General features: G+C 39.3%; 1 protein-coding gene across 1 annotated transcript; it reads left to right on the top strand.

Annotated features, from left to right (window-relative positions):
• The first annotated feature begins 5,433 nt into the window (after positions 1–5,433).
• Positions 5,434–50,873, top strand: WDR19 (WD repeat domain 19). The gene is made up of 36 exons (XM_070757113.1): positions 5,434–5,558; positions 7,490–7,581; positions 7,788–7,853; positions 8,079–8,204; positions 9,472–9,587; positions 10,103–10,218; positions 10,660–10,740; positions 12,183–12,295; positions 14,246–14,419; positions 15,418–15,488; positions 16,607–16,779; positions 17,814–17,928; positions 19,750–19,856; positions 20,236–20,358; positions 22,787–22,936; positions 23,915–24,062; positions 25,974–26,178; positions 26,270–26,429; positions 27,285–27,395; positions 27,523–27,632; positions 29,915–29,972; positions 30,905–31,051; positions 32,331–32,413; positions 33,800–33,883; positions 34,435–34,581; positions 34,932–35,056; positions 36,257–36,369; positions 37,374–37,442; positions 37,717–37,794; positions 40,789–40,885; positions 41,799–41,923; positions 43,505–43,586; positions 44,671–44,821; positions 46,582–46,711; positions 47,366–47,442; positions 50,684–50,873. The coding sequence occupies exons 1-36, from the start codon at positions 5,553–5,555 to the stop codon at positions 50,793–50,795; spliced, it is 4,041 nt and encodes a 1,346-aa protein (XP_070613214.1). The 5' UTR covers positions 5,434–5,552; the 3' UTR covers positions 50,796–50,873.
• Positions 50,874–51,857: the final 984 nt, after the last annotated feature.

Genomic DNA, 51,857 nt, shown 5'->3' with positions numbered 1-51,857 from the left:
TAAAATCATGCATGGGATAGAAAAGGTGGATAGAGAAAAATTCTTTTCTTCATCACACAACACTAGGACGAGGGGGCACTCCCTAAAGCTCATAGGTAAGAAAGTGAGGACAAATGAAGGGAAATATTTCTTCACCCAGAGGGTCCTTGGTTTATGGAATTCCGTTCCAGAAGAGGTCGTGACAGCTGTCAGCCTGGACAGCTTCAAGGCAGGATTAGACAGATTCATGGAGGCCAAGTGTATCATAGGTGGTTATTGAAACGGATGTTGGTTGAGGCAAGTGGTGTTCCCTGGGGTCCCATTTGTTTGGGGTCAAAGGAAAGGGGGTGTTTTGCCTTCTCTTTCTGCTCAAGATCCCCATGTACAATTGGTGGGTCACTGTGTGACACAGAATGCTGGACTCGATGGACTTTGGCCCAATTCAACATAGCTCTTCTTATGGTCTTATGGAGGTCAAATGAAGCCAACCTTAATCCTCAAGGTAAAGATGAGTCCAGTCCAGTGGGCCAAAGCAAGTTCCATAGGCAAAGGAAACAGGTGAAACAGGGATGACATGCTCCTGGTTCGCTCATGCCTTTCGGTCATCGGAGACCCGGTTACAAAGGCAGCATGAGGCTCCGCCCGGACGCTGCCCTTTGGGTTAATTTTCCCTCTGGGTATGCGCCAAGTGCTCTGTGCATGCCCGGAGGCTAAAGAACCCAAATGGTGGGGTCTGGGAGGGTGGGCGTAGCCTCACCCTGTCTTCGTGACAAGCTTTCCGTCGACCAAGTGAACCGCGAACATTTCACCCTTGAGCTGAAAAGACACGATCCAAAGTTCGAGGCAAGGACACACAGCAGGAAGACAGACATATCGTTCCTAGCATTGCCTCCATCTATCTGCTGTGGAAAATAGCCAACTCAGGGTGCAGAGCATCAAGAAGGGCAAGGCTGCCTCTCGTGAACAATCTTAAAGCAACATAATACTAATTCCTCCAAACATACATTGCTAGTTAGTCTATAATATTGACAAACTCAACCGGTGATGTATGTATTGCTGACAGTATACACTGATACCTCTACTTAACAACGCCTCTACATAAGAACTTTTCTAGATAAGAACCAGGTGCTCAAGATTTTTTTGCCTCTTCTCACGAACCATTTTCTACTTAAGAACCAGAGCCTGGAAAAATTTCCCAGGAAATTTGAGAGGGGCATGAAGGCCCAGCCAGTTTCCTGCCATTCCATCTTTAATCCCGGCCTTTCGATGGCGCTTAAGGAGGCTTTGGCAGCCCAGAGCAAACGAAGCATTTTCCTTTCTTAGGGCGCTTGGAGAGGGAATAAACCTGTACCAGCGCCCAGAGAAAAGAATCGCTCCCTTTGCTCTGGGCAGCTACTGTCCTCCTCTTCTTCCTCCTCCTCCTCCCACCCAAATTCCGAGGTTTTATTTCTTTCCTAATGGGTTTGCATGCATTTATTTTTTTTCATTGATTCCTATGGGAAAAATTGCTTCTACTTACAAACTTTTCTACTTAAGAACCTGGTCACGGAACGAATTAAGTTCTTAAGTAGAGGTACCACTGTATTTTAAAAGAATTCTTGCAAAAGCTGGGGCAAAGTGATAAAGAGATTCCTTACCTCATTACAGGGACTTCTTTTCCTGAAATTCTAATGCAATTTAAAGCAATCCCCAAACTTTGGAGGTTTTACACACACACACACACCCCAATGATGCAACAGTGAAGACTACGGATAAAAGGAGAATATTTGTCTCTTGGGGTTGAAATTAAGGGGTCCTTGGTGTTCTCTGAGCTTGGTTGTTTTCTTGAAAACATTTCATGACCCAACTATTGTGAGTAACATAAAGATTGTCCTTAATGGTGTTCCCTAGTTGGGTCATAAAATGTCTGTGAGATAAACCAAGTTCAGAGCATAGCAAGGATCCCTCACAAGCGAAGACTATATCAGTTGAAGTTTTAGATGTTTGTCATCTGGGATCTGGGGGTTTCCCCCCCCCTAACTCTTTAAAATTCAATTTTCTTGTGGCCACCAGATATTCTCCAGGAGATCCCACTCCCTACATGTCCTTAATTTCACCGGGATCAGATTTCAGGCACAATCGGCAAACCAGAAATGGAAGGCAGAGTAAAAATCTGTATGGAGATTCTGTCATCCGGGTCGGTCCCGAAGGTGGTGTTTTCAAGAGGCAACTGGACTTTCTGGGGTTTTTTCTTTGAAGACATTTCGCTTCTCATCCCAGAAGCTTCTTCCGCTCCGACTGAATGGTGGGGCATGAAAGGATGTTACTGCATAAATCCTTCCCTTCCCCACCATCTGTTCTGTCGGGCTCTCTGGTAGACTCCTCCCAAAAATTCACAGGTACAAATTTCAGACACACACACGTTTGAAAATGCAAAACAATGTTCTTTATAATGAAAATTCACTTAAACTAAGCCCTCTTTTGGTATAGCAAAGAGCACTGGTCTCCAAACAAACTGGTAATTGGTACAAGTCCCTTATCAGTTCTGTGATACTTAGCTTGCAGCTGTGAGGCAATTCACAGTCCTTCTTTCACAAAGTGAAATACATTTTGCTCTGGTTTAGTTTCAAAGCGGGGGAAAAAGCAGCACACAAAAGGTCAAAGTCAGTAAAGCAGGCACGAAACACAATGATCAGATAATCCTCCACAATGGCCAAACCCACAGGCTGCTATTTAAAGCAGCCTCACTAATTACCACAGCCCCACCCAACCACAGGTGGCCTCATTTTCTTTGATAATAATCTCTCAGTTGTTGTTGCCTATGCATCGCTCTCCGCATGCGTGGCTGTATCATTAACTCTTGTTCTGAATCCAAGGAGGAGCTAGATAATTGATCTCCTTCTGAGCTGTCTGCCACACTCTCCTCCCTGTCACTCATGTCTTCTTGGTCAGAGGAGTCTTCATCAGCAGATTCCACAGGGGGGGGGGGCAAAACAGGCCTGCAGCATATGGATGTCTCCCCCACATCCACAGTCCTTGGGGCAGGAGCTGGGCCAGAGCTAACCACAACACCATAGAAACATAGAAGTCTGATGGCAGAAAAAGACCTCATAGTCCATCTAGTCTGCCCTTATACCATTTTCTGTATTTTATCTTAGGATGGATATGTGTTTATCCCAGGCATGTTTAAATTCAGTTACTGTGGATTTATCTACCACGTCTGCTGGAAGTTTGTTCCAAGGATCTACTACTCTTTCAGTAAAATAATATTTTCTCATGTTGCTTTTGATCTTTCCCCCAACTAACTTCAGATTGTGTCCCCTTGTTCTTGTGTTCACTTTCCTATTAAAAACACTTCCCTCCTGCACCTTATTTAACCCTTTAATATATTTAAATGTTTCGATCATGTCCCCCCTTTTCCTTCTGTCCTCCAGACTATACAGATTGAGTTCATTAAGTCTTTCTTGATACGTTTTATGCTTAAGAAGACCCTCCACCATTCTTGTAGCCCGTCTTTGGACCCGTTCAATTTTGTCAATATCTTTTTGTAGGTGAGGTCTCCAGAACTGAACACAGTATTCCAAATGTGGTCTCACCAGCATTCTATATAGCGGGATCATAATCTCCCTCTTCCTGCTTGTTATACCCCTAGCTATGCAGCCAACCATCCACCCAGAGCTGAAGAAGCTTCTGGGATGATAAGCGAAACGCCTTCAAATTAGAAACATAGAAACATAGAAGACTGACGGCAGAAAAAGACCCCATGGTCCATTCTTCTTGCAGCTGGTTGCCTTTCCTTCCACTTTGCCTATACTGGTGCAGATTTATTTTTTATTTATTTTATTAGAAACATAGAAGATTGACGGCAGAAAAAGACCTCCTGGTCCATTTAGTCTGCCCTTTTACTATTTCCTGTATTTTATCTTACAATGGATATATGTTTATCCCAGGCATGTTTAAATTCGGTTACTGTGGATTTACCAACCACGTCTGCTGGAAGTTTGTTCATTAAGTCTTTCCTGATACGTTTTATACTTCAGACCTTCCACCATTCTTGTAGCCCGTCTTTGGACCCGTTCAATTTTGTCAATATCTTTTTGTAGGTGAGGTCTCCAGAACTGAACACAGTACTCCAAATGTGGTCTCACCAGCGCTCTATATAAGGGGAATTAAAACCGGAAAGTCCAAACGTTGCCCACCATTGGGACAGATTTAAAATGGTGATAAATACAGAATTTGTTCTTTCCCTAGAAAAGCCTACAGAGTTGAATTGTGTTGAAGCAGCTGTCTCTAGTTCAGGACAAAAGGTACATTCCAAAATATTGGCTTCAAGGCGATGCCCTCAAAAGAAGCTGTTTCCAGTTTTCATTCCAACGGAAGAGGAGTAGTTATTTACTAGCAAGTGGGAGACTTTGAGAGGAAGAAGACCTGTGGAAATTTGCACCCCAACCTCAGGGTGTGAGGTGTGTTGACAAAACTTCTATTTATTTATCACACACAAAGACAGGCGAGGCCATTTTCTTTCAATCTTCAACTCTGGCCTCAAGATGGCTATCAGGACTTTGAGTGTGGATTATAAGGTCCACGTTGATTTCCCCATAGGTGTTTATGTATCATTCCACTTTGATTATTTTTTAATAAATAAAAAATAAAATAAAACAAAAAATAAAAAACAGTGGTGCAGTGGTTACTTTTTACTTAGGTTTATACAAACTACTACTATTTATATTTGACCAATAAAATCAAACAAATAAAACAATCTTTCCATGACTTGGTGACCCATGGCTGATGTTACTGAGCGCATTCTTCTTGCAGCTGGTTGCCTTTCCTTCCACTTTGCCTATACTGGTGCAGATTTATTTTTTATTTATTTTATTAGAAACATAGAAGATTGACGGCAGAAAAAGACCTCCTGGTCCATTTAGTCTGCCCTTATACTATTTCCTGTATTTTATCTTAGGATGGATATATGTTTATCCCAGGCATGTTTAAATTCAGTTACTGTGGATTTACCAACCACGTCTGCTCGAAGTTTGTCCCAAGCATCTACTACTCTTTCAGTCAAATAATATTTTCTCAAGTTGCTTCTGATCTTTCTGATCTTTATTTTGTCAAGCACGTATTGGTAGTATACAGAGATATAACAACGTTTATGTACACGATATTGGTACCAATAATAGAGAAATGATTTCTCAAGGAAGCTAGATAAGTTTTCCATTTACACTTTATAGCATAATTTCCTCACTGATTTCACGCACTAAAGCAGGGGTAGGCAAAGTTGGCTCTTCTATGTCATGTGGACTTCAACTCACAGAATCCCTGAGTTAGCATGATTGGCTCAGGAATTCTGGGAGTTGAAGTCCACGAGTCAGAAGAGCGAACGTTGTCTACCTCTGCGTTAACTATATTCTCATGATAAAGGAAAACACTCCGAAGAACGGTCGCCTCTTCCATTTATTATCTCTAGGGGCCTCCGTCTCCCGGGTGAAGCCGACGCGGATGCCTGCCAAGCGGCTGAGTGCACATGCGCCCTTCCTCTCCTCTCGCCCCTCCCCCCCTTTTAAAACTGCCGCTCGGTTTCTGAGGGGGGAAAAATGCAGGTAAAGGTCGAGGGGCTTTGGGGAGCCGCGAGGCAGGTAGAGCCTCCTCCCCCGCCAGCCGTGCCCCGTTTTTTTCTGTCAGGAACGGACTCGGGGCCTGCCTTTCCCTTCCCTCTCGAGCGTCCGTAGCTTTCGTGGTTAATTAAGACAGGCGGCTGTTCAAGCGGTGTGGTTTCCTTCCTCCGTGAGGAATTTGGGTGGTGGTGGTGTTTAACCTGTGGAACGCCCGCCTGCCTGCATGTTCAGAGGCTGCGAGGGGAGAAGGAGCCTCCCGTCGCTGGAAACGGGCAAAGGGGGGTGGACTAGATGACCTCGCAGGCCCCCTTTTCCAGCTCTTTGTTAACTTTGTTCTAACCATCGCTGCCGCCCCCGCCCCCCCATCCCTTTGGCGGGTCTTCTCCAAGGAGTTCTCTCTTCTCATTCATTAGGGGGCTCAAGTCTTTTACTGGCTTTTATCTTTCTATCTATCTATCCATCTTATCTAACCTATTGTATCTAATTATCTAATCTATTTTATCTGTAGTTTCTGTCTGTTTGTCTGTCTGTTTATCCTATCTATCTATCTATCTATCTATCTATCTATCTATCTATCTATCTATCTATCTATCCATGCATCCATCCAATCTAATCTATTGTATCTAATTATCTAATATAATCTGTTTATCTGTCTGTCTGTCTCTCCTATCTTATCTATCTATTTATCTGTATATCTACCTATTATCTGTCTCTCTAATTCTATATCTATCTATCTATGTGTCCATACATCCATCCATTTAATCTAATCTAGTGTCTCTATCTAATTATCTAATCTATTTTATCCATAGTTTCTATCTGTCTGTTTATCTATGTCTGTCTATCCTATTTTATCTATCTATCCATCATATCTAATCTATTATATCTAATTATCTAATCTATCTATAGTTTCTGTTTGTCTGTCTATGGTATCTAATCGTATATCTAATTATTTAATCTATCTTATCTGTAATTTCTGTTTGTTTTATCTAATCTATTTATCTATCCATCCATCCATCCTATCTAATGAATCTATCGTACTTATCTATCAATCATATCTAATCTATCTATCTACAGTACCTACCTACCTACCTATCTATATCAAACTATCGTATCTACCATATCTATATCAATCTGTCTACCTATCGTATCTATCTATCACATCTATCCTGTATGTGTAGTATTTGTCTATCGTATCTTTCAATCTATATCAATCTATCATATCTATCAATATATTTATTTTTATTTTATTTATTAGACTTGTATACCGCCCCTCTCCGAGGCCCCGGAGCGATCACATCTATTTTGTATGTGTAGTATCTGACTATTGTATCTATTAATTTATATCAATCTATCTTATCTATCAATATATATCAATCTATTGTATCTATAAATTGTATCTAATCTATCTATCCTACCCTACCTACCTACCTACCTACCTATTATCTGTCTCTCTAATTCTATCCATCCATCCATCCATCTTATCTAATCTATTTATCTAATTATCTAATCTATTTTATCTGTAGTTTCTGTCTATCTGTCTGTCTGTTTATCCTATCTTAACTATCTGTCTGTTTATCCTATCTTAAATATCTGTCTGTCCATCCATCCATCCATCCATCCATTATATGTATAGTATATGTCTATCATATCTATCAATCTATCATATCTATCAGTCATATCTACAGTATCAATATATCAATATATTGTATCTATCAATTGTATCTAATCTATCTTTTTATCATATCTATCATATCTGTCTGTGTATCTGTCTATCTATCTACCCTATTTTGCCAAGAGGAGATTCTGCTGCAAACAGGCCTTTTATAACAGATGAACTATGTTCTACTGATTGAAATATAAGGCCTTAAAAAATGAAAAGAACTTACAAATGTGTAATTCTCCCTTTCCCTCCACAGCGTATATTTACCCTTTCAGAGAAAGACGGACCTAGTGCCCCTTTGCAATTTGCTTGGCAAAAAACCTTAGGAAACTACATTGCGGTTATAGGGTAAGATTAAAAGAGAAAGAGAAATGGATTACAGATCCTTGGTGACTGGGTTTGACATTGCAGAAGTGCAAGGTGTGGAATGAAAATGTGTTTGTTATCTTTTTGTTTAAACCTTTTTCCAAAGATATGCAAAAAATTTATCATTGATTTTAGAATGTGAAAAATGTTATTGTAATTCTTACAAGCTTTTCTTTATTTGTTTAAAGATACAGTCGTACTGTCAAAGTCTTTGATCGCCATGGCCAAAAGAAAAATGAAATTATTTTACCGGGGTAAGTTTTGAATCTCAGTTCATGACCTTAGATATTCTCTAAATTTAAAATCTCACTTGTACATGAACAGGTAATGGACGTTTTGAAAATAAGATATTTATCCAAATAGATTTTCTCCTTGTAGTATGCAAGTATCTTCACTTGAAGTTTTGGAACAGGTTATAAAATATGTGTAGATCAGTGATGTTTATTAAAGAGCATTTGGACATTTTTGTCTTTTGATAGGAACTGCATTGCTATGGATTGGGATCAGGACGGAGATACTCTAGCAATTATTGCTGATAAATCCAGTGCTATTTTTCTGTGGGATGCCAATACAAACAAAACCACTTTGATGGATACTAGCATGAGGTAATTTATTTATCAAATTAATATAATGTAATGTGATATAATGTAATAGCAATAGTGCTTACACTTGTATGCTGCTTCCTAGTGCTTTACAGCCTTTACTGAGCGGTTTACAGGGTCAGCCTCTTGCTCCCAACAATCTGGATCCTCATTTTATTGACCTTAGAAGGATGGAAGGCTGAGTCAACCTTGAACTTGATGAGATACAAACTGTCAAATTGCAGTCAGTCAGCAAATGTTGCCTGCAGTACTGTGCCACCATGGCTCTAGATTTATATAAATATATCAGGTACATAATACAGTATATAGTATTTACATGATATCAATCTGGTTAACATCTATAATATCTCAATGCAGCATTTTGAGGACATCTGTTTTTAAAGATAATGTAATGTACTATAATGCCATGTATTTCATGGCTGTCCTCATTAAGGTGTGTGTGTGTGTCCATCTCACTGCCACTTTGGAATTGATTATTCTCCATATGGAATAGATTACTTGCAAGTTAGCATCTTCTTTGTGTCATTTTACTACATTATTTTCAGAAGAAAGACTTTTTAAAAAAAGACATCTTCCAATAAAGACGTCTTCATCAAATCCTAAAGATTTGCTGTTTTTCCATGTTGCTAATGAAGAGGTGCTCCAAAATAGTTTCTCCTGCAAATAACACATAACACAACACAATACAACAATCATGCAAGTGTACCTATGTTTTCCTTCCCTTCCTCTTGTATCTTAAGGAGTCGGAGTTCAGTCTATTTTTAAAATACTTTCCCTTCACTCTGGTCTCAAAACAAAACGGTTCCTTTTGTTGTCTTAATGGTTTATGGATAATTTCTCCAATGTCGTCTCCTTATTATCTCCTTCCTCCATCTTATTTCACTTCTTCCTTCTCTCTTTGAAGAATAATTCATTTTAAGCAAGGGCAATATTTGTATTTTAAATAATTTATCCAAATGCAAATGTTAATTTTGAATTTGATTATTTCAAGGTACAGTATGAGGTTTGATATGAGTGTCTTTTATTGTTCTCTTTTCTTTTCTGTTAATTTTATGAATAATTCACATCAAGAACTGTTGATAGATATTGTGCCTGTGGTTTATGCTCTATTTTATATTACTTTAATTATAATTGAATCATGCTAGTTAATTGATCAGATTTTGATAAAAGGGCTTTTGCTGTACTGCCTTTTTCTCAAAAATAAGGTTGTAATCAGCTAAATACTGTTTAATTTGGCAGAGCTTATTTTTTATTTTTTTATATATTTCAGGGAACCAATGTCTTTCTTGTGTTGGTCAAAAACTGATGCCTTACTAGTTGCTGGAACAGCTAAAGGGAATGTACTAATATATAACCGCCAGACTTCCCGCAAGATTCCTATCCTTGGTCAGTAGCTTGAAAACTGTAGAAAGGGGTTTTCTGAAGAGTAGTATTTAAAATGTAACAGGCTTAAGTCAGAAAAAAGCAAATGTGTTATTGATAGAAGAGAATATTAGTAGTGATGAAACATCACTCAGCTGCTTGTGTTAATCAGGTTTTGCTGAAGCTGAAACAGGCTGTTTACTATTTGTTGTAAGGAGGCAAATTGCTGGGGGGCAAAGGCAGATATTTTTCCCCTTGTTTTCCTCCCAAAAAAAGGTAGGTGTGTCTTATAGTCCAGAGCATCTTATACTCCAAAAAATACGGTACTCTGTTCTCACCTTTGCAATTTGGTCCTTGTGTTTGCTGGCTCCATTGGAATACTTCCATTGATTTCTCTGCTTCTGTTTGTAAATGAGATGTTGTGGTTTATTCGTCGTCTTCTCATTTTAAAGTTGTTTGAAAGCTGGCCTGGGGCCATAATAAAGTGTTGTTTACAATTTAAAAAGTTGGGGATTTTTCTGCCTGTCTTCTTTTATCAGGCAAGCACACCAAACGGATCACCTGCGGTTGCTGGAGCAAAGAAAAATTAATTGCATTAGGTGGAGAAGACAAATTAGTAACAATTAGCAACCACGAAGGCGACACTATCAGAGTGGTAATAAACTTATATTTTTGTTACGTCCAAGAGATGAAAAAAAATACAGGAAATCTTTGCACTTTTCCTCTTTTTTTTTCAGTGTCTGTTCTTTATAGAAATCCCCAAACAGTTACATCTCAAATCAATGCCTTAATCAGTTTAGGATTTGTTTTGAAATTATAGGTGATTAATGCAAAACATGACAATCAGGTAATAATAATTATGAAATACACTGAATTTTGTAATTAACTGAATTATTAAATATACCTATTTTTAGAGAAACTGGATTATTAAATATACCTGTGTTAGAGCAATACGAAAATCCAGTCAGCATCTAAAATATCCTCCAAATGGTTAATGACAATTTCTCGATAAACAATTGTGTGCCCTATTTCTCTCATTTTTCCATTAGTATAACTTTACTAGAAATCCACTTAATCTGGAATCTTGTTTTTGCAGACAGCAGTGAGAGAAGACCCCAGCAATATGCAGTTTGTTAATATGAAGACTGATGAAGAAGCAGGAGAAATTGAGACTACAGTAGGTTATTGATGACCTTACTGGAACCATATTACACCTTTCTTGCTTTATCTGCTGAAATGAATTTTATTGGCCAAGTGTGATTGGACACACAAGGAATTTGTCTTGGTGCATATGCTCTCAGCGTACATAAAAGAAAAAGATACATTTGTCAAGAATCATGTGGTACAACACTTAATGATTGTCATAGCGATCAAATAAGCAATGAAGAAACAATCAATATTAATAAAAATCTTAGGATACAAGCAACAAGTTACAGTCATACAGTCCTAAGTGGGAGGAAAAGGATGATAGGAATGATGAGAAAAACTAGTAGAAATAGAAGTGCAGATTTAGTAAAAAGTCTGACAGTGTTGAGAGAATTATTTGTTTAGTAGAGTGATGGTGTTCGGGAAAAAATGTTCTTGTGTCTAGTTGTCTTGGTGTGCAGTGCTCTGTAGCGACGTTTTGAGGGTAGGAGTTGACACAGTTTTTGTCCAGGATGCGAGAGGTCAGTAAATATTTTCACAGCCCTCTTTTTGACTCATGCACTATGCAGGTCCTCAATGGAAGGCAGGTTGGCAGCCACTGTTTTTTCTGCAGTTCTAGATGTCAGATTCAATTATTCCTCTGTAGAACTGTATCAGCAGCTCCTTCGGCAGTTTGAGCTTCCTAAGCTGGCGCAGAAAGAACATTCTTTGTTGTGCTTTTTTGATAATGTTTTTGATGTTAGGTGACCATTTTAGGTCTTGAGATATGATAGAACCTAGAAATTTGAAGGTATCTACTGTTGATACTGTGTTGTCTAGTATTGTGAGAGGTGGAAGGGTGGAAGGGTTTCTCCTAAAGTCTACCACCATTTCTACGGTTTTGAGTGTGTATATTTTATATTATACATAATAATCATTCAACTATCAAAAGTCTCATTTTTTACCCCCTGTGGGGAGTTTAATCTGCAAAGCTGCCTGTAAAGTATATTCAATATTTTGCCACTAAACTATAGTTTTTCCCAATTGTATGATACACACACACACACATATAAAGTTTGCATTCGTCGTCTCTTTTCCCATGTGATTTTTGCCCTTAATGTCTTGTTCAGATTTCATAAATGATATGGCAGTATCCTTATACAAAATATTCTGGACTGGCCAAAAAAAATTAACTCTTTGTATTTGTCAGTCTTTCAAGCTTGGTTCTGTTGTTATTCAGTTCGACTTTAACATTAATAAAGTTTAATTATTTGTTTAAAAAATAGCCCTCTTTATATTCCTTTTTTTTACTGGCTATATTGAAAAAGTTAGAACCAAAGAAGTGTCTTGGATAAGAAGTGAAACATCTTTAAGAAAAAACAAGGAAGTTGAATTTGCCTGTTTGGAAGCACCTTTGAGACAAGAGAAAGTGTGGCTTATTTGTACTGGAAGCATTCTTGCCTTCATTCAGTAACCTTTCCTTTCTTTTGTCAGGTCTGCATGGTGATTGGACAAAAAACATTATATTTTTTTAACTTCAAAGATCCAGAAAAGCCAATTGAACTAGCATTTCAAAAACGTTATGGAAAGATAGTAGCTTACAAACTGTAAGTAACACCTAAAGTAATAATGTTTCCCTGGAGTGATTGTATTGGTCAGTTGCAGCAACAGCAACAACAAAGAATAGCAACTTAAAAACAAATATACTGTAGTTTGTTTTGTTTTTGTGAACTGAAACATACACTGTCAAGCTATGGCAGTTTAATTCATAATTTTAAAGTGAGTTTTGAGTTTTGGTTTTATTTAATTAAATTTAGAGAGAGGAAGAAGGAGGAGTGTGTGTGTGTGTGCGTGTGTGTGTTTTTGGGCTCAGTCCTGGTCATAACTCAAGGACCAGCTGAATCAGACATCTTTCCAAGAATGTATTTCAATGGGATTTTAAAATTGTACAAAATAGTTAGCGTCATTGTGTGTCTTGACACAATAATGTCAGGTAACATGTATGTCTCATATCAAAAGCTATTTATCATGAGTTACAGACTTCTTGGTTATGAAATGCCTATTTTAAAAATGAGTGTTATTATATAAACATTTATTTATTTTGTTATACATCATCCAAATTAACAATAGTTAACTGAGCAACCAAGCAATAAATAAAAAATAATAAATAAACAAAGCCCCAGTCTGGGTCAGGACACAATGAGAGACATTATTCCAGATTTATACCTTGAATCTCTCCAGAACTTCGAAGATAAATATAAATAAAATACAAATAAAATAAAATACACTGCTCAAAAAAATAAAGGGAACACTCAAAGAACAAATCCTAGATCTGAATGAATGAAATATTCTCATTGAATACTTTGTTCTGTACAAAGTTGTTTGTGCTGACAGCATGTAAAATTGGTTGTCAAACACTGTTGCTTCCTAAGTGGACAGTTTGATTTCACAGAAGTTGGATTTACTTAGAATTAGATTGTGTTGTTTAAGTGTTCCCTTTATTTTTTTGAGCAGTATTTGAAGGTCTTGGCATATTTGGGTCTTTTCCTGTGTAAGGTTGATAGATTCCTGGTGATTTTTGACGAGGTTGATTTTGGACACTTCTTTTGGTTTTGGATACGTTACAATCTAAAATGTAATATTCCTGAAAAGAGATATGCAATTGAGTCTCTTATCTTTTGGTATTAAATGCAAGTTAACATTTGGATATTTTTTCTGTTTTTCTGATCATGTTCAACTCACAGTCATTTCACCATTTAAGACTATCTCCTCATTCTTTCTATTAGGAATTACGAATGCTTGGCAGGTTTTATTTTTGGTTCTATAGAAACATAGAAACATAGAAGTCTGACTGCAGAGAAAGACCTCCTGGTCCATCTAGTCTGCCCTTATACTATTTTCTGTATTTTATCTTAGGATGGATATATGTTTATCCCAGGCATGTTTAAATTCAGTTACTGTGGATTTATCTACCACATCTGCTGGAAGTTTGTTCCAAGGATCTACTACTCTTTCAGTAAAATAATATTTTCTCATGTTGCTTTTGATCTTTCCCCCAACTAACTTCAGATTGTGTCCCCTTGTTTTTGTGTTCACTTTCCTTTTAAAAACACTTCCCTCCTGGACCTTATTTAACCCTTTAATATATTTAAATGTTTCGATCATGTCCCCCCTTTTCCTTCTGTCCTCCAGACTATACAGATTGAGTTCATTAAGTCTTTCCTGATACGTTTTATGCTTAAGACCTTCCACCATTCTTGTAGCCCGTCTTTGGACCCGTTCAATTCTGTCAGTATCTTTTTGTAGGTGAGGTCTCCAGAACTGAACACAGTATTCCAAATGTGGTCTCACCAGCATTCTACATAGCGGGATCATAATCTCCCTCTTCCTGCTTGTTATACCTCTAGCTATGCAGCCAAGCATCCTACTTGCTTTCCCTACCGCCTGACTGCACTGTTCACCCATTTTGAGACTGTCAGAAATCACTACCCCTAAATCCTTTTCTTCTGTAGTATTTGCTAACACAGAACTATGTATTCTATGTATTATTTTTGCAGGTACGGTGAAAACTACGTCATGATCGGTTTTTCGCTGGGCTATTTTGTGGTGATTTCAACACAAGTTCAAGAGATCGGCCATGAGATCTTCCAAGCTTCCGATCATAAAGATTCCTTGGTCGACATTGCAATCACTGAATCGTTAAACAAGGCTGCATCATGTGGAGATAACTGGTGAGGCATAATATTTCCATGGAAGATCATTTAAATAACAAAAGCACTGCTGTGGCAGAATTTTTTTAAAAATTTCATGAAAAGAGTTGCCCTTAGTAGATTAGAATTTTATGTATGCAGAATACAGAGGAAAGCAACACATAAACCAGTGCTCTGTAAGAACCCTCACTCCTTTTTAAGAATGGAGGGCGTTCCTGAGACCCAAGTCGTTCAAAATTTCTAGCCTAAACAAAGCTAATATCTAAATGAAAGACTGCCTGCCTGGCTCTCTATATTTTTGCGCCATTTAGAGATTTAGCTGTGAACAATTTTTTAAAAAAATTCAATGTTACCAGTTGTCCCAAAGGTGTTCTTTTCAGGAGGCAACTGGACTGTCTGTTTTTTCTTTGAAGACATTTCACTTCTCATCAGCGGTGAAATCTACTTATCTTTCCTACCAGTTCGGAAGTGTGCACACCATCATCACATCCGATTTTTGACCCTCTGCGCATGCGCAGAAGGTTTGTACATGCACAGAGGGTTAATAGGAAGTAACGACATCTGAGCAAGTGGGTGGAACCTTGCGCTGCCACCACTACAAAATGTTAAAACCAGGAAGTAATGATATCCGGGTGGGTGGGTGGAGCCTCGCGCTGCCTCCACTACTAGTTCACTGAACCATCCGCCATCACCACTATCGGCACAAACCAGCAGAATTTCACCACTGCTTCTCATTCAAGAAGCTTCTTCAGCTCTGAAGGAGAAGCTCTGAAGAAGAGCTGAAGAAGCTTCTTGGATGAGAAGCGAAACGTCTTCAAAGAAAAGTCAAGTAATTCCACTTGCCTCTTGAAAAGCGCCTTTGGGACAACTATGACTTGGATGACTGAGAATCTTCATAGATGTTACCAGTTCAATTTTTGAACGCAGCTCTCAAGATATTCTGTGTTTACATAACTGATGTTTTGCAATTTATTGTTAAAAATAGACTACTGATGAAATCGATTTTCTTTTTATTGTAGCGTCAAGATTCATAACTTGTCAGATCTGACGGAAATGTGTGCGATCATAAATTTAGAGGATGAAAATAAAGGTTTGACAGCTTCCCAGTTTGATAGCTTGCCTATTTAATTGTTTGTGTTAGATTAAACAAGATTGATTTTCAATAACTTTGGAGTCTTTGGGGGACTGAGAAGGAGCAGTATCAAATGGGACCTCATGTGTTTCAATCTGCTATTTGGTTCAGTTTTCAGTTAATAAAAAATCTTAGAGGGCCCTTAATACTGGAATAAAGCCAAAAAAAAAAAGATAGTTTGCTGAAACTATAGCATCTCCCAAGTCAGGATCTTTAGGAAGTTGGGAATTTCAATGTCTTCTCTTCTGTATATGAAGGGAAGAGGAGAGCACCCAAGTCAAAGTACCAGTGCAAGTTATTCCAACTTTAGACAATTTTTAGATCAGCAGAGCTCAGGAATTCCAGGAATCCTCCTTCAGCTTTGCACTGTAATTAAGATCTTTAAAAGAAAGTCTGTTTCTGCAGAATGAGTAAGAAACCATAACCAAACACACATTTTACCCCCAAACTACCTGCAGTACCACCTCTTTCTGTTCTGCAGGATTCCCATTTTTGCAAATTCCACCAAGTTAGGATTTTTCTAAAGATGGGATCCTTAACGTAATCCAAATAAATAGCTGTTGGGGTTGAGATAAGTTCCCTCTTCATGACTGTTTGGCAGAGTGATTAAACCAGGGGTCCCCAAACTTGGCAACTTTAAGACTTGTGGATTTCAACTCCCAAAATTCTCCAGAAAGATTTCTGGGAGTTGAAGTCCACAAGTTTTAAAGTTGCCAAGTTTGAAGAACTCTGGATTCCTTTCTATCATGAAGATCTTCCTTTCTACCATGTCCTTTTAGAGTTTCAGAGATTTTTTAAAATTTATATTTAAGCATTTACCTTAGTTTTATAAATGTGTTTTTGTAAAACCTGTTGGGGGATGTAGAATAGCAAGTAAGTAAATCAAGCGGACACATGATAAAAGTTATTCCCTAATATTTTTTTTTAATCTGCCAGGCACTGGATGAGTTGGAACTACAATAGCCAGACAGAAGGGGTTGAAAATGTACTTTTGCATAAGATTTTCATTTTTGTTTTTTTTAAATGGCTTTCCAAGACAAACGTAACTATTCAACGTGATATTATGGCTATTTTAGGTCTAGATCAGTTGTCATGGACAGACGATGGACAATTGTTGGCGGTGTCTACCAAGCGAGGATTCATCCACGTTTTCTTAACCAACCTTCCCATCCTCGGAGCCTCTTATGGCACAAGGATTGCCTACCTCACCTCCCTTCTCGAGGTCACGGTGGCCAACTACATTGAAAGTGTATGGTGCTTTATTCCTTTATAAAGTTCCCATTAGGATAAAGGTTTCGATTTAGACTCATCAGTCCTTTTAAGTTTTAATTTTTCTTTAAATCCACTTGTGACTTTTAAAATATTTTCTTCAAATTCTTATTCTTTTTCAGTCTCTTCAACTCTCACCAAATCCAATTATAAAAATAGCCTCATGTTTGGGCTTTTAAACTCGATCCTTTAAATCTCTCTATGGTATTTCCAATTGCTAGATAGCCACTCACTCCATTTTGAAGCCTCTTTTAGTTCCCTTTAAGTTTTCTCCTTTATCGTTAAATTGGCTAAACACTCACCCAGCTCAGTTCTTCTTCACCTCTCTCCATCACATAGATCTTGTCATCCAGGCAATCCACGATCTCTCCATGTAATCAATCTGACTGTGGCCGTCCTAGCTATAGTGACAAAGTTGTTCCTTTAGTTGTTGGTTAAAAGGCTGGTGCCGGCTCTCGGGGGGGAGGGGGTGTTGCAAGCCCACCCCCTGATCCCTGACTGCTGCCTTTCTTCTCCACTGCCCGTCCAGGGCAGATCTGACCTGGTTCCAGTTCAGTTCCAGGTCTCCTACCAGCTGTAGTTTGGGGTTCCCTGCAGAATGCAGGAGACACCTTTATTGCTGGGACATTGGCCATGCTTCTTGTCGGCATCCTCAGTCCTCAGGACAAACTTTGTGCTCATTTGAGGGGTTGCTACAGAGAGGAGGGGCTCAGGCTATTTTCCAAAGCACCTGAAGGCCAGACAAGGAACAATGGATGGAAACTGAACAAGGAGAGATTCAACCTAGAAATAAGAAGAAATGTTCTGACAGTGAGAACAGTCAACCAATGGAACAGAAGTTGCCTTCAGAAATGGTGGGAGCTTCACCACTGTAAGCTTTCAAGAAGAGACTGCCCTCTGTCAGAAATGGTGTAGGGTCTCCTGCTTGGGTGGGGGTGAGGGGGTTTGGCCTAAATGAGACCTACAAGATCCCTTCCAACTCTGTTAATTTGTTGATCTATTTGTCTTTTGTAGGAACCACCGATAAGAGTTTCTGTTGAAGTTGAGCCCAACTTTGTTGCCGTTGGGCCCTACCACTTAGCTGTGGGCATGAATAATCGGTCATGGTTTTATGTCCTCGGAGAGAGCAGTAAGTATATCCCTGGTTCCTTGATTTCTCAGGAGACTTTCATTGCTCAGCTTAGCAAATGTCATCACCATCACCGTTTTATGCTATGCTGTTTCATACCTGGGGAGAGAGAGGAAGGCTCAGCGGTTAAAGGCACTGAGCTTGTCAGTTGAAAAACTGGCAGCCAGGGTTCGAAATCCGAGTTTAATAAGGTAAATTCCTGTTCCTTACCCCATCTCAGAGGTGAAATTCAGCCGGTTCGGACAGGTTCTATAGGATTAGATTTGTTGTAAACTGTTTTCACTTGTGAGCCGCCCCGAGTCTGCGGAGAGGGGCGGCATACAAATCTAAATAATAAATAAATAAATAAATCAGTGGTGGCAATTATACTCAGTTCAAAGAACCAGAAAATCGCACCACTGACTGCCCCCCCCCCTCCCACTCCTTCTTGGGCTCATACCTATAGAGCAAACATGAGAATGGGTCGAGAAGCAGCCAGGTTGAATGCTAGAAGACTTGGGCAACCTTTTCTGTCGGTTCTGTGGGTGTGGTCACGCCCACCAAGCCACGCCCACAGAACGGGTAGGAGGCAAATGTGAACGTTACCCCTGCCTCATCTCCTGCCAACCTAGCTGTTCAAAAGCATGCAAATGCAAGTACCGTAGATTAGAAGGTATTACCTCAGTGTGAAGATAACAGCATTCTGGCCATCTTTGGCGTATATAGTCATGCTTGGCCAAATGACCACGGAAATTGTTTTCGTACAACATTGGCTCCCACAGCCAAGAAACAGAGATGAGCACATCACTGACAGGGAAACCTTTACTTTTCAGATAGTCCTCAACATAGAACCACGATTGAGCCCCAAATTTCTGTTGCTATATGAGACATTTGTTATGCGAGTTTGACCCCATTTTACAACCTTTTTGGCCAGAGTTCATAGGTGAATCGCTGCAGTTATTAAATTGGTAACACATTCGTTAAGCGTATCCGGCTTCCCCATCGACTTTCCCTTGTCAGAAGGTCGCAAAGGAGGATCATGTGACTCGGGATGCTGCGACCATCATTTATTTATTTATTTGCTTGCTTGCTTACTAGTTTGTTTGTTTATTTGTTTATCTGTCTGTCTGTCTGTCTGTCTGTCTGTCTGTCTATCTATCTATCTATTTATATGCCGATCACTACAAAAGGACACTGAGCATCTAACAATCGGAATAAATACAACAACAATAAAAACAGTTAAAATCTAATAATAAAAATCAATAATAACAATAATATAAAAAACATACATACTTACAATCAGCCTAATCCCAGGCCTGCCGGAAAAGCTAGGTCTTAACGGCTTTCCAGAAGACCAGTAGGGTGGAGATAATGCGGATATCTGGAGGCAGTTGGTTCCAAAGAGTCGGAGCCACAACAGAAAAGGCTCTTCCCTGAGGTCCCGCCAGCCGACATTGTTTGGTGGACGGGACCTGGAGAAGGCCAACTCTGTGGGCCCTTACTGGCTGCAGCAAGGTATGAGGGAGGAGGCGGCTCTGAGCCATTTATAAATAGGAGTCAGTTGCCTCGGGTTCATATTTTGATCACATGAGGTTGTTACAATGAAAGTGTAAAAAACTCTCAAAAATCATTTTTTCAATGGCGTTTAATTTTGAAATGAACTGTTGTAATCCGAGGACTTCCTGTACTTTTGTACCACAATTTGTCACTATGGAGGCTGCGACATTTCATCCATGCAGATGTTAGATAGTTGTAAGATTCACAAGCTCAATCTAAGCTTATCAAAGATCAGAAGTATTTTAAATTGCTTTGAAATTTTAAAAAAACCCTTTTTTTTTGCAGGAGTAAAAAAGCTCAAGGACATGGAATATCTGGGAACAGTGGCCAGTATATGTCTTAATTCTGATTATGCCGCTGCACTTTTTGATGGTAAAGTCCAGTTGCACATGGTAAATATGTTAAGAATTTTGAATCACCTGTAGTTTGCATGAAGTATGGTTAAAGAGACCCATTTAAGCTGCAAGTAGAAATCTGAGCGAGAAACTCCTGTTATATGACAGATGACAGTAAATTTTATTTTACTCCAATCAAGGTGAAAAAGCCCAATTATATTTTCCAGTATAACTTGTAAGAGAAGAGAAAGCAAGCTCAATTCACTAGAATGTATAAGTTGAAATGATAGAATTGCTGGTCAAATACCTAGCTCTAATTGGTTTGGTTTGAAAAGTCTAAAGGTTTTAGGGCAGTTTGTGATTTCCTTAAGAAAAAGGATAAAGTTAAATTGTTAGATTATTATTCAGAAACCAAAAGTTCTTGTTATTATTTTAGATAGAAAGTGAACTTTCAAATACTCAGGAGGAACGAGAGACCAGACTGTTCCCAGACACAGATGAGAAAAGTAAAATTTTGTGTCATTGTTTAACTAATGAGTTCCTCATCTACGGTACTGATGTAAGTATGGTTCTGTTTCAACTCTCTCATTCGTTACAGCAGTGTTGTTTGCTACGTACCCATACTTTTCGGAGTATAAGATGCTCCAGATTATAAGACTTAGCTAACTTTTGGGGGGAGGAAAACAAGGGGGGGGGGAATCTGCTTCTGCCTCCCCGCAATTTGCCTCCTTGCAGCAAACAGAAAACAGCCTTTTTGTTTGTTTGTTTTTTTGTTTATTAAATTTGTGTGCCACCCACTCCCGAAGGACTCTGGGCTGCTTACAACAATAAAAAATAATATAAAAACAGTTTAAAATCCCATTAAGACAATCAAACCATGTCATGCAATCTTACTTTGCCAGAAGTAAAGAAGTATCAATTGCTCAGGGCCCCTAGGCCTGTCGTCAAAGCCAGGCTTTCAAGGCTTTGGAAAGCCAGTAGGGTGGAAGCAGTATGGATCTTGGGGAGTACAGTAGTCCCTCGCTATACCGCGCTTCACCTACTGCGGCTTCACTTCATCGCGGGTTTCTGAGGAAGTCGATCGGCAGATTTAAACAGGCCGCCGAACTCGATCGGCAAGTTTTTTTAAAAAAAAAAATATCTAAATTGTAAATACTGTATTTAAATACTGTATCTAAAATAAATACTGTGTGGGAAGGGTTTATAAACACTTAAAACAATGAAAACTTACCAAACAATTACAATATAAATACTTAAATAAGTACTATCAGTCGATAAATTCCCCATCGCGGATTTCACCTATCGCGGCCAGGTCTGGAACGTAACACCAGCGATAGGTGAGGGACTACTGTAGTTGGTTCCAGTGAGCCGGTGCCACTAAAGAGAAGGCCCTCCCCCGCGCCCATGCCAGTCAACATTGCTTAGTCAACATTATTTCAGTTTCAGCACAGCCTGATTAGCACAAGGGGGGGCGGATCTGCCTCTGCCTCCCAGCAATTTGCCTCCTTGCAGTAAATAGCAAACAGCTCAATTCAGCATCAGCACAGCCTGATTAGCACAAGTAGTTGATTGTCTGTTGGATCAAGTTCCTGACCATCAGCTGTTTCAGGCTGCAATGAATGTTACAGCCAATTGCTGCCTCCGTGCGCCCCAATTTTGGCGGGTGGACTACATTCGGTATATGCACCCAAATTTTCACCTTCTTTTGGGCGGGATGCATCTTATACGGTATATGATTGCCATCTTTTGGCAGATCTAGATTTGTGATACTGGTAGAACCTACATTGCATCTGGTGTAAATACAGGTAATTTCTTCACTTACAACCTTTCATTTAGTAACCATTACAACAGTGACAACAGCACTGAAAAAAGTGACATGGCCATTTTTCACAGCATCCCTGTGGTAATGTGATCAAAATGTAGAGGCTTGCCAAGTGGTTCATTTTTATTTTTATTTCATTATTAGAGTTGGAAAGGACCTTGAAAGTCATCTAGTCCAACCCTACATCACACTAGTCCAATAGAAGTCCAGTCTTTTCTTGAAAATCTTAAGTGTTGGAATGTTATGACAGTCACACTCTCCCGGGATTACGTGATCCCTTTTTGCAACCTTTTGACAAGCAAAACCATGTATGAATTGAATAACTGCAGTGATTCACCTAATGTCCGTGGCAAGAAAGGTTGCAAAATGGGGCAAAGCTCACTTGACAACTGTCTCGCTTAGCGACAGAAATGTTGAGCTCAATTGTGGTCATAAGTCAGAGACACCCTGTAGATGCCGCAAATAACTCCTGATAGACTATACTGAATGTAAACTGCCTTTAATTTTACTGTCTTAATTCCAATTTTCATAGTATGGCATCCTACTATATATCGTATTTTTCGGAGTATAAGACGCACCTTAGTTTTTGTGGAGGAAAATAGGGAAAAGAATCTGCTTTCCAGATATTCATCTGGCTAGCGTCCTTAGTCTGGTCAGCTTCAGCACATTATTTTATCCCCTGGTTAGGGCTTTAAAAAACCCCGTATACATCGTTAGCACCTGGTTAGGTCTGGAAAGAAACATTTGGAGCAAGTTAGAGCAATGAAAAAACCCCCACAAAGACTTAGGGCTTGGAAAACATTCTTTGCAGAGAGTAACCATTAAAGAAGCTGCAAGATAAGAGCTGGAAAGATCGTTAGCACCTACTTAGGGCTGGGGGGAAAAAGCTTTGAAAAAGCTGCATTCAGAGTATAAGACACACCCAAATTTTCAGCCACTTTTAGGGGAGGGGGGGAAGGGTGCATCTTGTACTCCGAAAAATACGGTATACGTGTTGAAGGCTATTGTCTATATACTTGATATTCAGCACATTTTTCAGATGAAAAGTCTTGCAAGTCACATATATGACAACAAATGATATTCACAATCCTATGGTTTACATTTTGATAAATTCATCTCTTAACTATTATGCTTGTTTACTCTCTTTTCCTTTCCTTCTCTTTAGACTGGCCTGATTCAGTATTTTTACATTGAAGACTGGCAATATGTCAATAAGTATCAGCATTCAGTTGGTGTGAAAAAAATCTTCCCAGATCCCAGTGGAACCAAACTAGTTTTTGTTGATGCCAAAAGTGATGGATTTGTTTACTGTCCTGTACGTCAAACCATTTCCTTTGTACTTTATATATTTTCACTTGGTTTCTACATGTATTATTACATTTTTCTGTCTATGGAGATTCTCAGGCCTCCAAGTCATGCTTATCCCAAAGTTGCTTGTTGGGTTGCAGAACTGAACCAGACAGTTATAGAGGTGCAGATGACATACTCAGATCAGTTTACAGATTACATAACTACAGAACATGGAAATGTCCATTTGAGATTAACAATGGGAAGAGATAAGAATGTAAAATAAAGCAACAATTTTTTAACCTCTGTGAACAATGTTTTTGTTCCTGTTGCCTTGTGACCAGGATGCTTATATTGAGGTCCGTAAACTGAGATTAATATTTTCCTAATGAAACTTTATTTGGCTTTATATAATAATAATAATAATAATAATAATAATAATAATAATAATAATAATACTGTAATAATAATAATTATTATTATATTATTATTATTATTATTATTATTATTATTATTACAGTATTATTATTATTATTATTATTATTATTATTACATAAAGCCAAATAAAGTTTCATTAGGAAAATAATAATAATAATAATAATAATAATAATAATAATAATAATAATAATTATTATTATTATTATTATACTGAAAAAGTAGTAGATCCTTGGAACAAACTTCCAGCAGACGTGGTAGATAAATCCACAGTAACTGAATTTAAACATGCCTGGGATAAACATATATCCATCCTAAGATAAAATACAGAAAATAGTATAAGGGCAGACTAGATGGACCATGAGGTCTTTTTCTGCCATCAGACTTCTATGTTTCTATGTTTCTAATAATAATAATAATAATAACAACAACAACAACAACAACAACAAACAATTATTATTAATAATAATAATAATAATAATAATAATAATAATAATAATAATAAATTAGATTTGTATGCCGCCCCTCTCTGAAGACTTTACAAACAAATTTTGCATTGCTGTCTTTGCAGGTAACTGATACCGCCTTTGAAATTAAAAATTTGCAACCAACGATCAAAGGCATTCTGTGGGAAAACTGGCCACTGGATAAGGGTGTATTTGTGGTCTATGATGATAACAAAATATACACGTATGTGTTTCATAAAGATACCATACAAGGTATTGCAGCTGTTTTATTATTTCCAAATAATCCTTAGAATTTTATATAACGAAACACGAAATTTGCAGAATTTCACAGCTTTAAAATATGATTAGAAGAAAGTCAGGAAAAAGTGCAAGAATGAGGAGAGGGAAAAATCTTCATATAATAAGGTGCTAATTTGTGTACCTTGTTTATCATAACAATGTTCTTTCTGACAGCGAGGAACGGTAGAATTTCATTTATTTTGTTATATTTACCGTATTTTTCAGAGTGTAAGACGCGGCTTAGTTTTGGGGAAGGAAAATGGGGCGGGGGGAAATCTACCTACCAGGTATTCATCTGCTTTAATCAGTCCTTTATTCATCAGTCCTTAATCTGGTCAGCTTCCGCACATTATTTTATCCCCGGGTTAGGGCTTTAAAAAATATTATTTGGAGCGAGTAGCAATGAAAAAGTCTGCAAGAGGTAAGAGCTGGGAAGATTGTTAGCACCTCGTTAGGGCTTTTAAAAAAGCTTCAAAAAAGCTACATTCAAAGACACACCCAAATTTTCAGCCTCTTTTAGGGAGGAAAAAGGTTCATCTTATACTCTGAAAAATACAGTAGTCATATTTGGATGGATTCGGCAAAGCTAAAACAATGCATACAACAAACATTGCAAAAGGCGTGTGTATGTGTATGTACAAAGAGCAGTGGAACTAATTCACTATTTTGCAAATCCTCTGTTCTTTCTCCCTTTGCTCTTAGAGTTTAAAAGCAGAGGGTTTGAACTCAGTGGAATAACATCTGACTACTTGCACCCAAAGAATCCAAGACATAAGCAATTCCATCTTGACTTCTGGAGGATGTTGTCACCTCTTAGAATGATTGACATATTGTGCTAAACCAGAACAGGGCATTTTGCAAACTGTGGACCACATCTGGCACTTTGACTGTCACAACGACAGAGGATGGGGTGGCAGACAAGGAATGGCAGCTGCCATCCATAACAGTCCTGGTTTCTTCTATGACTCCTTGGGAAAATGAATTGCTAACCACCATACTAAACCATGGTGCTAGATTTACACATTACAGACATAAATCACGGCTTAGAAACAACCATGAATGAACTCATGGCTATATAGTTTTTAGCAACAGAGCAGCATTTATGCTTTGGTGGTTTTCATTTCTGACTGATTCTTAGGCACTAAGGAACATGTACATTGTGCACTCTGTGTGTGTGTGTGTGTGTGTGTGTGTGTTTGTTTGTTTGTTTGTTTGCCTGTATGTTTGCCATAGAAACATCTTCAAAGAAAAACCAGAAACCCCAGTTTGTTTGTTTATTTATTCATTAGAGTTGAAAGGGACCTTGCAGGTCATCTAGTCCAACCCCCTGATCAAGCAGGAAATCCTACACCTCCCCAGCCAGATGGCAGTCCAATCTCCTCCTGAAAATGTCCAGAATTGGGGTGTTTACAACCTCCGCTGGCAGGCCGTTCCACTGGTTGATTGCTCTGACCGTCAGGAAGTTCTTCCTTATTTCCAGGTTGAATCTCTCCTTGGTCAGCTTCCATCCATTGTTCCTTATCTGACCCAATGGTGCCCTGGAAAATAGTGTGACCCTCCTCCTGTCTGCGGCAACCTCTCAAGTATCTGTATACTGCTATCATGCCCCCCCTGGCCTTTCTTTTCACTAGACTATCCATGCCCAGTTCCAGCAACCTCTCTTCATATGTCTTGGTTTCTAGTCCCCTTATCATTTTGGTTGCTCTTTTCTGTACCTTTTCTGTACCAGTTGCCTCTTGAAAAAGCACCTTTGGGTTTACCATAGAGTTTTGCAACGACTAATTGTAAACAAGTGAAAATAATATACCTTTTCGTCTGAATATAATCCTTTGGTGTCGAGGTTATCTTATACGAACTGCAAACGTATTTCATTTTCTTTCATAGGATCTAAGGTGATCTTGGCAGGAACGACCAAAGTTCCTTATTCACACAAACCTCTGCTCTTATATAACGGGGAATTAACCTGTCAGACTCACAGTGGGAAAACCAACAGTATCCTCCTCGATACTCATACTTTTCTGACCACTCTAAAAGACCAGGACTGCGACGAATTGAAACAAATGCTAACTCAGACATTACTTTTGAAAAGGTGAGTCATCCCTTGATCTCAGCGTGGAATATTTTCGAACAGACGAAGGCGGCCTCAGCCTCATCGTTGCTTTTCATGTTACCTGGCCTAGGTTTCCCGAGGCCTGGGAGATATGCAAACATCTGAACCAATCGTCCTGTTGGGATGAGCTAGGCGAGGCCTGCCTCCATCACATCGAAGTAGAGTTTGCAATACGGGTGTACAGGACAAACAGAAAGGTTGGCATGGTAATGTCCTTAGAGCAAATCAAGGTATGGATTTCTGCACTTAAGTATTGACAATTCTGTGGGTGGTTTTTTTTAATTCATAAAACTGTATGGGAACATAATGGTGCTAATTTACTGCCCAAGCCCAAGTTTTTAAAATTTTGAAAAATGCCATTAGAAGATAATTTAGCAATTAAAAATCAATCTGAAATGGAGACGTACCCTGAAAATAATATACACTGAGCAAAGCTCCAGTGTTCTCAAACTGCTTAAATCTCTTAATTTGATTGTTCCCTGTATAGATCAGATTTTTATTGCGTTATATCTGTACCAGATAGAGATTCATTCCATCATTCTCATCCAGCACATTTTATACTGCTTTTTTTTTCCTTGAGGAAGAAGACATTTCCCTTCTCATCCAACAAGCTTTATCCATTCTAGCCCTCACCATCCTGCTAGTACCATTGAAGCTTCTAGGATGAGAAGCGAAACATCTTCTTCATCAAAGAAAAAACAGTCTAAGTCTATAATTGAAAAATTAGATTTGAATTCCCCTCCTCCTCTCCTCTCCCCTCTCCTCTTTTACTTTGGCTTGCTCTGCTCTGTGCTCCTTCTCTTCCTTTTACATGCCACTTGTCTTGCTGGCATTCAACTCACAATATACAGGTTCCTCTATTTCATTAGTTGTTGTTTTTTTTACTTCTACATAGATTAGATTAGATTTATTGTATTTATATGCCGCCCCTCTCCGAAAACTCGGGGCGGCTCACAACAATAGTAAAAACAGTACATAGTAACAAATCCAATGCCCACCAATCTAATTACAATTTTAGATTAATTATCCACAGAACTACATTCGTTTTAATAAAATTTGAGAGCTGACCACGTCTTCTTTTTCAGGGCATAGAAGAACACAATCTTTTAGCGGGACATCTTGCCATGTACACGAATAATTTTAATTTAGCTCAGGATTTATATCTGGCATCTTCTTCTCCCACTGCCGCGCTTGAGGTAAAAGCTTAAACCACCCGTTATTTCACTGGAGGTAATTTCCCTCCCTTTTTATAAAGAAATACACTGCATTGTTTTGGGAGAGGCGATTGCAATCGGTTAAAATCTGTACTATTTGTGATATTAGATGAGGAGAGATTTGCAACAGTGGGACAGTGCGCTTCAGCTAGCGAAACGCTTGGCACCGGATCAGATCCCCTTCATATCCAAGGAGTATGCTGCGCAACTGGAATTCACGTATGTTCTCTCTGAAGTGGCTAAAGATATTTAATGCATACCGATTTGATCGTTACATGGTTGAATTAACCATAAGAATCCATTCCTTGAATTAGAAAGCCTCGCATTCGTTTAATATCTTTACAGTGCATTGATTCTTGATTCCTGCAAAGAAGTTATTTCCTAGAGAGAGACTGGACCAGAACTCCTGGGCCATCTAACCCAGCAGTCTGTTCTCAAAATGACCAACCAGAAGCAGAAAGAAGCACACAGGATTGACGGCAAAAGGCTTTCATTGTCAGTTACTGCCATCAAGGCTTATAGCCAGTGAAGGGCTGCAAAAAATTTTATTACCACACTGTGGTTATGGCTTATTTTGTGCGTGTGGCTTGCTGACCACAGGACCAGGTGGGAGTGGCTTCACAATCAGGTGACCGAGGGTGGCTTAAAGGTCATGTGACTGGCTTAAAGGTGGCCAACTTTATCTCACTCACGTCAAGAGTTTAGGTTAAGGTTAGGGTGCCTGGCCTCTCCTCGTCTCAAGGAGACACAGTTTCCCTATTTACTATTACTGAACATCCAAAATATACTCTTTAATTCTATGTATATATGACATATGTGCACATACATATTATACACAGGCACACAAAAATATACATTATCTACTATATAAACTGTATGTGTATGTACACAAACGCACGCACAGCTCTTTTAAAATTATACACATTCAACCTCATTTACTGTGATAGGAAAAACATATCAAGTGCCCAGAAGGGGGGGAGGGAAAGAAAAAAATGCAAACTTTTTCTACCAGTTCTGCGTACCTGACAGTATCCATAGGAGCCCATCACTGCTTATAGCCCTTCATCTTTAAAACTTCCATGAATTGATCCAACCCCCCTTGTTTTTGTGGGGGGAGGGGGAGCCAGCCTGGTTGGTAGTCACTACCACATCATCATCTTTTAATGACTCCTTAATCCAGTCCATCAGGGTGGAGTCTGGGCAACTGAATGGAGCTAGCAGAGTGTTTTAATGGTCATATGCTAATCCTGTCACCAATTCAGAGTTCTATTCAGCAGATATATTCTCAAAGTGCCCCAAGAGAAAAACATCTGCCTCTACCAAGGATAGAACTGACAGCCTGCAGATTGTGAAGCCAGAGCTCCACCTCTAGGCCACTGCACCCAGTAATGGACTGCTGCCTCCCAAGGGGGGTGGGGTGGGGGGCGGGTGGAGACGACACATAGGACACTATTTATTGAATACTTAATAGTTTTTTTATGGTCCTTCCTTCTCTAGTACTTTAATATAATCCTTAATTACTTTTAAAATAGGAAATAATTAAATAGTATGTTTTTACCCATAAATGCTTTAATCACTTTAATCATTATCTAGAACTGAACTTTTATAGCAATTAAAGAAAATTGGGCTACTTGCTTAATCTGTTATCATACTGAACCTTGTGAGTTTAGTACAAAACCTGAAAATGTTACTGTGCTCCTCAACAAATAATGCTGTCTATCATTTGTCCTTTTGGTGGCTATTCAAATAATGGGGCTTAATCAACTGAAAAAGAGTCCAAGCACCTATTGGAAAACTTACCTTGGTCGGTAAGCCACTCCCACCTGGTCACTTGGCCGACAAGCCACTCCTACCTGGCCACATGGCCATCGAGCCACACCCAAAAAATAAGCCACGCCCATAGCGTGGCAGTAAAAATTTTGGTAGCCCATCACTGGCTGCACCACTAGGTAGTCAGTACCTCTTGTGTGAATCATGACTGCAAACGCCAGGGAGATATTGTCAGGCTATGTTCAGACATCAGGCTCCCTTAATATGTGTCTGCTATATACCACCGATCCCAAACCTTTGCGGCTTGGCAGCCCAGCTGAGGAGCATAAGCAAGGAACCAGGCCGTGCGAGTGGTGGACTGGCACTCACATGAGTGAAACTGTGTGTAAGTTGCATGCCACTCCGCCCTCACGTGAATAGAACTGCACATGTGCACCAGGCTGCTTCTCACATGGCCCGGGTCTGAATACTCCACAAAAATACCAAAGATAGATAGGGATGTATATTTGCATGTGATGCAACATTCAATAATTTGATCTGTTATAGTACCTTCCCTACTTCAGGCTACCAAGCATATAAACACCACATAAATATAAACACAAAGGCCACTTTCTCAGTTTTACTCATGTCACTGGGGCCTTTCAAAATGCTCCCGCTGGAATCTCTTTCAATGTCTTCTTCATTTTGTAACGTTTGAGAAGATTCTAAATATGGCTGGCTTTTAATTTTAGGGGCGATTACGCAAATGCTTTGGCCCATTATGAAAAAGGAATCACAGGCGACAATAAGGTAATATAGTCTATTTGTTGGCTTCATGGTGTATAATCACATGTTTAATTATATTAACTTTATGGTTTAAGATCTCAAATAATTTAAACATTGTGCCTTTTTATGCGATTAGGGTTTTAACATGTTTTAGATTAATTTGTTTACACTATGTATTTATTCTTTTGTGAATCACCTTGAGTCTGCAGAATAGGGCGGCATAGAAATCAAATTAATAAATAAAGTAAGTAAATAAATAAATAAAATATATTAGAAAAGGTTCTGCTAAATTGAGCTGCGAATATTGAAGCAAGCCATGTTAGATATTAGCAAGGACATTAAATCTTACGAATTTCGGATTATTATATTTTTTTACTTAAACACCCCTATCACCATTTGTCAAAGAAAATTAGTTTGCTCTTAGTTAGGTTCAAATGTACTTTGTATCACTATTTTTACAAATAGTGGTTTTCAGAATAATGATTTAATTGAGGCCTCTTTCCATGAGAAACAAAATAGCCTTTCTTTAGTAGGTGTATTTCAGAATTTGGTATTCATTATATGCAGTGTGAACAAATGTTCTGGAATCAATACATTTTTGTAGGTGAAGTAGATTATATATTACTGAATGGAGTAAGTGCTAAATTTCAATACAGATAGTCCTTGACTTAAGACCACAATTGAGCCCAACATTTCTGTTGTTCAGCGAGACAGTTCTTAAGTGAATTTTGCTCCATTTTACACAGACGTTAAGTGAATCCTTGCAGTTGTTTAGTTAGCAACAGGGTTGGTTAAGTGAATCTGGCCTTCCATTGATTTGACCCGTTGTCACGGTCCCTAAACAAACTGTTGTTAGTGGAGGACTACCCATGTGGCTCTATATTTAATAGGACTTTCTGTAACAGTACTTTTTTTTTGCTTTGTTGTAATTTTTACGTCTGCCTCTTGATTGTCAGTTCCAAGAACACGATGAGGCCTGCCTGGCCGGAGTGGCGCAGATGGCGATTCGCATGGGAGACATTCGGCGCGGCATTAACCAGGCCATCAAGCATCCTAGCCGAACGTTAAAAAAAGACTGCGGCGCTATTCTGGAGGCCATGAAGGTAAGCTAATTACACAATACTACAAATATTCCTCGTCTTAACATTTCGGCTGCTAAGTGAGACAGTTTGTTAGGTGAATTTTATCCCAGTTTACGCCCCAGGTTGCCATAGTTGTTAAGCGAATCACAGCGGTTCTTAAGCCAGTAACTTGGTTGTTAAGTGAATCCGATTTCCCCATTGACATAGCTTGCCAAAAGTTCGCAAAAAGGGATCACGTGACCCCCTCTCAGGACACTGCAGCCGTCATAAATATAAGCCAGTTGCCAAGCATCCAGCGGGGATCCTGCAAATTATTTATTTATTTATTTAATTGGACTTCTATGCTGCCCAATCCCGAAAGAATTAGGACGGCTCACAACAATATAAAATTACAATGACAATGACAATAATAAAAAGAAGTCAAAGAAGAAAACGAGCAATTATTAAAATCCTAATTAAAATTTAAAAAACGATTCAACAACATGTACTAATCATTCATACCAAATTCATATACTATATGGACAAGCTAGTGGATTGATTTAGGCCCCCAGGCCTGCTACCATAGCCAGGTCTTTGTGGCCTTATGAAATGCAATGGTCATTAGTAGGCAGGGGTTGTCGGTCCAACTACTACCAGATCACCACACGCTCAGCTTCACATCTTAAGCATTCGTGCCTGCGTGTCCGAGCGTCTGGTGAAGGGACATGCGTGTGAGAGAGATTTCAACAATTTTTTTGCTTCCGCGCATGCACAGAAGCAAAAAAGTGTCGAAATCTCTCGCTCATCCCCTCACGAGATTTTGCTTCCTGCACATGCGCAGTAGCAAAATCTTGCTTGGATGCATGCACGGGCACACCGCAAGTGCAAAGCTGCACACGCAGCTTGATTTGCGCTACCAGTGTGGCATCCTCATCCATACCAGAGGCAGCCCACTACAGGTCATAAGTGAGAAAAACAGTCCAAAGTCACTTTTTAAATTGCTGCTGTAACTCCAAAAGGTCACTAAATTAATTTCAAGTGGAGTACTTACCTGTAGACCAGATGTGTGGAATATGGCCTTTTTATGACTTGTGGACTTCAACTCCCACAATTCCTGAATCAACATGGGAACATGGCCCCTTCATGTCTTGTGGACTTCAACTCTGAGAATTCATGGCTGGCTCAGGGATTCTGGGTGTGGAAGTCCACAAATGTTAAAAGGACCGTAGTTCCCCATTCCAGCTGTAGATCAAGAAAATTTTCACAAAATAAAGGATGCTGAGCTAAAAATGTGTATTGGTTTTTTTTATATATACCTTAGCAATTTTCAGAAGCTGCCCAGCTTTATGAAAAAGGACAATATTTTGACAAAGCAGCTTCAGTATACATACGTTGCAAAAACTGGTAAGTGTTATTATGTATTTGCAGAGAGCAAGTCCTGAAGGTTTTGCTGACATTCAGGATTTATTTATTTACTTACTGACTGACTGACTGACTGACTGACTGACTGACTGACTGACTGACTGACTGACTGACTGACTGACTGACTTACTTACTTACTTACTTACTTACTTACTTATTTGATTTCTATGCCGCCCTTCTCCTGGGACTCAGGGCGGCTTATAACAATTATCAAACTGCCATATCCTTTCTATTGTTATTTGCCTTTGAGACCAGGAATACTGTATTAAATGCTAATTATCTTGTGTCGTGCAATCCATTTGCAGCAGGTTTACAGGCTCAGGAATTGAATTAGTAGTATTGGAGCACTCTATTTTATTTTTATTTTATTTATTTTTATCCCCGAAGTTTTGGAGAGGTTCAAGGTATAAAACTGGAATAATGTGTCCTGACCCAGATTGGGGCTTTGTTTATTCATTATTTATTTATGTATTGATTGATTATTAATTAATTAACTATTGTTATTTTGGATGATGCATAACAAAATAAATAAATGTCTCTATAGTAACACTGATTTTTAAAATAGGCATTTCATAACCAAGAAGTCTATAATTCATGATAAATAGCTCTTGATGTGAGACACACATGTTCCGTGGCATTATTGGGTCAAGGCACACAACGATGCTAACTATTTTGTACAATTTTAAAATTAGATTTATTGGATTTATATGCCGCCCCTCTCCGCAAAATCCCCTTGAAATAAGTTCTTGGAGTAATGTCTGATTCAGGTGGTCCTTGAGTTATGACCAGGACTGAGCCCAAAATCTCTGCAACTAATCGAGATATTTGTTAAGTGAGTTTTGACCCATCTTGCAACCTTTCCCTCCATAGTTGTTAAGTGAACCACTGCAGTTGTTAAATTATTAAAACAGTTCTTAAGGAATCTGGCTTCCCCATTGACTTTGCCTGTCAGAAGGTCATGAAAGGGGATCACATGACCCTGGGACACTGCAACAGTCATAAATACAAGCCAGTTGCCAAATGGCTGAATTTTGATCACGTGGCTCCAGAGATGCTGCAACAGTTAAAAGTTTGAAAGAAGTCACTTTTTTTGTCACTTCGAAATTGTAAGTCAAGGGCTACCTGTATCTAAACAAGATGTCATTCCTTTCATGGTCACCTTTAACGTTTTGAGACTTTTGTCATTTTCCCCTGTATGTTATATCCTAAATTAATAAAATTGTTATAAACTAATATATATATAAACTATAATGTAATTAAGCAAATTATCTTTATTCTGGATTCGATGGGGTGAGTAGAATCAAACTAAACAGAGAAATGTGCCTACTTAATTCCACTTGTAAAATATAATTTATTCCTCTTGTTTAGGACCAAAGTTGGTGAGCTGCTTCAGCATGTCTCTTCTCCAAAAATACACCTTCAGTATGCCAAAGCAAAGGAAGCAGATGGCAGGTATACCTTCCTAGAGTGAATTTTCCAATATGTTTGCTATGCCAGCAGTCATGAGGTCTAGCTGTGCGGTGCAGCCACAACATCCACAGGTTTTTATTGCTTTTAGAGGAACAATGAGTGCCACATTGTGGTTGAAACTCTGCCTTCCTTGGACACAAATGCAGCAATGCAGCACAAATAAAGAAGGGATGGGTTTTTTCCTTTTACACCACCCCGCCTCCGAGGGAGATGGTCACTTTCTCAGTTAGATAAATAAAGATAGATAGAAAGAAAGGAAGGAAGGAAAGAAAGAAAGAAAGAAAGAAAGAAAGACTCAGGGCGGCTTAAAACATGTTAGCAATAGCACTTTTTAACAGAGCCAGCGTATTGCCCCCACAATCCAGGTTCTCATTTTACCCATCCATCCCTTCGCCCCCACTCCCATGGCCATTCCCATGTACTGTACTGATACAATTATTTAATGACCATATTTATTTAATTAAAAAGTAAACTTTAAAATTCCCACATCACAGTTGAACTTACACTTAATGCCCGATGATACGTCCTTCTAGATATAAAGAAGCTGCTTTGGCCTACGAAAATGCTAAGCAGTGGGACAACGTGATCCGGTTGTATTTGGATCACCTGAACGATCCAGAAAAATCTGTGAGCATTGTCCGGGAAACCCAGTCTCTTGAAGGAGCCAAGATGGTAGCCAGGTAAACAAGTGAAAATTTGGTTATTATTTAATGATCTCTGAAATCATTAAAGAGTTGAGTGCATTCTTTAATAATTTAATAGATCTAGGCATATATAAACCAATGATTTAGTAGATTTAGGAATACAACAAAAGTAAATTTTACGGATATACATGGCATTAACTCTGATTTAAATAATAAATACGATAGTTTAGGGAATGAGAAAACTCTTCTATGGGAGTTATTTTTGAATGTAAAGTTTGCACCTTTCTGTTTTGAATTGTTACCATGACTGCTTGGGAACATAAAGCAATGGGATTCTGTTCACTTTTCCTTTTTTGAAAAAATAACCAGGCCTTTATTCTTCTTAGATTCTTTCTGCAGCTGGGTGATTACGAATCTGCCATCCAGTTTTTAGTGATGTCTAAGTGTAACAACGAAGCTTTCGTTCTGGCTCAGCAGCACAATAAGATGGAGCTCTATGCTGACATCATCAGTGAGTATTGCAGCCTAGTACAGCAGGTAGAAAAAGCCAGGGGAACAAATGTATTTATTTGTTACTAGTTGCTGCCTACCTCACTGTGGGGGCTACTCTGGGCAATGTGCAACAGATCGCAACATAGGCACAACAGTGTCATTGTTGCATGAACTGTGGAGAGACAGGCAAGGGGTGACAAAATTTGTGTGATTATGTCATTGTACACTTGTTGTGTTGGCATCATCCCAGTTTGTTGCTGCTGATTCAGACTTTTAGTAGTAAATTAACTTTTAACTTGACTGCAAGGCATTAAGATGTTGCTGTTTGAAAATTTATTCAGGGACCTTTTAAATGCAGGCAATTTTAATGAGGTGTAGCATTTTGTTCATTCCTAACTGTTTGTTAGGAAGCACAGTACAACGTAAGCATTTTCAGTAAATTATTTATTTTGTAAATCCTATCCTATTGCAATACGGTAGAAATGGTAAAGTTAGTGGTTCCTTCACATTTTTTTGCAAATTATTATTTATTAGCTATTTTTTCCCCTGCCTTTCCAAATAATTCTAATCCCCTGTGAAAGGTCCAAGAGCATATTTTTAGAGCCCAAGAGAGTGAATTGTTATGTATATTACAGATATTACAGATTGTTAGAGTTGGAAGGGACCTTGTAGGTCATCTAGTCCAACCCCCAGCTCAAGCAGGAGTCCCTACACCATTTCGGACAGATGGCAGTCCAGTCTCCCTTTGAAAGTCTCAAGTGTTGGAGCTCTCACAACCTCCGCAGGCAAACTGTTCCACTGGTTGATCGCTCTCACCACCAGAAAGTTCCTCCTTATTTTCAGGTTGAATCTCTCCTTGGTCAGTTTCCATCCATTGTTCTTTGTCTGGCCTTCTGGTGCTTTGGAAAACAGTCTGAGCCCCCTCCTCTCTGTGGCAGCCCCTCAATTATTTGTAGACTGCTATCATGTCAGCCCTGGTCTTTTTGCCTGACTGCAACCGCTTTTTGTACGTTATAGTCTCCAGTCCCCTAATCATCCTGGTTGCTCTCTTCTGCACTTTCTCTACAGTTTCAATATCTTTTTTGTGGTGTGGTGACCAAAACTGGATACAGTTCTCAAGGTGTGGTCTAACTAAGACATCACAAGTCTCGCTTGGTGGGTGCTGCTTCATTCATAGGAAGAAAAAGTAATGTTCTTTGTGCTTCCTCTCCCATTCCAGGTTCTGAGGAAACCACTAACGATGATTACCAGAGCATTGCCTTATATTTTGAGGGAGAAAAGAAGCATTTTCAGGCTGGCAAGTTCTTCCTACTCTGTGGTCAATATTCCAGGGTTAGTACTGTACAACTTTAGGAAAATCAGATCAAACGTTAAGTTGGATAGATCATAAGAATTCTGGAAGATAATCTCTCATTATCTCTCTGTGTGTTTTGAGAGGAATTGGGTTGAATTCTCTTTGCACATAGTGCTAGGAAAAACATTAGCAATAGCACTTAGACCTATACACTGCTTCACAGTGCTTTCCAGCCTTCTCCAAGCAGTTTAGAGAGTCAGCCTTTGGCCCCCAACAATCTGGCTCCTCATTTTAGTGACCTTGGAAGGATGGAAGGATGAGTCAACCTTGAGCCAGTCAGCATCGAACTGCTGGAGTGAGCAGTGAGTTAGCCTGCAAAACTGCATTGTAACCACTGTGCCGCCTGGGCTGTTTAATTCTTGTTTTGTCTTTAATTCTCTCTAATTCCTGTTTTGTCTTTAATTCTCTCTAATTCCTGTTTTGCTTTTAATTCTCTTTAATTCCTGAAGAATTTTCGGTTCGAGTCACACAGACTCTAAAACAGTACAAGTGTGACTTTTTTTGCCCAGCAAAAATTAAGCCCCCCACCACCACCACCCAAAAAAATTCTCATAGAGAGAACCCCTGAAATGATGAAAAGTCATGAAATTTCAAGTTTCAGAAATGCAAGGAAATTTTTTTACAGGGTCTCAAACTTCAATTTCGAGTCTCACAGACTCGAAACATAACAGCAGGATTAAAAGTCTGTTTCTTCTAGTATGTGGATAAATCCACAGTAACTGAATTTAAACATGCCTGGGATAAACATATATCCATCCTAAGATAAAATACAGGAAATAGTATAAGGGCAGACTAGATGGACCAGGAGGTCTTTTTCTGCCGTCAGACTTCTATGTTTCTATGTTTCTATGTGCAATTCTAATCTCTTGTTTCTATTACTGTTGTTCTACTTTGCTATTAAAATATCACTGATCCACAAAGTGAAGATGGTGAGAACTAAGTTATTAGCCATTTAATGGTATGTGGGTCTTTTTCCCCCCAGGCGCTGAAGCACTTTCTGAAAAGTCCAAACACAGATGATAATATGGCCGTAGACATGGCAATAGAGACGGTAAGATCATGTTATATTTAGGAAGACAAAATGCACCTGACCTTTTCCCCCCCCAAAATTCAACGTCATTGCTACAGTAACATTCAATGCAGCGTTAGGTTATATCCTGCTCTTGTTCCAGAACCGAATTTTATACTGATTATTTACAATATGCCATGAACGCAAGTCTCCCTCCTGGGGAATCCTTTGTAAAAAAAAATGTCCTCAGGGGCAGGCTTTATAAAAACTTGACTTTCCTTTGTGATGTCTTTCCATTCACTTGTTTTTGCCGCAGGTGGGCCAAGCAAAGGACGACGCCCTGACCGAACAGCTGATCAATTACCTTATGGGTGAGAATGATGGCATACCAAAGGTAGGCAGAACGCTCGTAATCCTATTTTTTCAACATAGAAACATAGAAGATTGACGGCAGAAAAAAAGTTCCTGGTCCATCTAAACTGCCCTTATACTATTTCCTGTATTTTATCTTAGGATGGATATATGTTTATCTCAGGCATGTTTAAATTCAGTTACTGTGGATTTACCAACCACGTCTGCTGGAAGTTTGTTCCAAGCATCTACTTCTCTTTCAGTAAAATAATATTTTCTCACGTTGCTTCTGATCTTTCCCTCAACTAACCTCAGATTGTGACCCCTTGTTCTTGTGTTCACTTTCCTGTTAAAAAGACTTTCCTCCTGAACCTTTTTTAACCCTTTAACCTATTTAAATGTTTAAAACCTTCCACCATTTTTGTAGCCTGCCAACCATAGCTGTAGCACGTTTATTTATTTTTTTCAAACTAGTTTACTGGTGAACGAAAACCATTTCAACGTTCTAACCCTCGAGCAACAGAAGGCCTGGGCTTGTGTGCCAAAACATCACACAGGGCAAACTAACACAGGTTGAACCATCTTTGTAATATTTCACAGGCGCTTCCTGAAGCCTCCGGATTCCCCAAAACGTTTTTCTGAACTTCCGGTTGGGCCATTGGACCTTTTTTGCCATCTCCAGGCTTCAGTGAAGCCTGTGCGCATATGCGGGGGCAGTACGGGGGGGTTGTGCACATGTGCGGGCAGCAGTGCACATGTTTGTAGGAGGACGGGTGTGGAATCGTGCCTGTGTGCACAAACCCCTCCCCCCTGCTGCCCCGCGCGCATGAGTACAGGCCTCACTGAAGCCTCCGGGCTCCTGAAGGGCAGTGAAAAACAGCCCAATGGGCCAAACGGAAGTTCATTTCCAAACTTCCGGCTGTACTTTTATTTATTTTAAATTCTGATAGGTCCTCGTTTTGTTCGCACTGGTCTCTGGACCTCTCAAGATTAATGTTGATATTAAGAGTAGGGTCACTCTTTGTCAAGTGGACCAGGTATCCACCTGAATGATTTTTGCAGCCTTATTTGAAAAGAAACCATCCCAAAAACAACATATATGATAGAAAAAATGTGCTCTTTCTAATGAAATAAAAATGAAGATGATTGAAAGTGAGAAAACAGAGAGCATAGAAAAAAACCTTGCTCTTTCTAATGAAGATGATTGAAGGTGAGAAAATGGAGAGCTCTGTTTCATCACCTTCAATCATCTTCATTAGAAAGAGCACTTTTTTTGTATCATCTGTGTTGTTTTTGGGATGGTTTCTTTTCAAATAAGGCTTCAATTTCACCTGGTCCACTTGACAAAGAATGACCCAGCAAAGAGAATAATTCAGCCGGTTTTCTCTGGCTGGGGGAGTTCTGGAGTTGAAGTGCAAACGTCTTAAAAGTTGTCAGGGTTGGGCACCTCTGATCTAAAAAACTGAACTGTGGCTTTTTGAAAAATAAATCACGTGTTACAGGTAGTCCTCGAATTCATTTAGCAATCGTTCAAAGTTAAAACAGCATTGGAAAAAAGGGACCTACCACCGTTTTTCACAGTTATGACCTTTGAAGCATGTTCACAATTGCGTGATCAAAATTGAGTTGCTTGGCAATTGATTCATACTTGTGACCATTGCTATGTCCCAAGGTCAGCTGATCCCCTTTTTTGGCGACCATCTGACCAGCAAAGTCAATGCAGAAGCCAAGGTTCATTTATTAACCAGGTCAGCTGCAGTGATTCACTTAACAACTGTGGCCAGAAAGATCATAAAATGGGGTAAAACTCGCTTAACAAATGCCTCACTTAACAACAGAAATTTTGGGCTCAATTGTCATAAGTTGGGGACTACCTGTAACACTGAATTTGGTTCCAATCATGACACAATCCACGTACCAATTGCACAGTCATTCTCCCAGTGCAGACCTGTTAAGTTTGAAACAAACAACTATTTTTAAAGGCTGCATTGTGTTATCTTATTTAATCTTAACTCATCATATCTTTTATTTTATTTTTTCTGCCAATTGTTTTTTCTTACCCAAACTTCATTTTGTTTTTCCAATTGCTTTACTGTAACTTCTGTAGTCTGTTTCTGTGAGTATTTTTATTTTAATTATTCTAAACCATGAGAGTTGTTATTTTGTGTTTGAAATAATTTCTAATGCCGCATCCCTTGGCCTATGTGTGGTAAAGCCACTGAATTCCTTCCTTCCAAATGTGCTACCCTCATTTGACACAAATGGAAGGCAAAGTCTGAATCCAAAGCCTGATGCTTTTTAAAGAGGTTTTATTAAGCTGGAACTGGGCTATGGTCAGTAGTTTTCATAGCAATATTTATTTGAGGGGTACTTGGCTCATATACTATTTGATTATTGCTTGTATAAGAATGTGAGTATATGAGCCAAGTCTTCTACCTCTGCCACTCCACAAATGCAGATACGTTCACTTATGGAATCTCTCATATCTGACAAAACATTTTTTAAAATAGCCGCAGAAAACAAAAGATACTATTTGGAAGCATCACAGGGATATATGGAAAAGGAAAGGCAGATCACAATAAGACCTGCAGTAATTTGTTATAAATCTAAATGAAATGGGGAATTCTATCCTTGTGAAATAGGACCACAAAAATGTTCAGATGAAATATTCAAATAAGACTATAAAATGAGAGCAGACTTCCCCTTCCTTCTAGCACAGATGACATTACCTAGTTTGGTAATGAAACATCTGCAAGAAAACCACTAAGCTCGAGTACCCCTCAAATATTTTTTAGATTTGGGATGTTTACTAGATTGCAAAACCACATGTTGTGGCTGCCCTATGCTCATATGTATAGCCATCAATGGTAATTTAAAAGCTAGCTGCCTCATAAAGATATCTGTATGGTATGATTGCTCACTGTGCACTTAGAACAAGTGCAAGCAGCTTATTGTCCAAACCTTCCTAAAAATACAGCCAGCGATAGCTGGAACTTGGCATGCTCTATGATGCAACTCTCTTTTTTTTCTAATGAAGGAAGCCAAATATCTCTTTCGACTCTACATGGCGTTAAAGCAATACCGGGAAGCTGCTCGGACAGCGATCATCATTGCTCGAGAAGAACAGTGTGCAGGTATGGTTCATTTCTGGACAGCAAATCTGACCAATAAAACCCAGGAGGTCACACCAGAATTCAACTCCCAGAATTCCTCAGACAACATGGCTGGGTGGGGAATTCTGGGAATTGAAATCCACAGGTCTTAAAAGTAGCCAAGATTGAATTGGAAACCCCTGGTTCAAAGAGGTATAACCACATTTTATATGACAGCATTGCTCTGGAGTAAAATAGCTACCCTGATTTCCCAAAAATAATACAGCCCCTAATAAGCCCAATCAGGCTTTCCAGGGCCTAGCGATAAGGCCAAGCGATTATTTCAGGGTTCAAAAAATATAAGACAGGGTTTTATTTTCGGGGAAACACAGTAGTTTAACCTCATAAATGCCCAGCAGGTTTCATTTGGAAAGTAACATAACTAGATGATGAATCTATTTTTTTGATTATTGATCAGGTTGGGTTCTAAGCTATCTTACTGCTGATTCGCTTCCTCCCGCGCCATGTGTCATGCTTCATGAATGCACGAATGCCCAGTAATGAAAATTCCCCCCAAAAAAAGCTGAAAGAAAAAAAAGCCGAAAACAAAATTGCAACGCATGCGTAATGCTAGAAACTTGGCTTCTGCACATGCTCAGAAAAAGAAAAAATTAACCCTCCCCCCCAAAAAAATAATCAATTGTTAATTTAAAAAAGGTAACGGCACCCAAGACCAGCGCTGACCAAAACGGTTCCATTACATCATCGAATTACTACTGATTCAGGCGAACTGGTTCAAACCCAAAGGAATCCACCTCTGGCTGTAATGTCTTTGGCAAATCAGTAACTAAATTATCTGATAGCGTTGAAGAAGAGCCTAACTATTTCGCTGAAATTTAATTGCTGTTTTGGTTTTCTTTCTCTCTTTTCTGGTTGGGGTTTTCTTTTAAAAAAGGACACTATCGAAAAGCCCACGATGTTCTGTTCGGTATGTATTTAGAATTAAAGGTACAGAAAATTAAAATACCCTCTGAGATGGCCACAAACCTGATGATTCTACACAGTTACATTTTAGTAAAGGTAAACTATTTTTATTATCTGTGTATTAATGGAGAAGGCTAAATTCCAAACTGGTGAAATGTTAATGCAAACATAATATGACAATTTTTCATACGGCCGTTGCACCATCCCCAATGGTCACATGACCAAAACTCAGAGGCTTTGCAACTGCTTCATAGTTATGGCGGTTGCAGTGTTCAGGCCTTTTGTGACCTTCTGACAAGCCAAGTCAATGGGGAAGCCAGATTCATTTCAAAAACTACAGTCATACCTCGTCTTACGAACCTAATTGGTTCCAGGGGGAGGTTCGTAAGACGAAAGGTTCGTAAGACAAAACATTGTTTCCCATAGGAAACAATGTAAAGTCAATTAATCCGTGCAACCCAAAAAAAACCCCGCGAAAAAAACGCTGCCGCCCGGCTGTCACCTTTTAAAACAGCCTGGGGGCTTCTCAGCGACCTCCCGAACGCCGAAGCCAAACCCGAACAACCGGGTTCGGCGTTCGGGAGGCCGCCAAGAAGCCCCCAGGCTGTTTTAAAAGGTGACAGCCGGGCGGCGGGGCTTCCCAGCAGTCTGCCGAACTTCCGGGTTCGGGGTTCAGGAGGTTGCTGGGAAGCCCCCCAGCCCGGCTGTGACCTTTTAAAACAGCCGCGCGGCTTCCCAGCAGCTTCCCGAAGCCGAACGCCAAACTCGAACTTCCGCGTTCGGCGTTCGGAGACTGCTGGGAAGCCACGCGGCTGTTTTAAAAGGTGACAGCCGGGCTGGGGGGCTTCCCAGCAACCTCCCGAACCCCGAACGCGGAAGTTCGGCAAAAGTTCGGGGTTCGGGAGGTTGCTGGGAAGCCCCCCAGCCCGGCTGCGACCTTTTAAAACAGCCGGGCGGCTTCCCAGCAACTTCCCGAAGCCGAACGCCAAACCCGAACTTCCGCATTCGGCGTTCGGAGACTGCTGGGAAGCCGCGCGGCTGTTTTAAAGGGTCGCAGCCGGGCTGGGGGGCTTCCCAGCAGTCTCCCGAACCGAACCCGGGGTTCAGAAAAATTTTGCCTCTTCTTACGAACTTTTTTCGAGTTACGAACCGGCGTTCGGGAGGCTGCTGGGAAGTCCCGCCGCCTGGCTGTCACCTTTTAAAACAGCCGCGCGGCTTCCCAGCAGTCTCCGAACGCCGGTTCGTAACTCGAAAAAAGTTCATAAGAAGAGGCAAAAATTTTCTGAACCCCGGATTCGTATCACAAGTTGTTCGTAAGACGAGGGGTTCATATCTTGAGGTACCACTGTAGTTAGTAACTTAACAACTGCAGTTATTCACTTGACAACTGTCACAAGGAAAGGAAAGTTGTAAAATGGGACAAAACTCACTTAACAAAGGTCTTGCTTAACATTTTAAATTTGGGGCTCAATTGTCATTGTAAGTTGAGGACTACCTGCATTATAACAAGGTGAAAGGGTAATCCAGTCCAGGACTTGTAGCAAAGAAAATTACTATACAATTCTGTGAGTAGCCACAAAGCTCAGCAAATCCTTTAATGACAATCTGTTTTTTCCTTATTTACTCTGATGGCTCCTAAATATTATGAATAATGCCTAACTCATATGTCTATTTCAGATTCATGTTAAACGTGGGGACCACATGAAAGGAGCACGTATGCTCATTCGTGTCGCTAACAATATCAGCAAGTTTCCATCCCGTAAGTGTTAACCACAACAAAAATCAGGGATATTTTCTTCTTCTTAAAGAATTGAGCGTTGCAGCTTTTATTAAAGTTGTTGTGTTAAACTGGTAAATATGTTTCCTATTCTGTCATACTTGTTTCATTTGCTTGATAATGTGATCTATATCATCTTAATTCTCCTCTCTGTTTTTGTTTTGATTTTTCAAGTTTCCCCCCCCACAATCTCCATATTCATATCCATGTATATGCCATGAATCATATCAAAACATACATAATTATACATTTCTATTCCATCTATCATAAATCAATATCCTAGTTTTGCACCTATTTATACTGCTATTTATGTATGTTTTTCCATCATTACATTGCACCACTTTCTCACTCTCCTCCTTCTACCTTCTTTCTCCTTTTCTCCCCCTTCCTACTTCCCTCCTCTCTTTCTCTCTTGCCTTCCCTTTCTACTTCCTATTTTCCCCTCGTAACCTTTCCCTGAGTGATTCTAATCATGATTCATCTTATGTTTAGCAGACTGCTAACATATGCCCATGCATCTTTTAGTTAACGAGGCCACTTCTAGACTTATATACATTCTGCATCATATCTATACATATAACTTCTTTTTTCTAGATATATACTGCTGTTCCAATGCTGCCTCCCCAATATTTAATTTATTCTCCATTTTCTTCCCCTTTAATCAGTCTAACGTGACTTCTATACCTATTCATTTTCAATCCCATTTTGGAAGTGTAACAATTTACAACCTAGGTAGAAAGGATTTTTTTTCAAGTCATCTAGAGACTTTGCAATAAATAAAAGTTTAATTGTTGCCTGGGTCATGCGAGATTGCTGAGCAGGGTTAATATCAATAAATTGATTACTGGTTAGAAATTCTTCCAATGTGGATTAATGATATAGTTGTCTTCAATATCGCTGCTATAATATTATTGCTCTTTAGATGATTGCTTGTTCTTCAAATTCTAGGAGATGAAATTTTATCAGCAGCAACTCTGAAATCCAGTTAGTTTTAACTGTCACTTGACAATGAGCAGCTAAACTAAAAGTTTCTTTGCCAGCGTGATGTCTGTCATTTTACCTTCAGATATTGTGCCCATCCTGACCTCAACGGTAATTGAATGTCACCGAGCAGGACTGAAAAAACCAGCCTTTGCTTTTGCTGCCATGCTGATGAGGCCAGAATATCGGAATAAAATTGACCCGAAATACAAAAGGAGAATTGAAACACTTGTCCGGTGAGCTTATGGTTATTCTGTCTAACCAAGGTTTGAGAATGCATTGATGCACAACTGGGTTCATAAGACAATCTTGTCTATGCTGTTTTAGTCTGTCATCTTGTGAACACAATAATACTTGGCCACAATTGTGGCCAAAACTTCTGTTGCTAAGCGTGGCATTTGTTAAGTTAATTTTTGCTCCATTTTATGACTTTTCTTGTCATAGTTGTTAAGTGAAGTTGCTTTTTTTAAGAGGCAAAATGTGCACTTTCTTGTGTTTCCTTTGAAGACATTTCAGTACTCATCTAAGAAGCTTCTTCAGTTCTAACTGAATGGTGGGGAATTTCTGGGTTATAGATCGTTTGGAAGAAGACAGTGGCAGAAGAATGCCATGCACACTTACCAACTAATTAAGTGCATCTTGAAGTCTGTTTTATCTTATAAGTCAACAAGGAGATTGATGTTACCCCTCATTCCTATGTGACCATATTGAGTCTGACAGAAATTAGCTAGATTTGTTTTAGCTAGTAATGGATGGAGCAAAGAGATAACTCTTCCTCACAATCAATAGCAATAACACTTAGACTTATATAACACTTCACAGGCCTTTAACAGCCCTCTCTAAGCGATTTACAGTCTCAGCCTCTTGCCCCACAACAATCTGGGTCCTCATTTTACCCACCTCAGAAAGATGGAAGGTTGAGTCAACCTTGAGCCGGTCAGGATGGAACTCCTGGCTGTGGGCATAGTCAACCTGCAATACAGTGTTCCCTTGACTTTCGCGGGGGATACGTTCCAAGACCGCCCGAGAGGCAAAAGGAAGCATTAAGCTCCTCCCATATTTGGGTATGCCAGGGTGATTCGACAAAAATACACACACACACAGACATCAGACACAGATATATGTTTGTCGACAGAACTGAGGTCACTGAGAATTTTTAAACACTTACCCCAGCCTGTGAGTGAAGAATATTGGAATCAATGTGGATGCTTGTTTTTTAAATATGTAAGAGTTTTTAGAATATTATTTAAACTAGATTTCTGTGTGTTTTTAGTAATGATATTTTAGTATATTTTAATATTAGGATTTCCCCATGTTAGTACAGTGGTACCTCATCATACGAACTTAATTGGTTCCAGGAGGAGGTTCGTAAGGTGAAAAGTTCGTAAGATGAAACAATGTTTCCCATAGGAATCAATGTAAAAGCAAATAATGCGTGCAAATCCTTCAGGAAAATCCCAAACTTTAGAAGGGAGCTGAACAGAGGGCAGGGAGGAGCAGCTAAAGGGGGCGGGTGGAAGAAGCAAGGCTAGGCTAAAGGGTGAGTGGGAAGGAAGAAAGGCAAGGGGGGCACCCCTCCCTTTTCTTTCTTCAAAAGACACCCTTTCAGTGCCTCTGCAAGCACGCTGTTCTCTGCAAAATCTTTCCTATTCCAAGCAGCCCCTCCCTTTTCTTTCTTCAAAAAAGGGGGGGAAAAGAAACCCCTTCATCCCAGCAGCAGCTGCTTGGGTTCGTAAGGTGAAAATAGTTGGGAAGAAGAGGCAAAAAAATCTTAAACACCGGGTTCGTATCTTGAAAAGTTCGTTAGAAGAGGCGTTCGTAAGATGAGGTACCACTGTATTTGTTTATTGTGAGCTGCCCTAAGTCCCAGGTGAAGGGCGGCATAGAAATCTGATTAATAAATAAATAAAACAAATAAATATATTTAGGCGAAGAAGGCAACTGAGAAATAAAAAAATGGATCCGTTCTGAATGGGCTTCTTATTTTTGCTCTCAGGCGGCCAGACACCTCCGAAGGCGAAGGGGAAGAACCAACCACGCCGTGCCCATACTGTGAATTCATGCTCCCCGAATGTGAACTTCTGTGCCCAGGCTGTAAGAACAACCTGCCATATTGCATTGCGACGGTGAGTACACGACGAGCAACTCAAGGAGCAACTCACCTTTTCCATCTTTCAGCTCCCGAAGCTGAGCTTCCAAGCCTCTTTGCATTTGGGAATCTTTTATTTTATTTATTTATTTATTTATTAGATTTGTATGCCTTGAGTTATGAGATACATACAGAATGTTTATTTTGTGCTTTAAAAAGCCTTGGGGTCTTGTTGAAATATACAGGCAGTTCTCAACATACGACCACAATCGGAGCCCAGAATTTTGGTTGCGAAGCGAGAAGTTTGTCCAAGTGAGTTTGACTCCTCTTTCACGACATTTCTCACCCCATTCATTAAGTGAATCACTGCCGTTGTTAAATTGGTTAAGGGAATCCAGCTTTCCTTTTTGGAAGGTCGCAAAATGGGATCGCGTGACACACACACACACACACACACGGGACAATGCAACTGTCTTAAATGTGAGCCAGTTTGCAAGTAAATCATGTGACCACGGGGATGCAGCACTGATTGTAAGTGTGGGAAAATGACCCTAGGTCACTTTTTCCAATGCCGTTGTAACTTTGAACAGTCACACTAAATGAACTGTCGTAAGCTGAGGACTGCCTGTAATTACTTCCAAGCAAGGCCCTTTTCCCACTGAAGCCTGACACCCCCTTGCAAATCTTCCAGGGACGACATATGGTCAAAGAAGAGTGGACTTTGTGCTCCCATTGCGAGTTCCCAGCGCTCTATTCAGAATTCAAAAAGTAAGTTTCAATCTTTTGTCATTCGATTACTTATATGCCAAGAACATTTTGTTTTGTTTTGTTGTAGCCTGCACACAAAATTCAGATTTCTACCAAGTCAAAATTAATCCCACTTATTTCATCTGGTTGTTGACCATTTCTCATTTTTATGTGCTGTATAAGACTCGCCATAAAGAGGCTGAAAATTTGTGTGTGTCTTATTTTATTTATTATTAATTACCGTATATACTCGAGTATAAGCCGACCCGAGTATAAGCCGAGGCACCAATTTTTGCCACAAAAACTGGGAAAACGTATTGACCCGAGTATAAGCCGAGGTTAGAAAATGCAGTGGCTACTGGTAACTTATAAAAATGGAAAACAATAAAATTACATTAATTGAGACATGTTTTAGAATATTTATTTTAAAGAAAACCAGTAAACTAGCTCTGTAAATTTAAAAGAGGGTAAACAAATTAACAATATTAACAATAAATTAAAAAGTAAAAAAAGTAGCTCGATCAGGAACAAAGCTAAAACCTAACAGTTAAAATCCTTCAAAACTGGATTCCTTCTCATCATTAATTGGATTTACATTATTGTTCTGTTTTTATATATGCTGTGAGCCACCCTGAGTCCTTGGAGAGGGATTGCATACAAATCCAATTAAATAAATAAACAAACAAACAAACAAATAAATAAGTGTATCCAAAGAAGAGCTTCAGCATTAGCTGCTGTGAGGTTATCAGCATAGAAAACCAAATAGATAGATAGATAGATAGATAGATAGATAGATAGATAGATAGATAGATAGATATAGATAGAAAGATAGATAGACAGACAGACAGACAGAAAAATAGATAGATAGATAGATAGATAGATAGATAGATAGATAGATAGATAGATAGATAGATATAGATAGAAAGATAGATAGACAGACAGATAGAAAAATAGATAGATAGATAGATAGATAGAAATAGATACAGATAGATAGATAGATAGATAGATAGATAGATAGATAGATAGATAGAAAAATAGATAGATAGAAAAATAGATAGATAGAAAGATAGACAGATAGAAAAAGAATTCCTGTCTAGCTCTGCCTCATAACACATTATTAGATCCTATCCAAGCAAGGACAGCAACTACCACAAAATACCATTTTTTAAACAGTTTAAATCCTTTCAAAGGAGGGGGAGGAGAATCTGACAGCAGGGGGCCTTTTTAATCCGACTAGGGACAATGCAGATAGAGCAAAGAATAGTTACTCACCATTGCTTTTTTCCCCTCGGTTGGAGCAAATGGCTGCCTCATTTGCTTGAGGCAGGGAGAGGAACTACGGTGTGCCAGAGGGGACAAAAGCTGGTGCCTCCTCGCTCTGGCTCAAGCAATGGCGCCCTCGTGTGGTGACTTTGTCAATGACCCGAGTATAAGCCGAGGCTGTGTTTTTCAGCCCATTTTTTGGGCTGAAAAACTCGGCTTATACTCGAGTATATACGGTACATTTATATGCCACCCCTCTCTGAGGACTCGAGGCGGCTTACAACATGTAGAAAAAAACAATACAATATAGTAGGCTAAATCCAATTAATTTAAAACTAAATATACTAATCTACGGAGAGGGGCAGCATACAAATCTAATAAATAATAATAATAATAATAATAATAATAATAATAATAATAATAATAATAATAATAATAATCTATAATCCCCAATTTTATTTGAAAAAAATTCTTATATTCCGAATAGCTTTTTCGAAGCTTTTCCCCCCAGCCCTAATGAGATGCTAACGATCTTTCCAACTCTTACCGGCTTGCAGGCTTTTTTATTGCTACTCCCTCCGAATATTTTTTCAGCCCTAAATCTACAGTCTCTTTTTCATTGCTACTCACTCCAAATAAGGTTTTTTAAGCCATAACCAGGGGATAAAATAATGTGCTGAAGCTGACCAGACTAAGGACGTTAGCCAGAGGAATACCTGGCAGGTAATTTCCCCCCCTCTATTTTTGTCCCCCAAAACTAGGGTACATCTTATAATCCAGTGCGTCTTATACTCTGAAAAAAATACAGTACTTTTTATTGCTTTCATCTTCCTAAATAATTTATTTCAGCCAACAATAGCCAAAGAAAAGTTCATTGCTATGTTTGGATTTGCAGGACCATAACCAAAGTTCCATTACAAAAATGTCTGATTGGTTGCATTAAGACTGATCTAACCGCATATATACACCTGCGTTTGAGATTTTAAGTGATGATTGATTAGGATTACATAAAATGATTTCCCGTTAGGAAATAGCTTTAGAAATACTGCACGTTGGCATATAAATTTAAGTGGGGGGGAAAATCTCTCTCCCTAAAACTTAACACCTGCTTCCATTTAAAATCTTGAAATGTGCAAACCTTTGCTATGTTTTTCACAAATGGCATAAAAATCAGAAATTGTCTGTACATATACACATAGAGGTGTCTGATCTTGCCTGTGAATGTGTCGTGACATTTCTAATGTCCCAATGCTAGACAGTAAATTGACTCTACCAAAATATTTATTACTTATTATTTATTTGATTAGACTTATATGCCGCCCCTTTCCGAGGACTTGGATATATTGTAATATATATTTATTGGCCATAAATATGGTATGGCCTACCAAAATATATGGTATGTTAAATTTTGCATTGGCATCCTTCAGTCTCAAAAGACCATGGTATCATGTTGTGGATTCCCCACATGATAAATTTAATTAATTAATTAATTTCCCAGAGCATGATAAATTTCCCAGAGCATGATAAATTTAAATTAATTAATTAATTAATTAAATGCTGTGGATTCCCCAGAGCATGATAAAATTAATTAAATTAAATGTCAAATTTGTGACTAGGTATATAATATTCTTCTATTTGAAATCCTCTCTCTCAATTTGGAAAATGTCTAGTTTGTTGAAAAAGATGTACGTAATGTCTGTGTCTTCTGAGAAGGGCGGCATATAAGTCCAATTAATAAATAAAATTAAAAAATAAATGTTTTGAAACTAGCCTCTAGTTATTGTGACTAAAAAATATAAATTATGAACTTGGGCTCTGCTAGTGTTATTCCTTTCTACCAACTGCTTGGAGTAATATAAAACATCGTCCATTGCACCGAAGTGAATCTGTTGATGGGAGAGGCATCAACATATGCTGTCAAAGACGCTAGTGTACTCTTTTGCAACTTGCACGGGTGATGCTCCTTGCAGGAGGTAGTGAAAGTGTCTTCTTTCAATAGTTTGTTGCAGAGCGAAGGCGCATGTCCCATGTGTTCGGAAAAAGTCAACGCCAGCACCCTAAGCAGAGCAGCTGATTGCACACCATACCTCAAGCCTGACGTGGAACAATAATTTTAATCAAGTTAAGTGGCCCAGTCTTCCTTTTCATGTATAGAACTCAGAATATTAAAGAACGTTATTTCTTTGTAACTGGCCTATTCCCTCGTGCGCGCTCACCTCCCTACACGTACCTCCCAATTTTAATTTTTTTAAGCTTCTTCCGCTTGCTTTCCATGATGCGTTGTGTATGTGGAAGGACGCTGGGCCCTCTTCCACGATACCAATTCTACACTCTGATTTCTCTCTGCTCGATGTCTGTAAAGTGTGCATTGGCAGTCACGTAAATCGGAACCTTGTACTCTTAATGTGTAGCTCCAAAGGAGTGAAGATGAGACATCAGGACATGATCGAGGGTACCGACTTGTCTCTCTGCAAGGATGCGCTGTACAGTCGAAGAATGAGCACAGACAGCCCCTCCTTGATCACTACTGAGCCATGGTGGTGCTGTGATTAGAATGCAGTACTGCAGGCTACTTCTGACTGCCGACTGCTAGCAGTTCAGCAGTTTGATCCTGACCGGCTCAAGGTTGACTCAGCCATCCATCCTTCCGAGGTGAATAAAATAAGGACCCAGATTATTTTGGAGCAAGAGTACAGTGATACCTTGTCTTACAAACTTAATTGGTTCCGGGACGAGGTTCTTAAGGTGAAAAGTTTGTAAGACGAAACAATGTTTCCCATAGGAATCAATGGAAAAACGATTAACGCATGCAAGCCCAAAATTCACCCCTTTTGCCAGCCAAAGCGCCTATTGCACTGCTGGGATTCCCCTGAGGCTCCCCTCCATGGGAAACCCCACCTCCGAACTTCCGTTGCCAGCGAAGCACCCGTTTTTGCGCTGCAGGGATTCCCCTGCTGGGATTCCCCTGCAGCATCACAAAAACACGGCGGTCCGGAGGTGGGGTTTCCCATGGAGGAGAGCCTCAGGGGAATCCCAGCAGCACAAAAACGGGTGCTTCGCTGGCAACGGAAGTCCAGAGGTGGGGCATCCCAGTGGCGGCGGTGGGTTTGTAAGGTGAAAATAGTTTATAAGAAGAGGCAAAAAAATCTTAAACCCCGGGTTTGTATCTCGAA

The sequence above is a fragment of the Erythrolamprus reginae genome, chromosome 7 (assembly GCF_031021105.1).
Source record: "Erythrolamprus reginae isolate rEryReg1 chromosome 7, rEryReg1.hap1, whole genome shotgun sequence".
NCBI classification, from domain to species: domain Eukaryota; kingdom Metazoa; phylum Chordata; class Lepidosauria; order Squamata; family Dipsadidae; genus Erythrolamprus; species Erythrolamprus reginae.
This window is presented reverse-complemented; position numbering and strand designations above follow the sequence as displayed.

Excerpts from the sequence above, each read along its gene's own strand:
- WDR19 (XM_070757113.1), top strand. Across the intron at positions 8,205-9,471 it reads TTGATGGATACTAGCATGAG|GGAACCAATGTCTTTCTTGT; the intron begins GTAATTTATTTA and ends TATATATTTCAG. Across the intron at positions 24,063-25,973 it reads TCATAAAGATACCATACAAG|GATCTAAGGTGATCTTGGCA; the intron begins GTATTGCAGCTG and ends TTTCTTTCATAG.